Here is a 60,948-nt window from a genome sequence, read left to right as displayed (position 1 = left end):
ACCACATGGGATGGCTCTGGGGTGGCACCTGTACCGATTCACCAATGTATAAACAGGAAGATCTCAAGGAGGAGCAGAGAAGCTATTTTACCCCTATTTTTGGCACTGCTGCGACCTCTGCTGGAATCCTGGGTCTAGTGCTGGTGCCCAAGACTCGAGAAGGATGTTGATAAATTGCAGAGCGAACAGAAGAAAAGCCACGAGAGTGATTGAAATGATGGATTTGGGGAGCTCGGTCTATTCAGCTGAACAAAAACAAGGTCGGGGGGAGTGATTTGATCACAGTCTATAAATATCTACGTGTGGAGCAACTATTTAATAAGCTCTTCGGTCTAGTACACAAAAGTAGAGCAATGCAATGGCTGAAAGCTGAGAAGCTCAGACTGGAAATAAAAGATATTTTTAACAATGAGATGAGAGTAATTAGGACAATTTAACAAAGGCCCTATAGGAGCCTTCATCACTGACAAAGCTTAAATCAGAGTTGGGTGCCTTTCTAAAAGCTCTGCTCCAGGGACTGTTTTAAAGGTTTCTGGCCTGTTCCACAGGTCAGACAAGATCATCACACGGATCTCTTCCAGCTCTGAAATCTATGCATCCATGAACAAAGCCATGGCTCTGCAGTATGGGTCCAGCATCTATCACCACCAGCCAGGGCTCCAATGTCTCACCATTGCCCAGCGCTCCGGGATAGCTCCAGCATCCTTTTCCATGCCCCTGCTCTTCAGTACAGCTCTAGCATCCTTCTAGCTGGGGTGCTTCCCCCTCATGTTCCATTCACAGGTATGGTTCCAGCTGGAGACATCAGCAGGTTCAACCCTCCATCATTCCCCAGAATCCAGCCTTCTCCAGCATCAGCCATCCTGCTGAGAGGACAAGCACCTCTTGCTTCTGTTCTCAGCCTTCAGCCTTCTCCAGCCATGGATCTCTGCTCTGAGGATGTTTGTAGGTGAGTCCCCTGAAGTCTCTCTGTTTTCTCCAGCCTCATTTAGCTCCACTGCTCCCCGGGGAATTCTCCTCTCTTCCTTCTTCCAGTCATCCCCACCCTGAGGCACCATGCCCAGCCCAGCCCTGCTCTACTCTGAATTCATGACTTTACCTCTCCTTTCTAGACCATCACTTGCTTTGGGTCTGGCTGTCATTCATAGCTCCTAGGGGCAGCCAACACCCACCTCATTATGCCATACAAGAGTTCACCTTTACAAGAACAGGATTTAAAGGTCTAGATACCTTGCAACATGTCCCCTTTAAGGTGGCCTAGTAGGGTCTGAGAGTTCCATGACAGTTGGGCAGAATGTTGAGGTCTGAAGATTCCATGTCAGCTGGGTGAAAGGCGGAGCTCCGGAGCTTTCATGACAGTTGGAGGGAGGGCGCGGGAGATGTTTGGGGTCTCAAGAATCTATGGCAGCCAAACATAAGGTTGGGATCTGGAGGTTCTGTGGCAGGTGGGTGAGTGGAATGTTGGGACCTGGAGGTTCTGTGGCAGGTGGGTGAGTGGAATGTTGGGATCTGAAGGTTCCATGGCAATTGGGCATCGTGTTGTGGTTTGGCAGTTCTGGCAGTGGGGTGGGTGGCTGCGGCCTGAGCTGGACAGGGACTCACAGGAATGTGGTAAATACCTTGGTTATTAACACTGGTGGTAGCTGAAGAGGCAGAAATATCTCAAGCATTCATGACCCCTGTTGTCCATGAGACCACAGTTTTGTGGAAACTGTGTCCAAGTACAAACCTGTCTCCGTCTGGACTGAGATCCAGGTCACTTCACTCTAGACCTAATGAACACAGCAAATGAGATTCACTCACTAAGGCTGGGCATCCCATTCACTGCCCCCCTGAGCCAGCCAGTGCCACAGCCCTGGGCTGGATAGGAGCTGGCACCCTAGAGGGAAAAGCCCCTTCTCCCATTTCTGTCCCCCTAAGACAGCCAGTCCCCTGACCTGCAGCCAGATCTGAGCCAGTGGCAGGGACATCCCCACATCCTATTGCCCGTCACCAAATGAGTGAGCCATTCAGTCCCCTGTCCTTAGGCTGCTCGGAGGAAAAGGCCTTGCATCCCTTATGCCACCCACTCATCTGCCCTGAGGCTGCTGGTAGCCAGAGGGGAAAGGCTGCATGTCCCATCCCCAGACCTGAGAGGAGAGGGGATCGTCCCAGTCTGTATAACCCTGTGGGGACCCCTTCTGGGCTCATCTCTGGGCCCTGCAATCCCGGAGAGATATAGACAGATTGTGGAGGGCAGAAACGACCAGGGCTGCAGGGAGCAGTTTACAAGGGCAGGTGAAAGGAGCCAGCTCAGCAGGGGCTGATGAGGAATATACATACAATGGCAGTGCTGGGATCCATGGACTGAATCCAATCTGGGGCCCTGGGCCTCTCTTAGGTGAGGAAGAAAGAAATTCCCAGCTCCCTGGTCATGACAGCAGCAGCCAGAGCTCCAAGACCTGCCACGTCTCTTGTCAAGAGAAGGTAAGGGATGAACTAAAACCCCCTCATCTCCCACCAATCAACCCCATAACCCCACAGCACTGAGAGCCTCCCACTTCTCAGGGCCCCTTATAGGAACATGACAGTCCAGATCTAGAACATCCACAGTGGGGTTGGGTTCAGATTGATTACTGCAGGTTCGATCTGGTCCCTGGATGGTTAGCCAATAGATCATCCTATTAGAAAGGCCAGTCCTTTGCTGAATCAGTACCCAAAAAGTCGGTGTTCACTACAGGTTTTTAAAAATTCACTTTCAATTTGGCCTATTACAATTTGCCTCGAAATAGAATTTCACACGTTGGCCAGATGGATCCCTGATGCAAAGACAGATTTTCATTTCCGTATGATCCTTTTTAAAGACCCGGCCCTGAGAAGGAGGCATTTTCACCACAATCATTGCTCCTAAAGACAGGTTTGTACTTCCTTGTGGCTTATAAGGACGATGCTAAGGCATGTGAAAGATGGATTTCACAAATAGATCACACTGTGTGAAGAGAAATCAGTGCTCTTGAAATGTACCCAAGCAAAGGACGGACACCTTTTCACATTAAGCCTTGTTTCTGGAGAGATTTATTTTCTGATAATCACAGACCTTTCAACAGATAACTACTGAGCTTTTTGGGTATCTTCAAGTCAAAAGTAATGGTACAGAGGTTGTGTCAATCTGCTTAGATTTTACTTCACTGAAATGTGACCTGCCCCCACCAATTTTATTCTCCTGAAGGCAGATGCAGCCATCTTCCAGTTTGTTTTGTTAAGACTTTACCCAATCATGACAGCTGCTATTTTAGTGAACAATGGAATGGAACAAAGAATCGCCAAGCTCAAAGTGTGACTAGCTATTGTTTGAGCTACAGAAACAGGTGCTATTAGGGACTTGCTATCTCTATGGCTTTATCTTGTGGTGTAAGTCAGAGCTGGGTTGATTTCCATCAGCCCGAGATCTGGTCCATTGTTTTCATTTGACTGACGTTTCAGGTGACACTGAATCATTGCTAGATTTCTCTCCTTGAATGCGTGACCCCCAATTCTCTATTGCCTGTTGGTAAAATGACACAACAGCAGATCAATTCCTCAAAAGGATGGGCTGGATTCTCCAATCCAGACTGAACCGGCTTCTCTCAAAGACACAGCAGTCAAGATTTTCAAAAGGGATTAATGATTTGGGAGAGAAGCCATAGAACTAGTAAAATCGCACAGGGAACACTGTATCCAATTCTGATCACTTGGTCCCAAGAGATGAATTCAAATGGGAACAGGTGCAAAGAAGGGAGCTAGGTTATCAGGGGAAAGGAGTACCTTGTTTATGAGAGGAGGCTGGAAGAGCATCAGCTAGTTAGTCGAAAACTAACCTTTTCAAAATTTGTTTTGGCTTTTTTCAATAAATTTTGATGAATAAGATCAATGTTTATTTTAAGCAAGTTTGAGATTATCTATTTCAAATTTTTAATGTGCAAAAATATGGGGAGGTCAGGCAATTATTTAATTACAAAAACCAGTGATTTGTCACTGAATAATAATGGAGAGGTAGCCATGTTAGTCTGTACTCTAACAAAAGAAACCAGCAGTCATGTGTTCATTTGTTAACATGTAAAGTGCTATGTGACTGCTTGTTGATTTTTTACAGTTCATCTGTCAATCCGTTTGTAATACGCCCAATCACTGGATAATCTAAAATCACTGGATTATGACTCTAATACTTTCTCAAGCAGCATTTTTCTTACTTTATCCTATTTGTAAATTTCAATTATTACTGATAAATATTTTATTGACAATTTGCATGTGGAGAAACTGACATTTGCCAGTAAACATCTACTCCTTCTGAGCCTACGTAAAATGCAGGCTGAGAAGGAATGTGACTGATCTCTCCAAATATAACGTGGGGAAAATGCCTGGGAGGGAGAAAACTGTGGATGCTTTAGGATGATGCTTGTCCCCAAAAACAGATGGCCACAAACTGTCCAAGGAGCAACATAGGCGGGAAACGAGAAGGTTCCTGAACCCTCAGAGGTGGGAGGTTGTGGACCAGTCTCCCAATAGGAACAAACACTCTCACAGCTTTGAAGATGAATCTGGGTAAGTTTAGCAGTAGGCTTCCCTGATGGGATGGCCTGCAGAGCCCAGGAGGGCGCTTCCCATTCTAAGTTTCTTTGCGACATATTAAAGGGGCTGGTTTTCAGAGCATGGGCTCTCAGCATCGTTTGAAAACCAGGCCCCTGTGAAAGGGCTTCGAGCTGACCGAAAAAAGAAGCACCTGCCAAAAAAGTCATTAGTCGCTCTGGAAAAATCTTGGCCACTTTGTAGTGGCACCACAGACCTGCTGGCTGGATGCAGGAAACACCAGGTGAGGTTTTCTGATCAGTGTTATACAGGAGTTCTGACTAGAATGACCTCAGGGTCTCTTCTGGTCTTGGAATCAATAGTCCTACACAGGACAATGCAGAGACATTAATTCTTTTGGGGCATCCAATTTCTGGCCTAGCCATGGGAAAAGTTGTCCCTTACAGAGTCCTAGATCCCAAGGCCAGAAAGGACCCCTTGCAGTGTTCCCTCTAACCTGCGCACTTGGGCAGCTGGCCAGGCAAGATTCAGGTGCCACTCAGCTGCTTAGCAGAGCATCCCTCTGTGTGGTTCTCTTGGTGGTGCACCTCTGCCCATGCCTTGGTGCACAGAACAAAATTTATTCTGCCCCGGATGGAAAAAAATTAGAGGGAACGCTGGATCTTTGTGATCATTTAGCTTGAGCTCCTGTATATTACAGGCCAGAGACCTGCCCTGAATTCATCACTGTTTGAATGAAAGCAGACCTTTTAGAAAAACCTCCAGTCATGATTTTAAATGTGACGGGGATGGAGAAGCCACCATGACACTCAGCAAATTATACCACGGGCTAATTACCCTCAGCGTTAAAAAAACACAAAGTTGTGTTTTGCTTCTGGTCTAAATTTGTCTAGCCTCAACTTCCAACTGTTGGAGTGAGTCAGACCTTTCCCTGCTAGACGGAAAAGCGATTTGTGTCCCATGGAAATGCTTGTCTCCTGTAAGGAAGTCACCCCTTGCCCAGCTCCTCGTTAACCTAAACAGATTGAGGTCCTTGAGTCTGTCATTATTAGGCAGGTTTTCAAGTCATAGAACAGGAAGGAACTTCGAGATGTCACCAAGTCCAGCCCCCCACCCTCCTGACAAGACCAGGCACCATCTAGACCTGTGGTGTCCAACCAGTTCTGAAGCAGTAGCCACTCTAGTGGTTACTGCTGTAGAGCACTAACTACATTATTCTGAAAATATATTTATTGCCCGAGCCAGCTAGCCACACTCAACCAGCCAAACAGCCACATGTGGCTAGTGATTAGTGTGTTGGACACCACAGATCTAGACTGAAAGGGATGGCGTGGGGGCAGAGCTAGGAGCTGAGCAGTGTGCTGAAAGTTGGCACCTGTAGCTCGAGCCCCAAGTTGGCACTTATGTAAGGAGCCATATATTAACTTCCAAAGCCATGGGTTGGCCATCGCTGCCCCCATGGGCTTGGGGTGTGATTCTCTGGTCTGGGTTTGGTAGGATGTCAAACTAGACCAGAACGGCCCCTTCTATGGCTCTAGTGCAGCACCCTAGGGTGCCGGCTGCTAATCCGGGGAGGGTCCCCAGTGGTGTTCCCTGTCAGCTGAGTGCTTGGGCAGCCACACAGGAGAAATTCAGGAGCCACCCAGCTGGATACCAGAGCGCCAACAGCTGGCAGTGTGATGCTGCACATCCACACTTGCCTTGGTGCACAGAACAGTACTTATTCCACCCCAGAGGGAAAACATTAAATGGATCCCCAGTACCTGGGCCAGCGTGACTCACACTTCACCTGCACACATGGTGGTTGTCTTGTCCCTCTGCTCTTCCATCCGGGGGTCCTGACTCTAGGACAAGGACTCCCACCTGCCGGGACAGGAAAAGGGGAAATCCTGCTTAGACAAATAACCAGGAAACCCTTCCCAGACCCCCCTTGCCTCCCCAACCTCCTGCCTACCCATAGCCAGTCAGGGGCCAGGGCTGCATTTTCCCTCACTTGGCACCCTCACTCACTGCCCAGCCCAGCTGCAGAGGGGGCTTACCCCAGCACGCAGAGGGGCAGGGAGGCAGCCTCTGCAGCCTGAGACGGGTTCCCTGCGCTGCTTCCAGCCCCGCTTCTGGCCCCACCTGAGAAGGGTGGGAGTAGGACATTGGTGGGTTTAACCCCTCTGTGCCCATCCCAGCACTGTCCTGCCAGGGGTCTCCCAGCGGAGATGGGCTGGTGTGCTGGGTGGGGTCACTGCACAGGGCACGTTGGGGCCCTAGGCCCTTGGCGGGCCTCTGGGAGCTCATCTGGGGAGTCCTCAGGCCTCTGCTGCGCAGCCTGGTCTGTCCATGAGCTGTCACCCACAGCCACTGGCTGCACAGCCCTGCAGGCGCTCAGTTCAGGCTCACACTGTCTGCACCAATTCACGCCCTTGCTGCACACTCACATGGACTGCACACTTGTGGACACCCATCGACTGACACATACAACACCTTCTTCCTCCATCAGATACAGGCAACATCCTACACACCGGCCCAGTGTGTGTTGGGTGAGGTCACCATTGGACTCGCTTGCTCGCTCTGCAACCACACCTACGCAGGCTGGCTACAGATGGGTGCCCATTCTGTGCAGACACAAAACCAGGCCGATTTCACACACCCACAGACTGCACACAGCCGTAGTAATGAGAGGCTTGGTGTAAGGCTAAAGGCTGAGGACAACAGTCAATGCTTTGTTAATACACAACACAGCTAAAGGCCTCAAGCCTGAACAATGGTGGGTTAAAGCAAAAACTGTGCTTGGTAAATTGTGCCCATGGGACTGCAGCAAGGGACACAGCTGATCAGTTACAGGGCCTAAAAGCACATCAAAAAGACCTAAAAGCACCCAGAGCCAGGCACTTAGTGATACACCTAAACACATCCTGCTTCGTAGCATGCACTCTCCATACCCTTCCCATAGATAACAGCTTATCACCAGGTACATTTAGACCCAAGTTTAGAAACAGGTTGTAATGACAGCATGATGGACAGTGTTTTGTTGGTACCACCATTATTTCCCAAGTGAACAGTTAGATTTAGCTACGTGAAGGGGTGTCAATGTAGTACAATGAGGGGGTTTGCAAAAGCAACAAGGGGTCCTGTGGCACCTTACAGACTAACAGAAATGTACAAGCATAAGCTTTCATGGGCAAAGACCCACTTCATCAGATGCAAGTAGTGGAAATTTGCAGAGGCAGGTATATAATGAGGGGGTTGTAGCTGGATATGTAACTTGTTTATACCCGTGTATAAAAGTGTGTGTGACGGGGGTGTGTCATGCGACTTAGGGGATGACAGATTCCCCCTTGCTGTTAATTGAGTCGCGTTTATTGTTATGGCAGATGCATGCACCGATATAAACTGTTGAGTTACACTGGAGACTTACGAGGGTGTTGAAGACCAGATGTCAATGACAATAAACCTGGCGCCAGCGCCTTCATACCTCACTTGATTTGTGGTTCTTGGGGGCTCTCCGAGGCCTGCGGTGTCGGCTAACTGCAGAGTCTACACTTTGTCCAAAGAGAGCTCACGCACACAGCTAAAGTGATTAACATAAAAGTAAGCAAACTGAACACTCCAGTAGAGAGGCCCAACAGCATGCACCCACGCTTATTACACCCATGGCTCACACACTCACAAGGACTACACACACCCATGCTGACTGCACACACAGCCCTCACACTCACAAGGATTGTGCACACCCAGACTAATTGCGCACGTGGCTCGCATACCCACAAGGATGGCACACTGATCAAACACACACTCACAAAGTTTGCATACACCCCACTGGTTGCACACACCCCACACTCAAGGACTGCACCTGCACTGATTGCACACATGGCTCACACTCAAGAACTACACACACCCATGCTGATTGCACACACCCCCCTCACACTCCCTACGACTGCACACACCCAGACTGCAACACAGCTCACATGCTTACCAAGACCCTGTACATCCACACTGATGCAAATACATATGGCCTGCAAGCGGCCCCTCTTTTTGCACACTGATTACAAACACTCAAGGACTATACCCCAACTGATTGCACCTACATTTACACACCATGGTAGCCCACTTCTCACACTGACACAAGGATTACAAACAGCCCCCTTGACTGCACACACCCACAAGGATTGCACACTCGTTACACACACCCATTGCACCCACACCCCACACAAGGATTACACGCAGCCCCATTGACTGCACACACCCACAAGGATTGCACACTAGTTGCACTCACATCCATTGCATGCACACCAACTGCATACCTCACCAACTGCACACCCCCACAAGGAGTGCACACTCGTTGCACGCCCATCCATTGCACCCACACCCCGACAAGGACTGCACACCCCCGCAAGGACTGCTCGCTCGTTGCACGCACGCAAGGACTGCACGCGCCCCCACGCTATTTTGCAGCCTGCGTTGGCCGGGGGCAGCGCTGTGCAAGGGGCGCCTCTGGGTCCTTCCCCCCACCCCCGTCGCCAGGGAGAGCGCCCTGAGCCGGGCTCCCATCGGCTCCCCCCAGCGACCCTCCCCGGGTGGGAACCAAAAGACGCAGCGCGGCAGCGTGTCGGGAGGGCCGGGCTAAGCCCACAGCCCGCCCCTTCCCAGAGCACATGGTGCCACCGTCCGCGGGCTGGAATAGCGCAGGGACCTTCCTGTCCGCCCCCCCGCCCCAGCCTCCAACCCGGCTGATCTCCGGGCTGCTGCGCTCCCGGGACCCGAACCTCCGGCCCCGCGTGTGCGAGCCGCGGGGCCCGCCCCGGCCGGGGGTGAGCGGGGCTCGGGCGAGAGGCGGCCCCGGGGTGGGGGGAGCAGGAAATCGCTGTGCGGGGACGAGGGGATCGGGGCCGGAGAGACCCCCCCCGCACGTGCGGGGGCTGAGCAGCTGAGCCCGGCAAGGCCTCCCCAGCCTGGGGCTGCCTGGGGGGCGCCCCGTGGCCGGGCGAAGGGTTATTAACCCCAGCAGAGCGTCCCCCTCTTTCCCTCCCTGCAGGCGGGGCGCCCGGGACCGCCCCGATGGAGCCAAGGGACCAGCCGCGTGTCCCAGGGTTGCGGGGCGCCGAGGGACGGGAGAGCCCCGGAGGCGCCTACGCAGGTGAGGAGACGACCTGGGCTAGGTCTGGAGCTGGTGAAGCCCAGAGAAGGCCTCGGTGCTGTGGGTCTGGTCCTTGGTCCAGCCGGGCCAGCGAATCCCACGCCGACCCCTTAGGCCTGGGCTCAGTGACCCCCAAAGTGGACGGTCTAATTATTGGGGTGACTGGTGATTAGTCAGAGTTCTGAAGAACCCAGCAAAACCCCCAGGGGCTTCCCCGTTTCTGGCCAGAAGGGGCTGCCAGCTTCTCTGCAGAGTCGTGCAAATGCACCCATACCCACTTCGTATCCCTATCCCTGGGGAGCCACATCCGGGATAGCCGCTGCTCATTGGCCGGGATGTGAATACACATTTTGTACCCAGGACCGGTGCTCCGTATAAGCTGAGCACGGGGCGGCGGGCCTGGAAGGATTCAGGTGCCACCCAGCTGATTAGCAGATTGCCCACAGCTGGCAGAGCGGGCTCCTACGGGTGGCGCACCTCCATTCATGCCTTTGTGCGCTGAACAAAACTTATTCTGCACAAGGTTGGCAGTAAATGAGCGGGAGCATTGTCTAGATGCCTGCGAAAATGCAGGAGTCCGCCCAAGGAGGAGGGGAGCTGGTATTTTTGCAGAGACAAGCCAGTTTTGATTCTGGCAGGGCTTTACCTATCCCATCAGCCCTAGGGTTCCCATTCTTTAACTTTCAAAAAAAAAAAAGAGGACCCCCCCCCGAGATGGAGTGTATCTGTATCAATATTTACCCACTCCCCTTTTACTAATATACTAGATATATGTTCATGCAGCGGGAGTGGGTAGGTACTGATACAGGTGCATTCCCTCTTGGGGTGTCCTTTTTTTTTGAGGGTTCATATATGGTAACCCTAATTGTCCTCCGGCGTCTCCTAGGCCAGCAGCACCAACCAGCACCTGCACAGAATGCCCAGCAGTCACAGCCCCCAGGAGGCTAAACACTGAAGTGCCACAGGCAGAGAATGTGTGAGACTGAAATGCACCAGGGTCTGAACCGCACAACTGCAGAGAAATATTGAAATGAAAGATCCCGGGTGATTCACGCCCATGTGCTGCAAAACTAAGAGGAGGATGGAAAAAAAAAAAAAACAAACCTAAGGTCTCTGCCAGTCAGATCTGAGTTCTCATCCCCTATACAGCAATTAGTTAAGCCATGGTCCTCAACTACGGGTATGTGGATCCTTGGGGGTACCCAGGGGGCACATCAACTCAGCTCATATTTGCCTAGTTGTACAATGGGCTACATAAAAAGCACAAGCAAAGTCAGCACAGGTTGAACCTCCCCAGTCCAGCGTCCTCAGGACCTGACCGGTGCCAGACAAGAGAACCTGTTGGACCACAGGAGGTCAATATTATCTAGTATCAGAGAGGGAGCCGAGTTAGTCTGTATCTTCAAAAACAACAAGTCCTGTGGCACTTTATAGACTTAACCGATATTTTGGAGCATAAGCTGTCCTGGGCAAAGACCTGCTTCATCAGATACATGAGATGCGACTGATGAAGCGGGTCTTTGCCCATGGAAGCTTATGCTCCAAAATATGTTAGTCTATAAGGTGCCACAGGACTTCTTGTTAATATTGTCTAGCCCATCACCAACCCTTCCACTGCTTACTGGGCTCTTAGAAGACTTTGAGGAGTAAATTAGAGCTAAACAACAGCACAGAACATGAGAGGCAGAACTGGTGGCTGGAAACAAACTTTATGCGACTGCAGGAAACTTGGCCACACCCCGATAACTGTTCATCCAGCTAACTAAAATCATGCCGGACCACAGATGTTGCCAGATGAGAGAGGTTCAACCTGTACAATAAAAATTTCCTACAGGCTACGGCTTATTTATACTGCTCTGTACACTGAAACGTATGTGCAGTATTTATCATTCCAACTGATTTGTTTGATAGTTACAGCATAAGCTGCGTTATCTGGTGCTTTGCCAGCCAGAAAGCTCCATAAGCCAGCATTTCTGATCAGCCATAGGGTCCACTGGGCCTGGAGCCATCAGGTTTCCTACCTGGCTCCGCGTGGCTGTATGGAAGCAGCAACACGTTCCCAGCTGCTCCTAGGAACGGCCATGGGGCTCTGTACCCTACCTCCACTCTGCCCTGGGTGCTGGCTTTGCAGATCCCATTGGCCATGATTCCCAGCCAATGGGAACAGCATGTGCAGGTGGACGCAGTGCTCAGAGCTGCCCATCTGGAAGCAGCAGGGACACATCACCATTTGCACGGAGCTGCCCAAGGTGAGCGCCACCCAGACTCAGCACCCCAGATACCCCTCCCATGTCCCTGCCTTGAGCCCCCTCCTATGCCCAAACTTCCTTCCTCTGAATTAACCAGAACTTTTCACTTACCGGCCAAGATTCCCTCTAATTTTTTTCCATTCATATGTGGAATAAATTTTGTTGTGTTCACCAAGGCATGTGCACCACCAATAGGAATATACTGTTGGCACTCTGGTAATCAGCTGGGTGGCCGGCCAAGCGCTCAGCTTAAGAGAACCCCGTTACCAGCACCCACAACTTGTGGGAGAACAAAGCATTTCCTGTAGATGGTGTAAACGAGAGGGTTTATTTTTTTCTATAATAGTTCGGCTGTGACACTTTTGTATTTTTATGTCTGATTTGGAAGCAGCTCGTTTTTAAGTGAGGTGAAACTCAAGACAGATCAGACTCCCAAAAGGGGTACAGTGGTTGAGAACCACTGAGTTAGAAGCTGAACATGTGAGCTTTACACAGCCAGCTGGCACCAGAGAGAACGCTCAATGCCACTTGAGAGCCCTGTCCCACTGTTCATGTGCCATCTCCCATCACCAGTGCTTCAAAGGAAGAAGACCTTCCCTCCTCCCCCACCAAAGAAAAAAAAACCCACACACAATGTCCTCCCAGAACACACTGGAGGGGAGGGAAGATCCTTCCCTGCCTCCTGCCAGTGAACGATTTGAACCCTGAAGTCCGAGCTTTTAGGAACACATGAGAAATCAGAAATGAGGCTTGTTCTCCGACATCACACTGGCACTCAAATTTCTCCAGGTCTCTTGAAATTAATCGTTGTTCTTCATCCCTCCCCACCAGACTCCCAGTTTTAGAGCCTCACATCTCTGATGGTTAGAAATCTTTTAGGGTATGTCTACATAACAAAGTTATTTCAAAATAAGCATCAGAGGGGTAGCCGTGTTAGTCTGTATCCGCAAAAACAACAAGAAGTCCTGTGGCACCTTGTAGACTAACAGATTTATTGGTGCATAAGCTTTTGTGGGCAGATACCCACTTCATCAGATGCATTTCAAAATAAATTTTCCTAGTGTCTACACAATGCGACCACTGTTTCAAAATAACTTCAAAATACCTGATGGCTATTTTCTAATGCAGTGAATGATCCCTCCTTGGATTCTCCCTCTCTCTCAGCAGGTGTCAGGATAAAGGAAGAGAATCTGGAACAGGAAGAGCCCACGATAAAGAAAGAGAATCTAGAACATGAAGGGTCTACGATAAAAGAAGAGAATCTGGAACAGGAAGAGTCCATGATAAAGGAAGAGAATCTGGAGCAGGAAGGACCCACAGGAGAGGAGGCACATGGCTTGTCCTGGAACCTTAAGGAGGAAGAGGCCTGTGGGACTGGCTGGCAAGAGGCAATTGGCACAAAATGTCAGGATGAGATTGGCTTCAACCAGGCCCAGCCGGGGGACAGCCCCTACAGCTGCTCAGACTGCGGGAAGAGCTTCCGGCAGAGCTCCCACCTGGTCCAGCACCTGCGCATCCACACGGGCCAGAAGCCCTACGCCTGCACCGAGTGCGGCAAGAGCTTCGTCCTCAGCTCCAACCTGACGGAGCACCAGCGCATCCACACTGGGGAGCGCCCCTACAAGTGCGGCATGTGCGAGAAGACCTTCAGCCAGAGCTCCCACCTCTTCCAGCACCAGCGCATCCACACGGGCGAGCGGCCCTACCAGTGCACCGAGTGCGGGAAGAGCTTCAACCGCAACTACACCCTTGTGAAGCACTTCCGCACCCACGTCGGGGAGCAGCCCTTCATCTGCAGCGAGTGCGGGAGGAGCTTCAGCCTGGGCTCCTTCGCCCAGCACGTCCGCACCCACACGGGCGAGAAGCCCTACAGCTGCGCCGAGTGCGGCAAGAGCTTCAGCAGCAGTTCCAACCTGAGCCAGCACCGGCGCATCCACACCGGAGAGAAGCCCTACAGCTGCGACCACTGCGGGAAGAGCTTCAGCCAGAGCTCCAACCTCATCAAGCACCGGCGCATCCACACGGGGGAGCGGCCCTACAGCTGCCCCGAGTGCGGCAAGACCTTCAACCAGAGCTCGTCGCTCATGCAGCACCGGCGCATCCACCGCGGCGAGCGGCCCTACCAGTGCCCCGAGTGCGGGAAGCGCTTCAGCGTCAGCTCCCACCTGGTGGAGCACCGGCGCATCCACCGGGGCGAGAAGCCCTACCAGTGCCTCGACTGCGGGAAGAGCTTCGGCTGCAACTCCTCCCTGATGAAGCACCAGCGCATCCACACGGGCGAGCGGCCCTACCAGTGCCCCGACTGCGGGAAGGGCTTCATCGACAGCTCCAAGCTCAACAACCACCGGCGCACCCACACCGGGGAGCGGCCCTACCAGTGCACCGCCTGTGGGAAGGGCTTTGGGGACAGCTCCGCCCTCATGAAGCACCAGCGAATGCACTCGAAGTAGGCGCCCGGCCGACGGGGGGTGGCGGCTCCAGTGGCGAAATTGACACGCCCCCCCCCCCAGGAAACTGGAGCTTCTGTAAAGAGAGACATTGACGTGCCTTCCCGCAGAACAAGGGCACCTTTAGTGGGGTAAATTGGCGTCTGTTGCTCCGTAATACAGACTAATCCATCTCAGAAGTCAGGCTCCCACCTCCCGTGCATGCTGGTGCCCACTGATCTGAAGCCCTGTCCCCTTTCTCCCGTGGATCCAGGTGCGCGTGGCCTGGGAAGGGTCCCAGAATGGCAGGAGGTGCTCAGGCAGATTGCCCGGCTGTGCCATTGCCACGGGGATTTGGAGAGAGGATGGTGAGCCAATCTAGGTATGAGAGTCAGGACTCCTGGGTTCTGTGTGTGCTCCCAGCAGTGGGACCGAGTCTCCTTCCCTTGGGAACGCTGAGGGTTGACTAGAGCCAGGGGCTGAGAGTCGGTAGTCATGCATTCTGCCCTCAGGGAGGGGAGTAGGGGCTGGAGTAGAGGCTAGTGCACAACATACAGCCCGCGGGCCGCCCCACGGGGGCGCTCAGGCACGCAGCAGGAAGCCGCTTAAAACAGCACCGAGCTGCCCTCATGCTGCTTTAAGCAGCTTCCTGTGCCGTGCAAAAATCTCTCAGCTCTCATTGGCCGGTTTCTGGTTTCCGGCCAGTAGACGCTCAGAGATTTTGCTGCGGGGGGGTGGGAGCAGTGCCCAGAGCCTCCCTGTCCTCATGGTCTGGAGCAGAGTGATGCACGGAGCCTGTGTGACACATCTGGGGCTGTAGCAGGCAGGGAAACCTGCCTCAGAGGCCTGCTGGGCAGGAGCCATCTAGGTAAATGCCTCTCAACCTCTGGCACCCCAGGCCCTCCCTTCCCCCAACTTGCTGCCCCAGGCTACAACCCCCTCCCAGACCCTGCACCCCCTTCTACACCCCTCCCCTAGGACAAAATCCTCTCCTGCACCCATACTCCCACCCATACCCTGCCCACCTATTCCCTGCCCCATGCCACATCCCCCTCCTTCACCCAAACTCCCTCTCAGCCCCCCCACCCCCTCTCCTGCATCCCACCCCCTACCCTGAGCTCCCTTCTGCACCCAACCTCTATCCCAGACCCTTCTCCCCCAAAAGAAAAGTGCAGCCCTTGACCCCTTTCAAAATCTTAGTGTGTCCCCCTCACCTCCCCTCAATCTTATTATCCACCCTCGTCTAGGGGGTGAGAGCAGCAGGGGCTGGGAGCCAGGGCTGGATTAGTTTCCCAGCTATGTGGGACCTGTCGGAGGTGAAATCGGCATTTGTCTGCAGTTATACAGAGCTGTGTTGTGTAGAGCCGGGGCCTGACAATCAGGGATTCTAGCTTCTCCACCTAGCTCTGCCATGTCACATTTCTGTGCCTCGGTTTCTTCTTCAGCCATCAGATGAGAAAAATGTGTCCCGTTCCACCCCCCTGCTTTTTTCTGAAGTGTTTGGAGGGTGGTAGCTGAAAAGTGCGTATTAGTTTGTGTTTGATAAGCTAGGAATGACCCTTGTTTCACCTCCTTTGTTCATGCTCTGTGTTAGCTGTGGAGCACAGAAGCCCTGAGGCTTGTGGTAGCTTGGTTTGCAAGACTTAAGATCGACCACTGATTTCTCATTTTCTGAGCCAAGCAGGAGAAGAAATGTAAAGGCATCCTGGGAAGGGGAACTCAAACTGGGGAGCAGGCCTTTTCATTTTGTCGCTTTCTGATACACAAAACAAAGCTGATAGAGGCGGGGTGGAATCAGTCCGCTTGGGACTTGCAGGTTAGAAATTCAGTTGTATGTCTTGGAAGTCTCTTGGGAAGACTGGAGAGCTGGGTATGATCGGTGGAACCTGACTGAATGTGGAGAGTGGCTTTAAAACGTAGGGCTCAGCCTTTTCGATCACGATCTCAGAGGACGGCCATAGAGTGATGTATCTTCAAAAGGCCTGATTTTCGGTGGAGGAGTTCGACACCGTCGCAAAATTGGGCCTCCTTCACCATTCACAGTTGGGCACCGTTGAAAGTTTTGCTCCAGATCTTTAAAAATCGAAATTTTTTTTTCTCCCGCTGCATTCCTGGGGAAATGGAGTCAGAGCAGCGTCAGCCCAGTGAGCCTGCCCGATTGTTTGCCTGTGTTAATGTAGCTCTAACTCAGATGTCTGTGTCATGGGGAGCTCTGCTCACTCCAGAGTGCCTCCGTGTGACCACAGCAGGGATTTAGCTCTGCCAGGCGTCTGTCTCTGTTAAGCCCACTGGCCAAATACCAGTAGTTTGCCCCTGCCGGTGGGATTGTACCAGAGTGTGTCTATACCAGCCCTCCCAGGAGAGCTTCTAATTCGCTGCCCTACCAGTGGGGCTATTTCCTCAGGCTGGTGGGGGAACCCAGGCCTGGCTTCCTCTCCAGTTTCCAATGCAGGGACCCTCCAGGTCCTGTTCCCTGTGTCGCGCTTGTGCAGCTGCTCAGGAGAAATTCCAGTGCCGCCCTGGTGATCAGCAGCGTGCCCCCGGAAGGCTTGTCTTGCTATCGGTGGTGCACATTTGGCCACGTCTTGGTGCACATAAATAAAAAATTTATTCCTGGAAAGAAAAAAAATTTGCACAGGGTTGGAAAGGATGAGAGGGGAAAATTGCCTATGTCCAGTGCCTAAAAAGGCCTGGGCTGTCCCACACCCAACTGCTGTATGCCGGCTCCACTTCTTACAGCATCTCTGTCCAGCTTCTCCTCCGTGTGTGCCTTTCCCCCGGGCCAAGCTCCCTGGGCTCCCACGCCCCACAGCGTGATTCCAGATCCCCCTGCAGCTTCTTTCTGCCCTCTGCTACCTGGCTTTATACAGCACTGCCTGGTCCTCTCCAGCGGAGCTGCAGCCTTTGCATAGTCTTCTTCACTCCCTGGCTTCCCCTGCAGGTGCAGCCCAGGCGGTGTGATGGTCCATCTGGCCACGCAAAGCCCTTCAGAGCCAATGTGGGGTGAACACCCCATCACACACGGCTCTGCCGCCTCTGTGCTACAGCCCATCCTTTCCACAGACTCCTGGGAGTCACCCTTCTAGTCTGGCAGGCCCGCAGCAGGACACCCTGTTTTACTGGGATGGGCTGTGCAGGCTCTCCAGCTTGGGAACTGGGCTGTGAGGCTGCAGCACTCCCAGCTTGGCACTGGGAGCTGCCACAGTGAGTCTGAGTGAGCTCAGCCTCCTGCAGACACAGCCTCGTCTCCAGGAGCGAAGCGCCTGTTGGCTGTTAGTGGAAATGCTGGGTGCCTCCCACCCTGCAGAGTGGCCTGCTCTTTACAGGCCCAGCAGTGAAGTGAATTGTTCAGTTCCCGAGGCCCCCTTGTGTCTGCCGGGTCCCTCATTCCGACACATTTGTCCTGTTCTGCTCCTGCTGACACCTTCAGACCAACTCAGTCCACCTGCCTTCTGCCAGCCCGCCTTCCCGTTTGCACTCAGTGGACAGACCCACACGGTGCACAGGAAAACTGAGGCACCCACAAGGACCATACGAACATTACCAACATCCCCATGTTCCTCGCAGACGCTTTTGAGAAAATTCTTCATTAAAAGTTCATCATCCCTTTGCCTTGGGAGTTCTGTTAAGACTCTCAAACCGCCTCACCTGGTGCTTCACAGGGAAATAAAAAAAGATCACCTATGTCTGTTGGTGATAACGTTCAAAGAATAAAACCCAACCCTGCTGTAGATCTGCAAGCAAAGCTGTCAGTGGGAACCAAGAGGAGTTTTGATGGCCTTGTGCCTCAAGGCAGACTTGACTTAAACACTTGTGCCCCAGGTGGAGCACAGGTCACCTACAAGTCTCCTCCACTTCATTCTGTCTCGGGACAAAACTTCTAGCTGACCCCAGGAGTACCCCAGTTGTTGTCCTTCAATCTCAGTAGATCTGCACATTGTCTGAAGTCGTCCTCTTTTGCATTTTCCTTGCGGGTCCTTTGGAGAATTTGACAGACTTTCCTAGATCCTCGAGGCAGAGTTCTTAATAAAGCCCAACAACCATGTGGAAGTATTTGTACATAAGAAAAGGTGATTCTTGTGGCCTTGGAGCTGTGCAGGTCAGATGAGGGCTGTGAGTCAGGACTTCTGGGTTTTCTTCCCAACTCTGGGAGGGAAACAGTGGGGAGTGGGATGGAGCAGTAGAGGTAGGGTAAGAGTCAGGTTCTGTTCCTGACTCAGGAGGAAGTGGGGTGAAGGAACAGAGGACAGAATGGAAATCTAGACTTTTAGGAGAGGCTAGAGTAAACACCAAGGCTCTTTGGAATAAGAAGGTAGCATCAAGATGTGGCATGAGAAGTAATTCTGCTCTACTCTGCGTTGATTAGGCCTCAGCTGGAATATTGTGTACAATTCTGGGCAGCGCATTTCAGGAAAGATGTGGGCACGCTGGAGAAGGTCAGGAGACGAGCAACAAAAATGACGAAAGGTCTAGAAAACATGACCTAGGAGGGTAGATTGAAAACACGGGATTTGTTTAGTCTGGAAAAGAGAAGACTGAGAGGACATGATAGCAGCTTTCAAGTACCTAAAAGTTTATTACAAAGAGGAGGGAGAAAAATTCTTAACCTCTGAGGGTCGGTTAAGAAGCAGTGGGCTTAAATTGTAGCCTTGGAGGTTTAGGTTGGACATTAGGAAAAACTTTCTGTCAGGACAGTTAAACACTGGAATAAATTGTCTAGGGAGGATGTAGAATCTCCATCACTGGAAATATTTAAGAGCAGGGTAGATAGACATCTATTAGGGTGATCTTTAGCTGGCACTTGTTCCTGCTGTGAGGGCAAGGGACCGGACTTGGCCTGTCGAGATCCCTTCCAGTTCGATGATGCTATGGAGAAGCTGTGATTGAAGAAAAGGAGGAGAGAAAAAAAATGACTTAAGTTTTTTTCCAAACTGGTGAATTATTTTGGGAGGGGGTCACTCGTCTGATGTTGAGGGTTTGCACGCTCAGTGCTTTCTGGGGCGTCACTCTTCTCTTAAGCGGGGGTCTCCCCCAATTTGACTCCCCACAAAACTGAGGCGCTGAATCACTGGCTGTGCTGACATTGGTGGCCACTGAATCTTCAGAGGAACTATCCAGAATCATGTCTCCTTAGCCAGGTGCTCCAACCATCCTCCCCTCAAGTCAGTTATTTGCTCCTTTGACTCACAAGAGGACACCTTTTCTAAAACCAAAGGAAACCCAGTTTGCTTTAGATAAAATGCCTGTTAAAATGCCCTTTTTAGGTCAATTTTTAGCCTTTTTGGTGTGTGTTTATTGTAATTTAAGGATCTTTATTAATACAAAGAGGGGAAGTAGCGGGAAGGGCATGATTTCATCTTCACAGATATTTCCCCCACAACTTCACAAGACGTTATAACCCAGAGATCTTCCTCCCATGGGATTCAGGTGGTGTCAGAACCCAAAGATCTCTCTCCTGCAGCTTTTGAGAAGGTGTAATGCACAGCTGTCTCTCCAGGCATTTCAATCAAGGTTACAGGAGCGGAGAGAGACAATGCAGGAAATCTTGAGGAAGGATCGGGGCCTTCTCTCTGTGTAGCTTTTAAGGGAGTGGGTGTTTGATTTAATCTAGTATTTTGCTGTAGGGGTGATTTTTTTAAAAACTCTCTTCTTTTTTCTTCTCTTTTTAGTAATGCTATTTTTCTATCTGTGCCAGGAGCTTCCTGTAGTTAGGTCGAAGAGGTGACAATAAATATTTGGCACCAAAAGGTGGTGTGTGTTTTGTTTTCCTTGCGTGTGTCCAGAAGACTCACAGCGGTGGGGAATTAAGAAGTCTGCAGGGTAGGGATTCCATGTGGGCGACTTGAGCTCTGTAGAGGGGTCACAGGAAGGTGAGGATAGGAGTTCAGAGGCCTCTCTCAGAGATTTGAAGTACAGTGCCTGGACTGTGGCAGGGTAAGAGACAGGGTAAGGTGGTGTACATCTGCACATGCCTTGGTGCACATAACATTGATTCTGCACATGGACAATCAGAGGGAACACTGGTTCACACGGGTAACTCCCCACCAGTCGTCCCAGGGGAATTGCTCCAGCTGAGAGGTGAATGAGCGGAAGCACTAAGCGCCGGGGAGACAGTGAGAGGTGGCCCCAGGGAGCAAAGCCATACCTAGTGTCATACACGGAGGGTTTCCTGGGCACCACTGAGAAAACCCAGCGTGGGCAAATTGCTTGAAACCAGGTTGCTTACAGCCCCAGACTGGGCTTCCTTCACATAAAGCAAAGCAAAGCAGTCACACCCCCGCTGCCTCTCTGAAGTCACACTAGCAAACCCCTCTGGCTCCTGAGCATTCCTGGTGCCCCAACCAGTATCCTTCCGTATACAGCTGAGAGGTTATGAAAACTGGTCTCACCAAATCCACACGTATTCTTCCAGCCCCCAAATGGACCAACCACATCCCCAGCTCAATATATACTTAGCTCTCACCCAAAACAGTACACTGTGCCAGTCCTTTAGCATCCACAATCTAAAGGTTTATTAATAAATGCGAGAAAGAATAGGGTGAGAGTGAAAAACTGTTAAAGCAATCAACTTACACACACCAACGGCGATGATGGCTCATGAATTCCTTGCTGCAGGCTGCAGCAGATGGTAGAGGCGGCCATCTTCATAGTCTCTGGAAATAGATCTTTTGTTAGGATGGGCCAACAGTTCATTTAGGCTCAGTTCATAGCAGAGATGTTCCTGCACACAGCATCCGGGAGATTGGAGACAAGATGGAGATGTGTAGACTGGAGGGCAGCTTGTAAGAATTGGATCCGTTGAGTCTGGGACGTGTCCCAGCACCATTCCTGAAATGGGGATTAGATGCCATTCTGCTGTATCTGGCTAGGCATTCTTTCACAGTAGGCTGCCGTGCCTACTACTGTGTTCTAGCTTCAGCTACAAGTACTGAGCCAAGACTTATCATTTCACATACAAACACAATATAGACATACGAACAGCCTAAACCGATTCAGTGTATCAACAGCTTTCATTTGACACCTCACTTGCCCACCCCCCTTCCCCCCAGCACAAGACTTGATGCAAACGTAATACAGTGGTTACAATAATGGGTCTCATGTTCCTTTTAAAAGCCGATAACGTCATACCTAGGCACAGGAGAAACAAGTCTATTTGAACCTTTACTTTTCTGGGTCATTTTTCTGCCATTTTTCTGTCCCTGCAGCTTTGCACCTGGGACGTCCGCCTGGCTTGTCCCACCCTGCTTATGGTTCTGCCCTCTGCCTCCTGCGCGACCTTGACCAGATTGCATGGTTTTGGGGCTCAGTTTTTGCTCATATGAAAGAGCGACAGTGGTAATGCCAGAGGAGCAGTGAGAGGTGGAGTTCCCAGGAGCCTGGAAAGGCATCTTACTGTGCCACGTAGAGTCGTTCACCTTGGCAGAACAGTTACACGGGGAAGAAAGCAAAGCTGCCCCCCATAAGCTTTCGCCCGTGGCCTGGCAGCCAGACCATTGCAGCGTCCTGCAGTTATGACCGTAAGGCTAGAGTTTACGGCAGTCACTGCAGCCTTAGGGCCTGGGCCTGCAGTGTCTGTTTTAGAGATTGCATCGCCGCCTCTCTGGAAGGGAATTTCCCCCACCGCTAAGTCTAGGCTGAACCTTGGTGCGCTGCGACTTTCTGGGTGGGGGGTATGAAAAAAGACAAGCGGGGCTGTCGCTAGGGGTGGTGGGGTCTGGGGCAACCCCCCTGCCCCCGAGTGCCCCTGGCACTGCCCTCTCCACATCTTTCTGTCCCTGCTCCTCCCCATTCCCCAAACTCCACCCATGCTCCCTCTCCTTCCCAGCCCTGCTCTGCCCCCCACTGCACCCCTTTTGCTGAGCGATGCCACCAGGGGATTACCAGGGGACCTGGCACAGGGCAGCAGCAGGGGTCAGACCAGCACCCTCACTGCAGGCAATGGAGCAATGCAGCAGCCTGCTCCACTCTGTCACCACCTCTCAGCCGCGTCGCTCCACTTCCCCATGACGACAGGAAACAGAGCGACTTGGTTCTGTTCTTCTCCCCTCTCCTAAGCCTGCCTGAGTGCAGGGGGCGCGACCTCTGTTGCTGCCCTGAACTAGCCCCACCCCCCCCATAATCTCCCACACTGCCACCCTGCACCAGCCCTCACCCTAAGCTGCGACTGGCATGGAGAGACCCTGAAGCTGCTCAGCTGATTATATCAGAGCGCCCACAGCCAGCAGCCTGTGTTTCTATGGAGGGTGCACACCTGGGCATGCCTCAGTGCGCGGAACAAAATTTATTCCTCCCAGGGAAGGGCAAAAATAAAGGGAACTTTGGTAGCACTAGTAGCTATTCCCCTCGTGGAGGTGGTTAAATCTGAGAAGCACAAACAAAACCTAAAATCCAGGCTTCCTGGCAGCTTCCGGGGGAGCACCCTGTCTGCTAAGGTATGTGCCACGAACTGGGCTCCATCCCTGTAGCCGGACTCCAGCCGGGCTCCTTCTGCTCGCTCAGCAATCTGCCCATCCCACCTATCCCACCCTCGCCCCCAGGAGCTGAGCTGAGTTGTTCTGGATCTGATCAGCGCTTTGCTTCCAGCAGCGCCAGTGCCATTTTTAAGAGGGAAGTAATATTCCCACCACACCAAAGCTGACAGGCTGGGGAAGGGAGCAAAACTGAACTGACTAGGGGCTTTGAAATAAGGGATAGCTCAGTGGCTTGAGCATTGGCCTGCTAAACCCAGCGTTGTGAGCTCAATCCTTGAGGAGGCCATTTAGGGGGCTGGGGCAAACAGATTGTCTGAAGTAAGTATATGAAAACAACACACACATCCAAGCCCCCCATGTTTTACCTGCAAATCAAGACGAGGACAAGACCCAGGGGAAAGGATAAAAAAAGAAAGGACTTTGGATTGTTTTGGTTTTCTATTGAAATTTATAAATCCCTAGGCAAACATACAGGCTGTATCTACACAGGCAGCTTCTGTCGACAAAACTGGGCCGGAGAGCCCCGGCATTTTGCCCCTGTGAGGAAACCCCGTAGGATTTCTGACTGGAATCCACTTTTGACTGGAATTTGTTCACCACAAGAAAAAGGCGGGAAGCTCTCAGGAGCAACCTGCAGATCACCTGACCGGACTGCCATTTTGTGAAACACAATGGATTCCCTGCCATGAACACAGATCCAACTGAGAGAGACAGGAAAAACCTGGGATTTTTACCCTTTACAACTGGTATCCCCAGGTCCTTTTCTGCACAACTGCTTTGCCAGTCGGTCTTCAGCAGTGCCTGGGATTCTTCTGTCCTAAATGCTGGAGTCTGCACTTGTCCTTGTTGAATCAGATTTCTTTTGGCCCGATCCTTCAGTCTGACTAGGTCACTCTGGACCCTAGCCCTACCCTCTAGCACAGTGGTGGGCTGGGGTTCCACCTGTGTGCCACGGATCCCGTCCCCGCCTCTCTCTCCCACGCTGCCTACTCCTCTCCCTCCCTCTGAGAGTTTTCACATCCCAAATCAGCTGATTGGTGGTGCTCCAGAAGTGCTGGGATAGAGCACTTCTAGTGCTAGTCCCACGGATTCCAAAACGTGTGACTCCATCTTGCTCAGCCGTGGGAGGGAGAAGAGAGGGAGATAATTTACTCTCTTGCCTTTGTAGCGGCCAGCCCCAACGGAAAGGCACATCAGTGCCCCCGTCTCTAGAGGCCCCAGCCACCAGGGCATGTCAATTTCACCCTCTAGAGGGCACCAGAGCGCCTGTCTCCATCAGCGGGGCGCCTCCCTGGAATGCGTCCCCTGGTGCTTCATGAGGGCGGAGCTGTTCCCAAAGCCCTTCCCGCAGGCGGTGCACCGGTAGGGCCGCTCCCCGGTGTGGGAGCGCCAATGGCTCTTGAGCTTGGAGCTGTCAATGAAGCCCTTCCCACACTCCTGGCACTTGTAGGGCCGCTCGCCCGTGTGGGTACGCTGGTGGCTCATGAGGGTCGAGTGGCAGCGAAAACACTTTCCGCACTCGGGGCACTGGTAGGGCCGCTCGACGCGGTGGACCCTGCGGTGCCGCAAGAGCGACGACCTCCGGTTGAAGGTCTTGCCGCACTCGGGGCAGCTGTAGGGTCTCTCCCCAGTGTGGATGCGCTGGTGGTTGCTGAGGTTGGAGCTCTGGCTGAAGCTCTTCCCGCAGTGGTCGCAGCTGTAGGGCTTCTCTCCGGTGTGGATGCGCCGGTGCTGGCTCAGGTTGGAACTGCTGCTGAAGCTCTCGCCACACTCGGCGCAGCTGTAGGGCTTCTCGCCCGTGTGGGTGCGGACATGCTGGGCGAAGGAGCCCAGGCTGAAGCTCCTCCCGCATTTGCTGCAGAAACATGGTTTCTGTGGCGCATGTGTGTGAAAATGCTTCACCAGGATGTAATGGAATTTAAAGCTCTTCCCGCACTCGGTGCACTGGTAGGGCCGCTCACCTGTGTGGATGCGCTGGTGCTGGAAGAGCTGGGAGCTGCGGGTGAAGCTCTTCCCGCACTGGGCACACTGGTAGGGGCGCTCCCCGGTGTGGATGCGCTGGTGGTCGACGAGGTTGTAGCGGAGAACAAAGCTCTTGCCGCACTCGGTGCAGGCGTAGGGCTTCTGGCCCGTGTGGATGCGCAGGTGCTGGACCAGGTGGGAGCTCTGCCGGAAACTCTTCCCACAGTCTGAGCAACTGAAGGGGCGCGCTGCCTGCTGGGCTTGGCTGGGCTCTGATGCCGCCCTGACGTCCATCTCATCCTGAGATATCGCCTTCGTCTCCTGCTGCCCTCCAGCCCCATCGGCTTCTCCCCACTCTGTACTTCGGGGCACCCCATGCAGCTCTACTCCTGCAGCCCCATCCTGCTTGGAAGCCGCCTCCTCCATCCCTGTGCCCGTAGGAAAAACAGAATTTTATTGCAGTTATATTTAATTTCAGATAATGTTGTAATAGTTCACCTCTATCTAGTGTTGAACTCAGACTTAAGATAACCACGAAAGCTCACCTAATAAATTATTTTGTTAGTCTTTAAAGTGCTACTCGACTGCTTTTTTGTTTTGCTAGTACATAGACTAGCACGGCTTTCTCTCTGTTACCTTGTAAAAAAGTGTGATGAGTCATTGTTAAAACTAACTTGATGTTCTGTCTGAATGCTAATATGGTCTCTATGCTGATGAAAATCCCTGTTGTGTGAGTGAGGAAGGGATGCAAGACCTTCACCAGATGTTCCAAGAAGGGGCCAGGACAGACCCAGATGGTTGCATAGCTTTATTAAAATGTGAGATTATTGACAGCTCTGAAGGAAGAAACAGGCTGTCTTCAGTGAGAATCAGCACAATGGGACAATACATGAGAGAGAATAAAAACGAGTTAAGGAAACATCAAGGAACTGGAAGACGATCCCAAGCACTCTCAAACAGGATGCAGAAATCCACTGATCCCAATGCAAGAAAACTGATACAGGAGAGCCTTACTTATGCAACCTTCATTCAACTGACCCTCCCTATTATCCGCTGTAAGAGTCGTGAGTGAGGTTGTGTGCACAGATGACATATTTGTGCAGGCACCCCTGTGGAACTGGAGGCATGGCATGTTTGTGTGTTAGCATGGTGGCAGGTGTCCTGTATCCTCCAAAAGAGTACTGTATATTTTTTATCAGCATGCCACATGAAAAGAGAACAAAAGCTGTTGTTTACAGGGAACAAAAACTGGAAGCCTTACAGAGGCTAGATAAAGGTGAAACTGTGCAAATAGTAGGGGCAGAATATGGCATGGGGCATGTTACTGAAGCGGACTGGAAGAAGAATAGAAGTGAAACTGAAAAGTGGTGGTCAGGTAGGCCTGCAAATGAGGGTCACACAAAAAAAGAAAGATAAAAAAAGCGAGAATGAAAAGGGGAGTGAAGCTTTATTTTGGTGGTTCACACAACAAAGAGAAAGGCACGCCAATAACTGGATCTCTTCTACAACAAATAGTGCTGACTGTTCACAAGCAATTAAATGAAAGAGCATCTGGTTTTACTGCTCGCGCAGGCTGGCTGGAAAAGACATGGAGTTAGGCAAGCTCTACATCTTTGGAGAAAAATTATCAGCAGATTCAGAATCATTTATAAATTTCAGAGAATAATTTCAGACTCATAAAAAATGAAGGGTTATGATGAACAGATTGGGATGCAACTGGCCTAAATTTTAAAATGCTTCCATCTAAACTCTGGCTTCCCATGCAGAACTTTCAGCACCTGGTTTTAAAATAAGCAAAGAAAGAGTGACAGGTATTGTCTGCAGTAACGCCTCAGGTAACCATAAACTTGAACTTGTTTTAACTGGCAGATCTAAAAAACCACAGGCGTTCGAAAACATAGCTCCCACAGCACTGCCAGTTTGGTATAACAACCAAAAAAAATGCCTGGACGAGCTCTGAAATTTTCAGAAGTTCAATTTTTAGTAGATTTGTTCCTTCAGTGGAAAGCTTTTTAAAATCAAAAAACCTGCAAAGGAAAACAATCCTTCTTATTGATAATGCACCATCGCATCCTAATGGAGATGAACTGAAGAGTGGAGGAATAAGGGTGATCCTTCTTCCGCCAAATGTCACCTCACTTTGCCAACCTACAGACCAGAGTGTTATTGAAGCATTAAAGAAAAGATATCAGCATAGGCTTCTTAAATCACTTATAGAAGTTATTGACGATGGAGATAGCATAGCAGAGAAATTGCAAAATATATACCTAAAAGATGTTGTCTATTGGACTGCTCAATCTTGGGAAGAAATTGAAAAAACCACACTGGTAAAATCATGGAGAAAGCTACTCCCAGAAGAGGAAAACAGAATAAACAAAGATCAGCCTACCAGAGAAACAGTACAAGAAAATTGTGAAAATCTTTTGCCTTTATTGAAAATGCTATCAGGCTGTGAAAATGTGAGTAATGGTGATATACAGGAATGGATGGATAAAGATGAACACCTAGAACTGACTAATAAGGACATAATGACACTGATAATGACACCTGTGACTCATGGTGATGATGACAATAACACCGGAGTAGAGAAAGCGAATGGAATGAGTCATCATGAGGGACTGAAGCCTCTGGAGGCTGCACTTGTTTAAACCGAACAAAGGGAAGCAACCCCTATAGACGTACTACTCTTCACAGGCGTGACCTCGCCACAAAGAAAAGAAGGCAAGCGCAAAACCAAATCCCAGTCACTCACTGTTTTAAATAATGAACTGCTTTCTTTATTTCACATAATTACTGTGAAAAGACGTAACTTCTTCTCAGATAATGTGAACTCTGTTTTGTTCTGGCCCGTATGCAATCCTCTCACTTCATTTCTGACATCCACGATTTACATAATGAATCCTTTAATATTACTGTAAGGTTAAATATGGGGTGTTCCAACTATAAATGCTATGTTTGTTCGTCAAGCTTGTTTGTGATGTTCTTTTCTATTTAATGGCCTCGTTGTGTTTTCATTTGAATCAGTAACATAGTCCATTCAGTTTATAGATACAGTATGTGTCTGTTCTTACATTAGTCCTCTGTATTAACCAAGAATCCCCATATCTGGCAAACCTACATTCCCAGTTAGGTTGGCTAACTGGGGTTCTCCTGTATAACAAAGAGCTGCTCCATTACAGATTTTGAGTTCATCTGCCATTTCCACTGTGATCTCAGCCCAGGCTTAAAGGAACCTGGTTCTGGTCCATCCTCATATTTCATTAGCTTTACCGACTAACTGAAAATGATCGACAGACTGGTAACTATAACATCAACTGGCAAAACTCTGTGTGGGTGTGTGTGTTTTCTTCTGATAAGAGTAACACATGCTGGCAGAGAGGGAGAATCTAGCCAGGCCTCCTTCCCTGTGCTAGGGGGAGACAGGATAGCAAAGGGGTTTTTGGCTGAGCAGAAAACCAGAAGGGCGGGAAGCAAATCACCACAACCCCTTCCCCACAGGAGACCAGAGGGGCTGGGTGGGCCCCAGCAGCCCAACTGAGCCCTCAGAGAATGGCTGGGATCAGGCAGGGGTGAGCACTGGGAGTCCCACCTGCCATGCGGACAGAGACGTGCTGGAGACGATACCAATGGAGCACAAACCACAGAACTGGAGCAGCTCCAGGTGGCTTTGCTGGGATCTCTTCTTTTCCCTGAATCACCAAATAAACCTAAATTATCTGGGGCCCATTGTGCCCCTAGAAGGCTCCCCTGGCTGCATGAATCACTGACACCCACTCAGCTGGCTCAGGGGGTCGGGTCTGGTCTGGATTTGGCAGGGCACCAGACCAGCTGAGCAGAAGGCTCAGGGGCTCCAGCATGAGGGGCTGGCTGGCTGCTAGTCCATGGAGAACCAAAGTAACTCCTTGCTCACCTAGGCAAGTGACCATCAGCTTCTCCCTTCCCTTGGAGCCCTGGAGATCTGGAACCCTTGACCATTCCCCTCGCTCCATTCCGGAGATCACAGTCCTGTCGGGGACGGGGAATCCTGCTCGGGGAGAGGAAACGTGAGACACACCTGGGTAAAGTGCCCAAGAGGGTTCAGTGCACAGAATGTGCCCACATGGTAACCCCAGCCCTGTTCTCTGTGCAGGAGGGAAACGTTCACAGGACCCTTTGGGGCAGAGGACGAGCTGTGCCTCTGTAGAGGAGTCAGGGAACTCCACACACAGCAAGCAGCCAAAAGGCTCAAGGATTTGCTGGGCTGCTCCTAGCCATGCAGAGGCAGAACCACAGCTGGGCACACAGCCAGCCTTAGGAGGGGGTACAGGAATGTGGTGCCTGTGTGAACTGGAGCAAGGAAATGCAGCCACCTACAGAGCCCTGGGGCAGGGCTCAAACTGCTCTGTGAATCCCCTTCCAATGAGGGGTGATGGGGGTGACTGTCTCTCCAGTGTGGTTTGGGGCTCGGCCAATGCCCCAGCAATCCACAGGGCCTGGGATGAGGGCTGAGCTGAGCTGTCCTGGGCACGCCAGCAGCTCTCTGATCCATAACCCCCAAGGGACAGAAGCGCCTCACCCAGCGAGATCAGAGTCTGGTAATTCTCCTGCATGACATCCCTGTACAGTTGCTGCTGCTCTACATCAAGGAGCCCCCACTCCTCCCAGGAGAAACACACGGCCACCTCCTCGAACGCCACCAGCGCCTGGAACCAGAACAGACCCTGCTCAGCTCCCACCACTCCAGCCACGGCCCCAGTGCTGGTTCAGACGTCAGGCAGTGAGGGCCACCACAGGACAAGCCCAAAGGGGGGCGGGTGTACAGCAGGACCCAGGGGAAAGGTGCAGTGATCACTTGCACCTCCCACGGCACATCTCACCTGCCAGCCAGCCACAGCACCCATAGCCAGCTCCTGCGCTGAGCAGCTCCCCTTCTCACCCAGGGCAGGCCGATCTGTGGGCAGGACAAGGGGCCAGGTCAGAGGCCAGGGCCCAGCCCCATAGGGCAGGCTGTGTATGCCCCCCTTCAGAGCAGCTCCCTCTGCTGGAGACCCATGGCTGGCACAGCAGCCAAAGGGCGCTAGTGGAGTCATACCGGGGCATGTGGGCAGCTGCGGGGACGGCCAGCCCCGACACAGCTCTCAGCCCCCATCCACCCGAGCCCTGCTGGCAACTCCTAAGCGGGGCTCTGCGCTGGCTCGGGACGCTCCCGGCTTGTCCCAGGCACCGCTGGGGCCCGGCTCCTTAGCGCCCGCTGCTGCCTCCAGCTGTGCGGGGCCCGGGGCGCTCCCCGCCCGGCCCAGCGCCCCCCAGTACCCATGTCCCGCAGCTCTGGCAGCAGCTGGTCCGGGGAGCGCCGGGAGAGGCCCGCGGGCCGCGACCCAATGCAAGGCCCTCACGCCCCGCGCCCCAGCTGGGAGCTCGGGGGTTCCATCTTGGGTGACGTCACACCAGCCGGAGCCAATCGTCTGCCCCGGAGTCAGGGATGAATGACGGGGCCTGGGGAGATTTCAGGGTTAATGTCATAGAGAAATGCCCGCCGCAGGTTCCCACAGCGTAGCCGCTGCTGCCGCCTGATGGAGGCTGTAGTAGCCTAGGGACCTTCCTGCCCCAGCACCCGGACACCTGGGTCCCAGGCCGGGTCCCCCTGCCTGCCCTGGAGTGAGCCGCCGCTGGCAGCCCGAGGAGGATCGCCGCGGCGGGGCGGCGGGGAGTGGGATCCAAGAGGAGGGAGAAAAACGGCAGCCTGGAGGCAGGGAGGGGTCCTCAAGCCGCAGCTGGGACCTGGGAGACCCCCTGGCCTTGGGGGGGCGGTTCTGTACAGCTGAGCCCAGCACAGTTCGCCAAGCTCCCCGGCGCCCAACCCCCTCCCAGCTCCGAGGGGAAACGTGACGATGTAATGGTTCCTCCAGCTCTCTCCTCTCCTGAAAGCAGCAGCCCTGGTCCCTGAGCTCCACCTGGAGCTGTCACATCCCCAGGCACAGGCAGAGCCTGCTGGTCACTTGCCCAGGTGAGCAGGGAGTGACAGGGCTCGGGGACTCTCCCTGGACTAACAGCCAGCCAGCAATCTGTGCTGGAGCCATGGATGGGGGAGGTCAGAAGGGGCTGTGCTGCTCAGCTGGTCTGAGGCCCTGCCAAGTCCAGACCAGAGCCAGCCAGGTGGGGGTCAGCGATCCATGCAGCCAGGGGAGCCTTCCGGGGCACAGTGAGCCCCAGATAATTTCGCTTCTTTTGGCAGTTCAGGGCAGTGAAGAGATCCCAGCAAAGCCACCTGGAGCCACCCCAGCTCTGTTGTTCTTTCTCCATCGGTATCTCCAGCAGGTCCCTGTCCTTGTGGCTGGTGGGAAACCCAGCGCTCAGCCTGCCTGCCCAGCCGCAGCCATTCTCTGATGGCTCAGGTGGGCGTCTGGGGCAGAACCAGCCCCTCCCCTCTCTTGTGGGGCAGGGTTTGGGGGGACTCACTGCCTTCCCTTCTAGTTTTCTGCTCAGCCCCAAACCCCTTTGCTGTCCCATCTCCTCCCGGCCCAGGGAAGGAAGCCAGGCTGGATTCTCCCTCTCTGCCAGGAGGTGCCAGGATGGAGGAGGAGGCTTCTGAGCAGGACGGGGCCACAGAAGCAGAACTGCACAGGGTGTCTTGGAGTGCAGAGTGGGAAGAGGCCGGTGGGGCCAGAGGGCAGCTGGAGACAGAGGTGATATCTCAGGATGAGATGGATGTCAGGGCAGCATCAGATCCCAGCCAAGCCCAGCGGGGGGCGTGCCCCTACAGCTGCTCAGACTGCGGGAGGAGTTTCCAGCAGAGCTCCCACCTGGTCCAGCACCTGCACATCCACATGGGCCAGAAGCCCCACGCATGCACCTAGTGCAGCAAGAGCTTTGTCCTCGGCTACAACTCCATCAACCACCAGCGCATCCACACTGGGGAGCGCCCCTACCAGTGTGCCCAGTGCAGGAAGAGCTTCACCCGCAGCTCCCACCTTTTCCAGCATGAGCACATCCACACGGGCGAGCGGCCCTACCAGTACACGGACTGCAGAAAGGGCTTCAGAGACAGCTCCGCCCTCATGAGGCACCAGAGGGTCCACACCAAACAGATGCATCCCAGCTATAGGCGGGGGGCACTAGAGAAGACAGGACGCAATATGATGGATGGGGCGGGCTCTTGTTCAGGGTGAAACCTTCGAGGGGGACATCTGTTGAGAGAGGGAAATTGGCATGACAGCTGGGGGCTCTCTGGCTGTATAGCATGTGCAAGGAAACTGAGATATGTGCATATCCAAGGGCAGAATAAATTTTGTTATGTCCACCAAGGCATGTGCAGCTGTGCACCACCAATAGAAAAAACTTGCTGCCCACTGTGGGTGACTGTGAGAAGTGTGATAATCAGCTGGGCAGCACTTGAATCTCTCGTGGGTGGCCGCCAGCGTTCCCTCTAATTTGTTCCATCCACGGGTGGAGTAAATTTTCACATATGTACCACAGCATGTGCGGATGCGCACCCCCAGGAGAAACACATCCTGCCCACTGTGCGTAGCTGTGGGTGTTCTGCTAGTCAGCTGGAAAGTTCCTGAATCTCTCCTGGGCAGCTACCCAACCGCTCAGCTTACAGGGAACATGGCATCTCAACCATAGAGACATTCAACAACATTCTCATGTTCAGCACAGCCTAAAAGGCGCAAGGAGAAGGCTACCTTGTTCCAGGTGTGCCACTTACCCAGCATTTTTCCTTGCTCCAAAGCATGTGCTGCCACCCTCAGTATTCTCAGAGAGGTTTCTTGCTTTCAGCAGAAGGTCCAGACTGTCCCCCATTGAATGGTTTGGTGGTGGTTGTTTTTGTATTTGCCCATTTCCAAAACACTCTAGCTCATAGAGCACATCTGAGAGAGAAGGACTGTGCGTCCTCCTTTCAAACCTTGCTCTTTCCACTGAGGTAGCCAAAAACCCATGTTTATGCACCTCCCAACCTTCAGGCATCTGGGATTAACCCTACAGACAGAGAGGCATTTTTCTATAAGAGGTTATGAAATGTGGGAGAAAGTCAATGCTGGGAATATATATGGGCTTGATATGGGGAAGATGAGGGATTTTTTAGCTCATCCTTTTCCTTCTCTTGACAGCAGAAATGATGGGTCTTGGAGTCTGACCAGGGAGCTGGGAATTTCCTTTGCTCCTTAACCAAGGGAGCCCCAGGGCATTCCAGTCCCTTATGTTCCAGCACCACCCTTTTATGTATATTCCTCAACCTTTTCAAGACGGGGACCCCTTTTGACAATTCCGTAAGACTTTGTGACCCAAGGCAATTCAAAAAGGGGGAAGGGGAAGTTCTCCCCTGGGAAAAGTGCATTCCCCCCCACGCCCCAAATTAAATCTCTCTCAGCCCCAAAATGCCTTCCACGCCCACCTCACGAGCTGTGCATGCTGCTGCTGCTCCTTTGCCAGGACACCACCGCGTCCTCTGCACAGCTCTGCCTCAGCCCTCCTACTCCCTTCCCCCACCTGCCCTGCAGCACTGAAATGGGACTCAGTTTAATTGGTTTAATAGCTAGGTCCCTCCTGCTGGTTGTTAAACCAATGAAATTGAGTTCCATTTGAGCACCACAGGGGAAGGACTGGGAGCTGGAGGAGAGAGCTATGGCAGGAGCTGCAAATGGCTCCTTAAAGAGCCACATGTGGCTCGAAGCCGCCCAGCCAGTGACCCTTAGAAAATATAATGGCAACCCATGTTTGGGTCCTGATCATAGGTTGGGAATCCCTGAGTACAGAGACTCTCCCTTCTGTTATTAGGTCTGGGGATGGGACGTGCAACCTTTCCCCTCTAAGGTGCACTGGCTCCCAGCAGCCTCCAGGAAAATAATGGGAAACAAGGCATTTTCCTTATGGGGCAGCAGGGTACTGGCTGGTTTAGGGGGACAGGAATGGGACAAGGGGCCTTTCCCTCTAGGGTGCCAGCTCCTAGCTAGCCCCAGGACCATGGGACTGGCTGGCTCGGGGAGGGGGAAGGGGCAGTGAAAGGGAGGCCCAGCTAAGTGAGTGAATCTCATTTGCTTAGTTCATTAGGTCTAAAGTGAGACAAGTTGGATCTCAGCCCAGATCGGAACGGACAGGTTTGCACTTGACCACAGTCCCTACAGAACTGTGGGCTCAGGGACGGCAGGGGGTCATGAAACCATGAGACCTCTCTGCCTTCTCAGCTACCCCAGGATTAGTGCCTGAAGTATTTATCCACTTCTGTGACTCTTTCCCTCTCTCCCCACCATCCACCTCAGGCTCCAGCCTCCCACCCAACTGCCAGAACTGGTAAAGCGCAACGTTATGCCCAACTGCCACAGAACCGCCAAAGCCCAAGATTCCACTCACCCACCTGCCACAGAACCTCCAGACCCCAACATTCCACTCAATCCCACAGAACTTCCAGACCCCAACATTACACTACCCAGCTGCCACAGAACCTCCAGATCCCAACATTCCACTCACCCACCTGCCACAGAACCTCCAGATCCCAACATTCCACTCAACTGCCACAGAATCCCCAGAGCCCAACAACCATAGAACCTTCAGACTTCAGCATCTCACTTCCCCGCCCCCGCCGCACTCCTTACTGCCACGGAACCTCCAGAGCCCAACATTCCATTTTACATGGATCTTTGCCTCAAAGCAGCCAATTTCCTCCTGCAGATGTTATTCTTGGAGGAAGGTGTGTGTAAATTTTCAACATGGAGGAGGGAGTCTGAGCAGCTGTTTGTTCCAAGCAGGACTGAACCCCGCAGCAGTGGCTGACATGGTGGAGCAAGGGCACTTTAACTGAGACACTGGACTCTGAACCCCAAGGCACCCACAATTCTGATACCGTCTGTTTCCTCTCTGACGTCTAGAGAGGTGTGAAAAGGTTTGGGTGATTCTCCCCTATCCCACTTTGTTATTTCCATTGCTGCTGTGTCTTCTGATTTACTTCCCACCCAAGACAAAAATGGAAATATCAGTTTATCACAAAAGGTGCTTGAAAGATTTCCACAACCAGCAGAAGCAGAGGTAATGGCCACTTCTTGATATGTTCACCCACGTTAAAAAAGTCTACCATGTTTGCGCATGTGGATAAACACCCAAACTTTCAGGTTCTCTTGTATGGTTTCACACACAGCGACGGATTAGCATAGCAATCAGGGAACTGAGTGTGCCACTGGGTCATTGCGTGGTATGTCACACCTCCAAGGGTGGGAATCCCAGTCCTCCAGCTCCAAAGGAGTTGCAAAGCTGCCCTAAACTGCCAGCTGGGAATTTCTAGAGGGCGCGAGGTGAATTCCTGTCTGGCATAGAGGCAGGAAGAGTCATGGCCAAACCGTACTGTCCTTCAGCAATTCCCAGCTGCTGGAACAGTCCCCTGAGAACATTTAGAAAGTGGAATCCTTTAGAACAGCTCTGAAGGACTGGGGTGAGTGCAAAGATGACATACAGCCAATTTTATCCCCTACACGTGTTCTGAGTCAAGCTTGGCTTGGGCAGGAAAAAGAACTGGAGCCCTTAAGCATAACATGCAGATAGAAGCACACCCCTATCAAGTGATATGGAGTCCTCAGATAAAACAACTATATAAGCGCAAAGTATATTCTCATGTAAGACTGAGATTTGCCCAACCTCAAACCTGATTGCTGTTTTTGTTTCCCATGACATCTCTAATTCCCTCCCAACTGGTACCTCCTCTTCCCCAGAAGGCTGTGGCTCACCTTTCATTAGGCACTGGTTGGGTGGAGCTTTGTTCAGTGTCAGGAGCTGGGGTACCATTACTGGGCTGGGATGCCAAGATTCAGAGATAAGGTACTACTTTTGGTGTCAAGTATCTGAGAGGTAGCCGTGCTAGTCTGTATCTTCTTCTTTGCCCACGAAAACTTATGCTCGAAAATATCTGGTAGTCTATAAGGTGCCACAGGACTTCTTGTTACTTTTGGTGTGACCCCTTTTATTCACTGCTGCAGCTGAACCAGTCAGGAGGCCAGAGGTGGTGTTCCGATTCAGCATCCCTGTGGCTATTCTTGGGACTTCTCCAGACCCCAAATCACCGTGTATCATCATGGGTTAGTCACATATTCATCCGGCATCAGGACAGGAAGTTTCAGTTTAAAATGGTGAAGATCTGGGACTATCTGATGGGTATGGGGGAGCAGAAAAAAATGAAAGCAAGTCAGTGGATAGGACTTAGAAGGGCTTGTGTGTTTGGCCCCTTGCAGGGGTCACAGGGAAGTTCTGTATAATTTAGCTATAGATAGTAAAACAGGCCAGTCTTTGTTATTTGGGTCTCCAGTATCTCTTTTAAAAAACCCAGACACCCAGCATGATGCAGCACGTTGCTGCTTCAGATGCACACTGTATGGTAACTGCACCGAGTTTGTCCTCAGAATGGCTGGGATTGGTGCCAACTTAACATCAGAACAGCCATACTGGGGCAGACCATAGGCCCATCTAGCCCAGGATCCTGTCTGCCGACAGAGGCCAATGCCAGGTGCCTCAGAAGGAATGAACAGAACAGGGAATCACCAAGTGATCCCTCCTCTGTTCCCCATTCCCAGCTTCTGGCAAACAGAGGCTAGGGACACCATTCCTACCCATCCTGGCCAATAGCCACTGATGGACCCATCCTCCATGACATTATCTAGTTCTTTTTTGAACCCTGCTGAAATCCTGCCCTTCACAATGTCCTTTGGCCAGGAGTTCCACAGGTTGACTCTGCATTGTGTGAGGAAATACTTCCTTTTGTTGGTTTTAAACCTGCTGCCTGCTCATTTCCTTGAGTGACCCCTTGTTCATGTGTTGTGTGAAAGAGTAAATAACTTTTATTTACTTTCTCCACACAGGTCAAGATTTTAAAGACCTTGATCTGATCCAATTAGGGCAAAAAATGATTAAGGGCAACAAAATGATTAAGGGGCTGGAGCACAAGACCTATGAGGACAGGCTGAGGGATTTGGGCTTGTTGAGTTTACGGAAGAGAAGAATTAGGAGTGATTTAATAGCAGCCTTCAGCTTCCTGAAGGGGAGCCCTAAAAAGGAGGGTGAGAAACTGTTCTCAGTGGTGTCAGATGGCAGAACAAGGAGTAATGGTCTGACATTGAAGAGGGAGAGGTGCAGGTTGGATATTAGGAAAAACTACTTCCCCAGGAGGGTGGTGAAGCACTGGAATGTGTTGCCTAGAGAGGTGGTGGATTCTCCATCCCTAGAGGTTTTTAAGTCCCAGCTTGACAAGGTCCTGGCTGGGATGACTTAGTTGGGATTGATCCTGCTTGAAGCAGGGGGCTGGACCAGATGACCTCCTGAGATCCTCCCCCCACCTTAGTCTATTTCCCCCCAATTCTCCCCACTGCATTGATCCATTTGAAATCAGTTGCTTTACAAATTAATTGAAGGCCCCCTTTTTCTTCTGACTAGTAGCTCCCCCCCACATCTACAGGGATGGATAGCTCAGTGGTTTGACCATTGACCTGCTAAGCCCAGGGCTGTGAACTCAATCCGTGAGGAGGCCATTAAGGGATCTGGGGCAATTATATTATTTTTTAGAAAGGGGATAGTGCTTTGTCCTGCCAAGAGGGCAAGGGACTGGATTCGATGACCTTCCGAGGTCCCTTCCAGCTCTCTGAAATGTGTATCTCCATAACTTCCCCATCCCATTCATTACCCTGTGCACATCTTTTACCCAGTCCCTCTGCACAGAGCCAGTCCCGCCCTGCCTTTCCAAGCTCATTACCGCCTGCCTGCAGATCTCAGTCCTACCAGCCCTCTGGGGCTCCCGAGCCTTCTCTATGCTCCCGTAGCGCTCCGCCCGCCTTATGAATATGCAAAAGAAGGTGGGTCTGAAAGCTCCAGCCCGCCCCAGTGCATGACCAACCCTGCCCAGGGTGCATTGCAAAGGGAACTCCGTTTCCCAGAGTCCCTTGCAAAGGGGGCTGCACGAAGAGGGGAGAGGATCCCCCCACCCCACGAGTTCCTGCCCTCGCAGCCCTGGGCACTGTGGCTGGAGCAGCGGGCGCTGGTCGGGGTCCCTGGGGGTGCTCGCGGGAGGAGTGGGGGCCTGGATGAAACCCCCAGGCTGCTTTGCAGGGACGTCATGCAGGAGAATTGCAAGACCTTGACCTGGCCGGGTGAGGAGTCGCCGCCCCTGGGGGATGCGGGGGGCTCAGACGTGCCCGGGGGAGGCTTCAGTTCAGGGTGTGTCCACACGGAGCAGGTGCCTTTCCCGCAACCCCACGTGGTGAGCTCTGCCTCTCCAGCCCCACCGGCAACAGCTGGAGACCTCCCCCGCACACCCCTTCTGCACGTGAACCCTAATTCCTCCCCAGTCTCCTGCCAGCGGCATTTCCCCGAGAACTGCCCCTCCTGCACCAGCCCGGTTCTCGTTCCAGCCCCCCGGGAGGTGTTGCGGGGAGGGGTGTGCTTGGAGAGAGGAAGGGGACACCCATGCAAGCGGGGTATGGCCAGGTGCACCTGTGCAGGAAAGGATGGGGGAGGTGCTGATCCACCCCATCTCCGTGGTTATGGGGCGTATTATGAGTAGCAACGTCCAGATTTCTCGCGGGGGGGAGGGGGGGCACAGGCGCTCGACTGTGTTCCTGGAAGCTGAGCACTTGGGCGCCCACCCAGGAGAGATTCTGGTGCCGCCCAGCCGCTTGGCAGAGCACTCGCAGCGTTTACGTCCGCAGGCTCCTTGCACATGGAACAAAATTTATTCTGCACACCCATGGAAAGAATTAGAGGTGGTGCTCGACCCCCTGCTCTGGTCTAGGACCTGCCCCCACTTCCTCCCTTCCCCAAATGCCCCATGCGCCCCCCCCCCCACCACATCCTGTCTCTGCTCCATCCCTTCCCCTGAGGGAGCCCCGTATAGACTGGTACCTCCCCATAGGGGTCTAAAGGGGAAGCCACTTGTCTCCCTCACAAGTCAGCCTCCAAGCCATGATGCTCTGCCCAACTCATGTTACCTGTAAGGGTCATTTTGTCCTCCCACTGGCCACTCCCCTCACCCCGGGCACATTCTGCGGCTCTCCTGGGTAGGTAGGCGCCCAAGCAGGGAGCTGCTTTTACCGCCAGTCCCTGCCAGTCACTAATCTGCAGCCCTGTGGAGCAGTGCTGGACCCAGCACACAGCGGGGGCAGGGCGTGGAAGTCACCTCCCCAGCCAGAATCTCTTGGCAGCTGCGGGGCAGGACTGCAGAGGAGCATTTGAAGGGCTGGAAGTGACTGGTCCCCATCCCTGCCACTACTGGCATCTAGGCCATGCATTGCCCAGGCCTGGCTCCATCCTACCTCTTACCAATCTATGCTCCTCTCCCTCTCCTTGGTGCCTCCAGCATCCACATGCCACCAAACGCAAAGGACAGCTGGCGGGAGGCACTGGCTGGGGACTGGGACAAGCTGATCAATGGGAGGTGTGGAGGGAGACGACCCCTCCACCCATGCTCAGCACCCACTCTTTTTTCCAGGGGTGCTCAGAGAGTCAGCTCCTATTATGGGTTGAACCCTACCAAATTCCTGCTCAGTTTCACAGCCATGGGATATTCAGAATGGTCCCCGTTCAGGATTTCAGCAATTTAAATCTGCAATTTCATGCTGGTGTAATTGTCGGGGGCCTGGCCCACAAAAGGAGTTGGGATGGGAGGGGTTGCAGTGCTGCTGCCTGCAGAGCTGGGCCCCCATCCCTCTCCAGCTGCCCAGCTCTGCAGGCAGCAGCACACAAGGGAAGGTAGCATAGTATGGTACAGTTGCCTTTCTGGGCTGCTGCCTGCACAGCAGGACAGACTTAAGGGAGGCAATCCTGCGGTGCCCTAAAACCGGGGGCTGTTGAGCCATATGTGGCTCTTTGCTCACGGAAATGCGGCTCCTGCTCAGAGCCGTGTGCCCAGACAGCTCACCGCCGCTCTGCATGTGTGCCCCAGCATCTGGAGGGAAAAGCGCGTGACTGCGGCTGAGGTGGCTCCGGTGAGACCCAACATTGGGTTAGACCAGGGGAGGGTCTGGGGGTGCCTGACTGTGGGAGAGGGGTGGGGACTGGGTTAGAGCAGGGAGCTGAGGGTGCCAGGCTCTGGGGGAAGGAGAGGAGATTGAGCCATCTGTTATATATTTATTTTTGTATATCTATATGTCTGCAAAGAAATACCTAATTTTTGACTCTTGGCACTCTATCCACAGCTCTTCGGGCTCTTAGTCTCGAAGGCCGTGTCTGCACTAGCCCAAATCTTCAAAATGGCCATGCAAATGGCCATTTTGGAGATTACTAATGGGGCACTGAAATACATATTCAGTGCCTCATTAGCATGCTGGCGGCCACGGCTCTTTGAAATTGCCACAGCTTGCTTCCGTGCGGCTCATCCAGACAGGGGTCCTTTCCGAAAGTTCCCACGTCCTTTAGAAAAGGAGCCCCGTCTGGACAAGCCGCGTGGCAGTGAAATGTGGCAATTTCAAAGAGCCATGGCCGCCGGCATGCTAATGAGGCGCTGAATATGTATTTCAGCGCCTCGTTAGTAATCTTCGAAATGGCATTTGCACGGCCATTTCAAAGATTTGGGCTAGTGTAGACGTAGCCTAACTGGGTGACCACCCTGTCCTTAAAAGAACCTCATGACCCCTCCCCTACTCCTCTTTGGGTCAGGATCCCCCATTTGAGGAATGCTGGTCTCCCCTGTGAAATCTGTATAACGTAAGGGAAAAGCACACACAAGACCAGATTTCACAGTCTATGGTGTGTTTTTCGTGGTTGTGAATTTGGTGGGGCCCTAGGCATTGGGGTCTACCCATCACCCGGGTACCCGCTGGGATCTGGACTCAGTAGGGATTCATCTAACTTCATCCGCTCCTTTGTTGGCTGATCTGGTTCTGCTGTGGTGTAGTTCTGAGTGACTCAGTCCTTAAGTCAGATCACATTTGAAGTTCAAGGCCCTTCTGGGGTATCCAGGTGTGGCTGTACCAGGTCAGTCCCCACCCTGGCCTCTCCACAGCCCCTTCATCCAGCTCCCTCCAGTTTCCCAGCAGAATCATAGAACCATAAAAATGTAAGGCTGGAAGGGGCCTCCAGAGTTCATCAAGTCCATTCCCGTGTGCTGGGGTGGGATCACGTAAACCCAGACCACCCCTGACAGGTTTGGCCAGCCCGTTCTTATAAACAGCTGACGAGCCTATGTGAGAGTCGGGGGGTGTGGGGAGTGGGGTCCTCTCTTCCCTCTGGGAGGGTGCAGCTGCATCCACACCTGCTTTAAAAATGCCTCTGGTGGTAAACGATGGGTGTGGTGCATGGTGGTGGACATCTGAACAAGCGCACCTGACCTTGGTGTCGGTGCACAAGACAAAACTCACTCCAGTCATGGATGAAAGATCTTAGACAGAGCAGTGCCCCTGCCCCCACACCCTCCTGCCCCCAAAACCTCCCCACACACTTCATCCCTCTGCCCTAAACCCCCCCGCACTCCACCCAACACTTAAATTTCTTACAGGCATTGTTTCATCACAGTGCCCCCTACCCACCGCCAACGTGGGGATACGTTGTGATAATACACTACCTGTAAGAAATCTGTTACTTTCACCCTTGGTTATGAAGAAATACAAAGGATTGGAACGTGTTTCTCTGAGGGTTTGGGAGTGTAAACATCACCTCTATGACCTTCACTGAGGGTACGCAAGTTTGAGAGGCTCTGCTACCCCCAGAAACATTCCAGAGTAAACAGGAGCTAAGCTTACTTACCAGCTGGAAGAGAAGGGTCATGCAGGAGACACACAGCTATAAAATGGCTGGCAGGCGGGTTAGAGCATGGAAGTGTTGTTTCTGCCCAGTAACCAGCAGCAAAGGTGTTCTGGGAGAAGGTCCTTAGTATTCAGAAGCACATTTGCTGTCCTGCTGAGGAATCAACATTTGTGTGTAACAGTCCGGGCTCTACCCGGACTCAGCCTATTGTGAAGGAAAGAGTCTCTCAGGCAAGTGGGAAGTAGAACTAAAGGGAAGACTTGATGCCGCACCCTGGGGTATTGTCATTCCCCCCAGAATTGGAGAGATGGCAGAAAGGGAAGTTTTGAAGTGTAATTTAAGCAATGTTTGTGGGCTGACAGTGTGTGTGTTTCTTGACAGCAGGGAATGATCTTTAGCTCTGCTGCTCTTACACTGAAGCATTCTCAGGTGATAGAGCGAAGAATAGGCAGCGTATTGGAGTACCGGGGGAGGCAGGAGAGAAAAGAGTGAAGCAGCTTTTCAATCAGAGTTGCTCACAGCAGGTGAGCAGGAGGAGCCTCAGAGAAGCAGTAGATCCAGAGTGGCATAAATGAGGTGTCCTGTATTCCTCACACTCCTCGTTAGAGGGGAGGCAGGAGGCGATGTCCTGCAGTGGCCAGGTTCTTGGGGGAGTTGCTGCCCCCTCGGACTTCCCCCAATGAGGCCCCTGACCCACTGCTGCTTCTCCTACCTTCAAGTTGATCACCATCTTCTTTATAACAGCGCTTGACATATTTAAAGACGGTTGTCATGTCTACCCCCCGCCCCGGTTCCCTTTTTTGTCAAGGCTGAGCATGCCCAGGTTTCTTAGCCTTTCCTCCCCGGTCAGGTTTTCTCAACCTTTCACTGTTTCTGTTGCTGTCTGGAGAGATGCCAAAGGACAGCATCTTTCCTAAAACGTGGTGCCCAGAAGATGACTCAGTTCTGAACCTGGGTGTCCGCCAGTGCCAAGTAGAATGGGACAGTTACCTCCTGTGTCACGTACAGCACTCCTGTTAATGCACGCCCACGGCCTTCCAAATTAAACAGGACCGAGCAAAATCACTCTCGTCTTTCACAGAGGACCAGATCCCCAGGCTTCTCCCTGGGTCCCCTCCATAGAACTCAGAACTGCAAGCAAAGTTAAACACTCCCTAAGCATTTCTCACCCCTCTTCAGGCTTGGGCCTCTTGTCTCCCCATGGCTCCTCCTCAGTCCCCTGTTTCTGATGCAGGATGCTGGCCACAGGTCTGCATCCCTGGAACCTGGCCCCTCGTTCTCTGGCCCCACCACAAGAACTGAAGTGACATGATGTGGCGTGGCGGGTTGTGGTGTGGCGTGGCTCACTTCTCCTCGGCATAGAGCCCCTCACTGCGTTCCCTTAAGCCTTTTTATTATGATGTCCAGGCGTTCACCATACTAACACCCAACCCGATTATTCCCACAGCCTCAGGCTGGGATGGTGATACTTGCGGCACAGGTGGGGCTGGATCCATTTCCCACGAAAAGGACCATTCACCCCCTGATGAGGGGACAGCTAAGCTAGGCCTCATCTCTATGGTTACAGTGGAAATAGGGACTGCACACTCTAGGCCCTGTCTCCATAGTTAGCAAAGCTCTAAACCCCATCTCTATGGTTACAGCAGAGCTGGGGAGATGCTCATGCTAGGCCCTGTATCTATGGTACAGTGGCGTTGAGGGGATACGTACTCTGGGGCCTGTTCGCATAGTTACAGCGGAATGAAGGAGATGTACACTCTAGCTCCCATCTCTACGGTTACAGCAGAGCTGGGCAAATGTCCACTCTTGGTCCCATCCCTGGTTACGGGGAAGCCAGGATGCTGTGCGTGCATGGCCCTAACATAGGGACAGCCATTACTGGGTCAGATCAAAGGTCCATTTAGCCCAGCATCCTGTCTGCCAACGGTGGCCAGTGCCAAGTGCCCCAGAGGGGGTGGACCAAAGACAACGATCAAGCGATTTGTCTCCTGCCATCCATCTCCTGTTCTGTGTATAATGCCCTGTTCTGTGTATAATGCCAACAGACCTGGGTTGCCAGCACCAGGGGTAGAACCTGCAAGCATAGGGTCTAAAGCCCTGCACTAAAGGCCAGCTGGCTCACAGCTGAGGCTGTAGAGCAGAGACTTCACTCACCCCAGATGAGGTCTCGGTGCCTCTGGGTACCACATGTGGTTACCTGCAGGCATGGAGAAATGACCTTCCTGGGTCCCATCTCCATGGCTACAGGGAAGCCAGGGAAGTGCTTGTTCTAGGTATAGTTTATGGCTGGGCCCAGAAGATGCACAGGCTGAGCTGGATCTCTGTGATTTTTGGCAGGATAGGAAGCTCTGTGCTCTACATCCCAACACTGTACCCCTCTGCCATGCGGACTGGACAGTCTCTGTGCCAAAGGATGAATGGGTATAAATCCGACATCAAGAATTCGAATCCACATAAACCAACAGGGGGACACTTTAACCTCCCTGGACACTCAATAAAAGATTGAAAAGTAGCTGTTCTTCAGCAAAAGGATTTTCCCAGAGGATTACAAAGGGAGACATCTGAATTGGAATTTGACACATTTAAGCTGGAGTGTAACAGAGATCTCAATTATCTTGTGCATTACAAGGCCAATTTCCCCATCTTTGATATTTGCAGAAATGGCACCCATCCCACTTACTGTACTCCTTCCGCTGGTCCTGTTAGTGACAGGTGACCTGCCCTCTTTTTTCTCTTCCTTCCTTCCACCCCCACCCCAACCATATGAAACAAGGATTCTAATTGTCTACTGCCCTCTGAAAATCTGCCAAAGTGTGCCTTACCCACGAAAGCTCATTACCTAATACATTAATTTGGTAGCCTTTAAGGTGCTACAGGACTGCTTGTTTTCTATGTCCTAGCATTGGGAATGTGCACGCTAAGCTGTGTCTCCGGTTACAGCTGGGATGTGCATTCTAGGCTCCTCTCTGTGATTACAGGCAGGCTAGAGAGACATGGGCTCCACAGCCCATCTCTGTGGTTACAGGTGTACAGAGAGACTTATGCTCTAGGTCATATCCCTCCAGCCAGGTATTACATTGTGCAAGGTGGGGAGCCAAGGGGGTGAGGTCAGGGAAACCTTGAGAGGGGGAGACTATTGTTTAATTATTATTATTTTTATGGGGGGATTATATTCATTGTCTTGTTTGCACAATGGTAGGGAAATCAGGGGACTGGGTCATTTCCTTAAACCCTCCGGATTTCTGAGCCACAGTGCCTTAGTTTCAGAGGGGGAGCCATGTTAGTCTGTTTCAGCAAAAACAAGAGGGAGGCCAGTGGTACCTTAATGACTAACAACATAATTAGGGCATAAGCTGCAGCTCATGAAAGCGTATGCTCCATGAATTTGTTGCATCTTTAAGGTGTTGTAATATGCTCTCGACAATGAAGAGGCAGTGGGAGGTTCGGGGGGTGCATAAATGATATTTCTGAGCAGGGCAGATGCCTTCCACTGACGTCAAGACTATAACAGCACCAGCAATTCACTGGGCATAGCCAGGATTTGCCCTGACAGAGCGAGGGAAGGGTTGGGAGGTTTCACTTCCTGCCCATCAGGTTTCTGGTCAGAGAGAAACCCCTTGGCTGCCCCTCTCTCCCAGGCAGGGAACAAGCCGCCAATGAAGTCTGTTTCTCTCCCAACAGGGGTCAGGACCAAGGAGAGGAATCCCCAGCAAGGAGAGGCAGTGGGGGCAGAACCACAGGAGATGTCCCAGAGACGTGAGCAGGGAGAGACTGAGCACAGCCAGGGAGGAAGAGGACAGCTGCAGGGAGAGACAGAGGGAGAACCCACTGATGAAGAATATCCTACAAAGCTCCTTGGCTTGCAAGGAATCTGCCCAGCAGAGAGACCCTATAAATGCCCCAAATGTGGGAAAAGCTTCACCCAGAGCTCGATGCTCATCCGCCACGAGAGATCCCACACGGGAGAAAAGCCCTACATGTGCTCTGTCTGTGGGAAGAGCTTTAGTCAGCGGTCCAACCACACGCAGCATCAGCGGGTCCACACGGGGGAGCGACCTTATAAATGCACAGACTGCGGGAAGAGCTTTTCTCTCAGCTCCCGCCTGCTCCAGCATCAGATGGTCCACACGGGTGAGCGACCCTACAAATGCCCCGACTGTGGGAAGAGCTTCAACCAGAAGTCGAACCTGAAGCAGCACCAGCGCATCCACACAGGGGAGCGACCCTACAGGTGCCCTGACGGTGGAGGAGGCCACTCTCCGAGCCCGCATCAGGGGAGCCCTAAAGTTGAGAGACCCTATAAGTGCCCCCAATGTGGAAAATGTTTCCGTGTGAGCTCGCACCTTATTAGACACCAAGTCATCCACACGGGAGAGCGACCCTATCAATGCTCTGATTGTGGGAGGAGCTTCTCGCTGAGTTCTCACCTCGTCCGGCACCGGACTGTCCACACGGAGGAGAAACCCTACATCTGCACGGAGTGTGGGAAGAGCTTTAGCCTGAGCTCCAGACTAGATAGACACCTGAGAACCCACACAGGCGAGAGACCCTACAAATGTCCCAACTGTGGGAGCGGCTTCGTCGACAGCTCAGCTCTCATTAAGCACCAGCGGATTCACACGGGGGAGCGACCCTACACTTGCCCTGAGTGTGGAAAGAGCTTTGGTCGGAGCTCGTACCTCATCACTCACCAGAGAACCCACACGGGCGAGAGGCCCTACAAATGTCCCGACTGCGGGAAAAGCTTTGTTGGCAGCTCTGATCTCAACAAACACCAGCGCACCCACACCGGGGAGCGCCCCTACCTCTGTCCCGACTGTGGGAAGAGCTTTAGTCGGAGCTCAAACCTGATTGCCCATCAGAGAATCCACACCCGTTCCTTCCCTCCCGTGTAGGATTTTGAATGTTGGCATTAAACGTTTCGGGGGTGGAGGGGGTATTTATCTGCAGTGTTCCCTGTAAGTTGGGCACTGGGATGGCCACCCAGCAGCAATTCAGATGCTGCCCAGCTAGTTGGCAGAGTGCCCATAGCGGGCAGTATGTGTTTCTACAGGTGGGCACATCTGCATGCACCTCTGCATGTAATAAAAATTATTCTACACCAGGATGGAAAAAAATTAGAGGGAGTGTTGTTCATCTGATCAATAGGCTCCCTCTTATTTCCAACCCTGCTCGTGCCTTCTTCATCTGGTGTTACAGCCTGTGTTTTAATATGGCTAAATGTATCCATCTGCAACAAAGAACACTGGCTCCACGTACAGGATGGGTGACTCTGTCCTGGGGGATCAGTGATTCTGAAAAGCACTTGGCGGTCATGGATAATGAATGATCAGCTCTAGGTGGGCCTTCAGGGTAAAGCTGTGGCCATCAACAGGGGAATCTCGTGTGAGAGTAGAGAAATTCTTGTGCTTCTGCATTTGGTATTCTTGCAACCACTGCTGGAATCCTGTGTCCAGTTCTGGGACCCAGGATTCAAGAAAGATGCTGACATATTGGAGAGGGGTTAGAGAAGAGCCATAACATGATTAAAACCTGCCTTAGGGTGGCAGACTCAAGGAGCTCAACGTATTTAGCTGAACAAAGAGAAGGTTGTGAGATGACTTGGTCCCAGTCTATAAGTAACTCCATAGGGGAAAATATGTAATAATGGAGTTTTCAGTTGATCAGACCAAAGTCGAATGTGATGCAGTGCCTGGAAGTCAAACCCAAACCAATTCAAACTGGAAATAAGGCATGATTTTTGTTAAACAGTGAGGGTAATTAACCATTGGAGAGCTGACCAAAGGCTGCGATGGACTCCCCATCGCTGAACATTTCTAAATCAAGTTTGGAAGTTATTCTAAAAACTCTGTTCTAGGAGTTATTTTAGAGAAGCTCTCTGAATGGTGCTGGACAGAAGGTCAGACCAGATGAACACTGGGTTTAAAAGCTATAAAGCTACCTAAAGCCTCAGAAGGATTAGATTTTTAGTGGGTGAATGTCAGTTTCCCCACACACCCACACATCAGTGACTAAATATTTCCATTGATAATCAAAATGTACAGATGGAGCTGCTTTAGAACATCTGTGAGTCAAAATCTGGTGATGGGGGGCGGGGAAAAAGCTTGTGACAAATGGACTAGTGAATGACCACTAAAAACAGGTGGGGTTTCTTGATGTCAGGGTATTTGTATATTTGGACACGCAGTATTGATGGTTTGATATTAAAGATTTACAGAACTTCACTTTTTTGCATCTCAACATCTGTCATCATTCATCAATGATCTGAGCTTCCGCAGTTTAATTTCTGGCAACTGTGAAAATTTAAACAGACTAGACAAAAATAAATATGAGATCAATATTAATGGTTAAGTGTTTATCTGCTGAAATTATTTTTAAAAATTCTGCCAGACCTAGTTCAGAGAAAGAGAGAGTGTGTGTGTGTGTTTATAAAATGATGTAAAATCCTGTTTAATTGGTTAACTAGTTAAACATGATGTTTAACCAATTAACCAATTAAAGGGAGAGCGAGCTGGGGGTGGGGCACTCCAGCCTTACTGAAGTGGGGTCCCTCCCCGACCACACACACACACACTCTCTCTCTCTCTCTCTCTCTCTCTCTCTCTCTCTCTCTCTCTCTCTCTCTCTCTCTGGCCAGGCTGGATCAGCCCCCTGCCCCTGGCAAGGCAGGGAGCTACTCCAGCCCCTACTGGTTAACCAGAATTGGTAAACATCACCATTAAGGGTGATCACTGGATAGCCAGTTAATCTTTCACACCCCTAATATATATATATAAAATTTTAATATTAAATTATATTTAAGTTCTTTGGAACAAGGCTGGTCTCTCCGATACATTCAGTGGCTAACACAGAGGGAACCCACGCTTGATTGGTCCCTCTCGGTGTAAGGGACCTGGAAACAATAAATAATAAAACTGTCTATGTTTGCAACACTTTGATATATACAAGGTTGTTGCAGCTTTCCTGTGAGAAGCTCTAACCTCTGCTTTGTTGTAACAGGGTTCGGAAATTCAGCAGAGGAAAACCCCTTGAGCCAAAAAAATGCCTTTTCTTTGTCCTGGAAAATCTGCTCCAGCTCGGCTGAGAATCAGTTGAGCCACCAGTTTTGTTTTGTTTTTTTTTCTCTCCATTGGGCTCCTTCAGATAATGGTGAGCGGTTGTTGGAATAACACCTGAATGCAACCATTCTAAAGAGCCAGCCCTGCTGTGCTGCAGCTCACGCTGTTGGAAATGTCTGGGACCTGCTGGCATGAAGGGGGTAGGAGATGGGGGACGCACAGAACCTTAGATGTGAGGAGGACGAGGGCTTCAGGGAATCCCTGCAACATCAGGAGGCGCACAGGGAAATTAAGCGAGGTGAAAGGACAAAGGGAGCCCTTGCTGTGTGTGCAGTGAGTGGGATGTGATCTGCAGGCGAAACAGACTGTGCAGTCTTGTGGGGGGAGGATACTGGCATGGGACTGGGTGTTCCTGGATGTCATTCCCTCCTCTGCTCCTCTTGCCCTCTGCCACCTTGTGTCTGCCTTGGGCAGGCCTGTCTCTGGGTTGGGACCCCTATAGTGACGTTCTCCCCCGAGCATCCCTGATCATGCGACAAAGGAGATCCTGAGCTCCTGTTGGACGAGGCTGGGGTAGGGGGCCAGGCGGGATCATACCAGGAGAGAGAAGAATCACAGGGAGGGATCAATGAGCCATGCAGAGCTGGAAAATGAGACATACCTATGGGGATGTGGAAAGCAACTCAGATCCCTCTACCTGCGTCCCCGTGATCATAGAATGCTAGGACTGGAAGGGACCTTGAGTCGTCCTTGTGTCCAGCCCCCGTTGATGCTGTTTTCCAAGTGATCTGAAGCGTCCATCAGGCTTCCTTGTAATTGTTCCATTCGTGGGTGGGATAAATTTTGTTTTGAGCACTAAGGCATAGGAGGATGTGCGCCACCCATAGAAACACAGGCTGCTGACTGTGGGTGGCTCTGGGGGCTCTGCTAATCAGCTGGGCAGCAACTGAACCTCTCCTGTGTAGCTGCCCAAGCTCTCAGTTTACAGGGAACACGGGAGTTGAGCCACATGGGCTGGCTGGAGGTTGGAGCACTGGGAGATCAGCATGAGCTTGAGGAAGAAAGACGAGAAGGGGATGGGGGCATGACCCCGAGGCCAGCTCTACACGAGGCAGTAAAACCAATTTTTGATATGCAAATTGATTTTAGATAAGTCGACTCCAGCTACAGAATTCTCGTAGCTGGAATCAACTTCTCTCAAATTGATTTTTGCCGCTGTCCACGCAGCAGGAGGTTGACGGGAAAAGGTCTCCCTTTGACTCTCCTTATGTCTAACAAGGGGCAGGTGTACCGGCGCCAACACAGGTGCCCTGTGTGTTTGATTTACCATGTCCCTACTAGGCGCGCTAAATCAAACTCCAGAAGATCGACAGTGGCAGAGTCAATCTTCCCTGGAGGGAAGGCGTAGCCCAGAGGAAGTAGAGCTGGGGCACTGAGCCTGCTAGTGGGGATCGTGCTTCGGGGAAAAGGCCTGCGGCTGTTTGTTTTTTGCAATATGCCTGGAAACCGGATGTTGTGGGCATTCTTTGTAAATAACCACGATCACACATGGCCTGGATCTGCCTTAGCGAGCTGTCGTCCAACGAGGGTCAGCCCAGCAAGGCCCAGGCAGTTGGCTAAGAGCTGGAGCGAGAACTTGCAGAGTATGTACAAGATATCTGGCCGTATAGAAATCCTGGGTCAGTCAGTCCCTTGGGAAGAGACCAGCATGAGCCTGACACATCACAGGTCAGCCTGGTTTGAAGATGGGATCCCAGATGAGGTGGGCCAGTGTTCTAGAGTGGCCCAGAGAATCTCCTTCCCACCTGGTCTGGTTGCTGGGGTCTTGCTCACATGCTCGTTGGTTAGGGGTCAGGAAGGTATTTTGAGCTACATCAGATTGGCTGGGGCCTTGGCAGGGTTGCCCCCTTCCCATGCAGTGTGGGGACTGCAGGTCACCTGCTCTTTGACATCTGGGCAGAGAATTCCAGAGCTGGAGGGGACCTCAAGAGGTCATCACGTCCAGCCCCCTGTACTGCTGCAGGACCAAAGAAACATAGATGGGCCCAGACAAATATCTGTAACCTGTTGTTGAAAACCTCTTTGGGTGAACCCTGTGCCAGAGCTTCACTACCCTGAGAGTTTGGGAGCTTTTGCTGGTACCTGGCCTACATCTCCTTGCACGGGCAATGCATGGAAGCTGCCTGGGGGGCGGGGGGGTCACATGCACCCCCCAGCATCAGCTCCTTCCCCGGACCGCCCCTGCACTCACCAGAAGTGTGCACTGCTTCTGGAGCAAGAGGTGGGCGAAGCCAAGTGAAGCAAGGGGTGGGGTATGGGCACTGATCATTGTCCTCTTTAGAATTGCCCGTAACACGTTTGAAGACTATTACCAGGTCCTGCCCTCGGCCTTCTTTTCTCAAAACTAAACATGCCCAGGTGTTGTAACCCTTCCCCGTCAGTCAGGTTCTCCAAATCTTCTATCATTTTTGTTCCCCTCCAATCAGCGCTCTCCGCTTTGGCCAAGTCATAAGAAGAACATAAGAACACCCCTAAAGTGGACGTAGTCCTGTAGCCAAGGTCTCCTCAGTGGCAAGTACAGCAGGACAGTCCCCTGTGTTACCTAGGGGTCTCCTGTTAATATACTCCAGGCTAACAGCCTTTTTCCCTGTGGCCTCGCACTGTCAACTCCTATTCAGTTTGTGACATGGTCACCCTCCCATCCTTTTCATCACTACCACCCCTTACTCAGTGGTTCCCCATTTTGCAGCTGTGTATTTGATTTTTCCTTCCTAAATGAAGGAGACCAGTTCTCCAGTTTCTCCCAGTCATACCCTCCAAAGTGCTTGCAACCCCTCCCAGCTTGCTGACATCTGTGTGTTATAATAGTGCTCTCCACTCCATTATCCCAGTCATTAAAGTAAATATTGACTAGTGCTGGATTCAGGATTGACTCCTGTGGAATTCCACAGGATGCACCCTCCCAGTAGAACAGCAAATCATTGATGACATCTCTTGGAGTATGGTCTCACCCAATCAATTCCCTAGCAGCGCTGGGACCTCAGCCACTGGTGGCTCATTGGTTTCTTGTGTTCTCTGCCTGAGGTTCACATCTGGACTGAAGTGCTTTGGTCTAAGTAAAGTTTTGGCCTTAAAGTCACGGTCTGGGCTCTACCGGAAGTCATAAGAACATAAGAATGGCCATAATGGGTCAGACCAAAGGTCCATTCAGCTCAGTAGCCTGTCTGCCAACAGTGGCCAGTGCCAGGTGCCCTAGAGGGGGTGGACCGAAGACAATGATCAAGCGATTTGTCTCCTGCCATCTGTCTCCAGCCTCTGGCAATCAGAGGCCAGGGACACCATTCCTACCCTTGGCTAATAGCCTTTTATGGACCTAACCTCCATGAATTTATCTAGCGCTTTCTTAAATTCTGTTATAGTCCTGGCCTTCACCGTCTCCTCTGGCAAGGAGTTCCACAAGTTAACTGTGTGTTGAGTGAAGAAGAACTTTCTTTTATTAGTTTGAAACCTGCGACCCATTAATTTTATTTGGTGTCCTCTAGTTCTTGTATTATGGGCTCAAGTAAATAACTTCTCTTTATTCACCCTCTCCACACCTGTCATAATTTTATATACCTCTATCATGTCCCTGCCCTCAGCCTCCTCTTTTCTAAACTGGAAAGTCACAATCTTTTAAGCCTTGCCTCATACGGGACCTGTTCCAAGCCCCTAATCATTTTAGTTGCCCTTTTCTGAACCTTTTCTAGTGCCAGGATATATTTTTTTAGGTGAGGAGACCACATCTGTACACAGTATTCATGATGTGGGCGTACCATATATTTATATAGGGGCAGTAAGATGCTCCTTGTCTTATTTTCTATCCCTTTTTTAATAATACCTAACATCCTATTTGCCTTTTTGACGGCCTCTGCACACTGCGTGGATGTTTTAAATCAACTATCCACCATAACTCCAAGATCTCTTTCCTGATTAGTTATAGCTAAATTAGCCCCCATCATATCGTAGGTACAGTTGGGGTTATTCTTTCCAATGTGCATTACCTTACACTTGTCCACATTAAAGTTCATTTGCCATTTTGTTGCCCAGTCACTCAGTTTGATGAGATCTTTTTGAAGTTCTTCACAGTCTGCCTTTGTCTTGACTATCTTGAACAATTTAGTGTCATCTGCAAACTTTGCCGCCTCACTGCTCACCCCCTTCTCCAGATCATTTATGAATAAACTGAACAGGATTGGTCCCAGGACTGACCCTTGGGGGACACCACTAGTTGCCCCTCTCCATTCGGAAAATTTACCATTTATGCCTAGCCTGTTTCCTGTCTTTCAACCAGTTCTCAATCCATTAAAAGACCGTCTCTCTTATCCCACGACAACTTAATTTACATAAGAGCCTTTGATGAGGTACCTTGTCAAAGGCTTTCTGGAAATCTAAGACTACTGTATCCACTGGATCTTCCGTCTGCATGTTTATTAACCCCTTCAAAGAACTCTACTAGGTTAGTAAAACATGATTGCCCTCTGCAGAAACCATGTTGACTTTTGCCCTTAGATTATGCTCTTCTATGTGCCTGACATTTTTATTCTTTACTATTGTTTCAACTAATTTGCCCGGAACTGACATTAAACTTACTGGTCTGTAATTGCCAGGGTCACCTCTAGAGCCCTTTTTAAATATTGGTGTCACATTAGCTATCTTCCAGTCATGAGGTACGGAAGCTGATCCAAAGGACAGACAAAGTCAGATTAAATGAGCTAAAGGCCTCAAACTTCTGTGAAACTTGGCTGCTTGTTGAGGCTGGGTTAGGCCAGGCAGGCTGGGAGAGGGCCTGGAACCGGGGGCTCTGTTGTTTGTTGATGGCCTTTTTGAAAATGCATCCCTGGTGGGTCAATTAAAAATTGCTGCCCAGATATCTACTCCTGGCCCGTCATGGTTTGCATTTTAGCCCGCACCCCCCACCAGCTGTGGGTGCGCGATGATGCTGTGTTAATTTTCTGGCCGTGGACTCCCCTTGTTTGCTTTTGAGGAAGGGCTGGTAGCAGGGAGGGGGCATTTGTGTAGGCTGGGGTACAAAGGGGTGTCTTGGGCCTACTTCATCATTCAGCTGCTATCTTCCCCCCTCCTCCTGCTGCCTCATGCGCGGGGATGGAGGCTGGCAGACTTGCTGAGCCTGTGGGCAAGGTGTGAGAGTGGTGGCCCAGCTCTGTGCTCCTGGAAGAGATGGGGCCTTAGGTGGAAGGAGCGGGTCTGGGGCAGCCACCCCTCAGAGCTGCCTCCAGCAATGAATTATAGGGCCTGGGACTCCGGCCACCACTGCTCCTCTGCCCCATGCCCCAAGCTTGGAGGGACCGTGGGGAGCTAGGGAGGCTGTTACAGCCCAGCTGGGAGCAGGAGAGTGGAAACCTCAAGTGCCTGTCCCTGATACACACATCCACACGCAGCACAGGAGAGGTGTCCAGTGGCCCTTTTGTCTGGGGGGGATGAGAACACTCCAGGGGAAGACTCACGCCTGCAGCAATAGCCCAGGGAGGTGCATGAATACCATGGGAGTTTGTAGATACTGGATGACAACCAGGCCAGGCGCCCGCCTCACCGCACCGTACTCTAGCAGCCGCCCCACACCCAGCCAGGTAGTTCCATAGACCCTAAGCACACCGCACTTCCAGCGTTTTACTGTGGGACGTGGCACTTCTGATGGAAATGCAGGACTGTCCCGACGTCTGGCAGCCCTAACAGGTTCCCACTGCAACTCTGCAGTCTGGCCAGGAGCTGGGCATGCAGACCCAGTGCTGGAGTCCAGGGAGGCTTCGACCCACCTTTCCAAAGGGACCCCCCCCCCGACAACAGCTCCAGACCACCCCCCACAACAGCTCCGGACTCCCTGTGAAAGGCAAAGTGCGAGCGAACGCTTGTGGCCCAGAGTTACCTGATTTGGCCTCTTTGCCCTGGGGTTCTAAGGCCACCAGTCCCTGGGGCGAGAAGCGATGTTCCCTCTCCATGTTTCCCTCTCCTTAGGGCAACCAAATCTCCCTGTCCCATATTTGGGACAGGCAGATAGGTAGGGGAGGGACAGCTCCACCAAGCCCTGGGGAGCTGCAAAGGAAGTGGAAGCCACCGGCACTCCCCAAGCCCCAGGAAAGCAGCAGCTGCCGCCCCCCACCTGAGCCCCAGGGAAGCTACAGGGACATGGCAGCTGCCCAGGCTCCTCCGCTTTGCCAAGGCTCAGAGAACTCCCACCAGGAGCTGTGCCTGTGCAGCTGCTGATGGAAAAGGTCAGCTGGGGGGAGGGCCCAAATATGGGACAATTTGTCCCTTTTAAAAAATACGTTCCTATTGTAGCATTGTCCTGCCTAATACGGGACGAATGGTCACCTTAGCGCTAATGTATTCCGTCCAAGAGTGGAATAAATTTTGTTCTGTGCACCAAGGCATGGGAAAATGTGCACCACCCATAGGAGCACACGCTGCCAGCTATGGGCGCTCTGCTAATCAGCTGGATAGCCCCTGAATCTCTCCTGGGTGGCTGCCTGAGTGCTCAGCTTACAGGGAACGCTGGTGAGGTGGCTGAGCAGAGTGTGTCACTCTCACGGGTGAGTGAAGGACAGCTGCAGAGGTATGAAGGGGTGTCCACGAAGGGGCCTTGGCCCCAGCATTGCTGTGCCAAGCTTTTAGGCCCCCAGGACAGGCGTTTGGAGGAACACCACACCGTAGGCTTAGAAGGCACCACAAAGGTCATCTCTTGTCCAACTCCAGCCAAGAGGCAGGAATTAGGGTGTTGAGAGTCCAGCCTCACAGCTGGGAGCTGGACTTGATGACCTCATGAGGTCAGTCCCAGCTGTATGTTTCTGATTCTCTGAGCCCTCAGGGGAAGGCTGGGGGGGGCAGGAGGGGAGGCTCCTGCAGGGGGGTCAGGCAGAGCCAAAGGGGGCGGGGAGCCACACCTCCCTTGAGGACAACACTGAGCCACATTCTGCAGGGGTTTCTGTCAGGATCCAAGCAACAAACGGGAAAGGTGGGGAGCCCAAGTAGCTTCTGAGATTCCCTGTGGGTGAGATGACACACCCAGGCCCAGGCTGAGCTCTGAGACAGGGCCCTGAGCACGGAGAAAGAGGCAGGCTGATCCCCCGGGAGAAGGGAGGTTTATTTCCTACAGATACAGGTGACTAACACAACAGGAGACTGGATCGCCCCAAAAACCAGCAGGGGAGTGGGATCCAGTTTCCAGCAGACCCATGGGGCCACACAACCCGCCCCATGGCTCCAGTCCCAACACCTCCCACCCCAGCAAGGAGAGGGCCAGGAGCAAACAGTGATGCCCAGAGCTGTGTCATTTGAGGTGAATGAAGGGACAGGTCCCTCCCCAGGAGCAGCACAGACAAAAGCCCCCCCCGCCCTGTCCTGTGGAGAGACCTTCCTCACTATTATGGGGATTCTTGTCTTTTCCCTCCCTGGGTCCCACTGCCCTATACCCATCACCCTTCCTCTCAGCAACACAGAAGTGATGGAATTACCATGGCCCTCGTGGAGGGGCAGTGACCCAGGGCTGAGAATCCTGCCTTGTGGCCTCTAAGCATTTCCAATAGCTCCATCGTGACTGGGGCAGAAGAGACCCCTCCAATGTTCATTCATTTCTTTCCCCACTTTATCTAATTCCCACCTATGGGCCCCTCGGTCATCCCCAATCCCTCGTCTCCTGTACACACACTGCTCCCCCATCACAATGCCTACATGACACATTACTAGGCTGGCTGGGCTGTGCCAGGCCTCAGGGGACAAGCTGTGTCAGGTCTCTGGGCTGATGTGGTTCTGAAGGAGGCCTGGTCCCAGGTCCTTGGTCTCTAAAGAGGCCTGGTCCCAGGTTTCTAAGGTCCTTGGTCCCTGAAGAGGACTAGTCTCTGGGCTCTAAGGAGGCCTGGTTCCAGGTCTCCAGGGTCCTTGATCTCTGAGGAGGCCTGTTCCTGAAGGAGGCATCGTGCCTGGTCTCTCAGGAGGCCTGGTTTCTAAGGTCTCTACAAGGCATGAAGAGTAAACAGAACTGCCCTCACATGGGAGCTCTAGGCCACATGGGCCCTCTGGTGCCACACAAGGTGGGAGCTGAAGATGAAACTCCTCCCGCACTCTGAGCATTTGAAAGGTCTCTCTGCCAAATGGGTGCGCTGGTGCTGGTTCAGGGTGGAGCTGTCCCCAAAGCCCTTACCACACTCAGGGCACCTATAGGGCCACTTGCCGGTGTGGGTGCCCTGGTGCTGGATCAGGGCCGAGCTGTCCCACACGGGGCGCACTGGATGAAAGCCAAGCCCCAGCTGAAGTTCTTCCCACACTTGGGGCAGCTGTAGGGCTGCTCCCCGGTGTGGGTGCGCTGGTGCTTCACCAGGGCTGACTTGTGCCGAAAGCACTCCCTGCACCAGGGGCATTTGTAGGGCTTATCACCCCGGTGGGTCCTCTGGTGCCCCATCAGAGTGGAGCTGTGGCTGAAGCTCACCCCACAATCGGCGCATTGGAAAGGGCGTTCCCCTGTGTGGACACGCTGGTGCTGGACCAGGTGCGAGCTCCGGCTGAAGCTCTTCCCGCACTCGGCGCACTGGTAGGGCCGCTCGCCCGCGTGGATGCGCTGGTGCAGGATGAGGTAGGAGCTGTTGCTGAAGCTCTTCTCACAGTCCGGGCATTTGTAGGGTCCCTCGCCATGTTGCACCTTCTGGTGCCGGGTGAGGCCTGACTTGTCGCTGAAACTCTTCCCGCAGTCGGGGCAGTCGTAAGGTCGCTCGCCCGTGTGGGTGCGGCGGTGCTGCAGGAGGTGGGAGCTATCGCTGAAGCCCTTTCCGCAGTCAGGGCATTTATAGGGCCGCTCGCCTGTGTGGATGCGCTGGTGCTTGGTGAGGTGGGAGCTCTGGCTGAAGCTCGTCCCGCCCTGGGAGCAGCTGTAGGGTCTCTCCCCGGTGTGGATACGCTGGTGCTTAATAAGGTCTGAATACTGGCTAAAGCTCTTCCCGCATTGCCCGCAGATGGTCAGCCTCTGGGGGACACACATGCTATAGAGAAGCCCAAAGCCATTTTCCATCCCTTGGCGATCTCCCTGCTCCTGTCCTATCCTGTTGGCCTCTCCCTGCTCAGGACTCTGGGGCATCCCACATGGCTCCTGTGACAGATTCTCCTCCTCCATCCCGGCACCTGCTGGGAGAGAGAGAAGATCCAGTCCCCTGTGCCAGGGAGAGGAGCGCCAAAGTGGTTTGTCACCAAACAGAAAACCCGATGGGCAGGAAGCAAAATCCCCAAATCTTCCCAGAGCAGAAGGGCCAGCAAAGGAATTTGTCAGTCAGCCTATTGATATATGCAAAAATTGAATCTGATTGTGAAGGACCATGGAAAGGAGACAACCACCTACTCTATCTACCCTAACTTCTCTGCGTAGTGTCTACTCAGCCTGAGCTAATGTCTCCCTTGTCACGGGACAGCTTACAGTGGCCATTAATCCAAACCCTGGATCTACTTCTGGTGTCCACAACGTCTCATTTAACAAATTGGAAAGGGCTCAGAGAACAGCAACAAAAGTGATTCATCTGCGAGAGCCTTACTGAGCTTGGTTGGTTTAGCCTATTGAAGAGAAGTGATATCACAGTCCTTGGAAGACAATATCATTGATTTGAAGGCCAGAAGGGAGCATCTAACTGACTTCCTGTGTAGCACGGGCCAGAGAACATACCAAAGATAACTCCTGTTTGAACCTGAGCCAGTCTTCTATAAACAACATCTTGATTATTTTTAAAACCTCCAGTGGTCGAGAACCCACTACAACCCTTGATAAGCTGTTCCAATGAGAAACCGCCCTTATGGTCGAGGATTTTGACTCTGGTTCCTGTCTGAATTTGTCTGCTTTCAAATTCCAGCCTTTGGATCATGTTAGACCTTTCTTTGTCTGCTAGACTGAAGAGCCCATTACTGAAATGTTCCCCGTATACAGAGTCACAGACTGCGATCGAATCAACTCTTCACTTTCCCTTCATTAAGCTAAATAGATTGAGCTTGTCAGCCTCCACTCTAAAACAAGTTGTCTAATTCTGTAATCATTCTCCTGGGTCTTTTCTGACCTCTCTCCAATGCATCAACATCCTTCTTAAAGTGTGGACCCCAGAACTCGACAGTCGTCAGTAATGGTATCACCAATGCTTTGTAGAGAGCAAATACCAACTCCCTTCCCTCTCTTATTTGATATTCCCCTCTTCATACATCCAAGAATCACATTATCCCTCCTAGCTGCAGTATGGGCCTGGGAAGCTAGTGAAGAGGAGCTGCCTAGCCCAACACCCTAGTCCTTTTCAGAGTCACTCCTTCCCAGGATAGAAGAGAACTTTTTAATCTACTGGAAAAAGGAAGAACGAGACCCAAGAGCTAGGAACTAAAGTGGGACTAATTCAGACAAGAAATAAGGTGGGAGGGGATTTAGTCAATGGAACAGCCTTACCAAGGCTTGTGATGGATTCTCCACTGGGACGTCTGTGTGGCCTACTGGATAGAACACTGGGGCTCAGGACTGCTGCGTTCTCTTCCCAGCTCTACTCAGGGCAGGCACTGAGCAACTCCATTTTCCGCCCTGTGCCTCAGTTTCCCAATCTGTAAAACAGGAGAAATTAGTCCTTTGTAGAGAGACACCAGCTGAAAAGCACGCATAAGAGCTAAGTGGTGGTGTTGCCTAGTTTTCAAGTTTATTCCATGCCCTGGCCACCAGTTACAACAGAAAAGTTTCTTCAAGGAGAAAAAGAAGGAGGCTGGTCCTGCAGAGCCATCCCTCACGTTTTTCAACACTCTCCCAGGGGACTTCCACAGAAGAACCCCACTCCCATTTGGTGTCCGGGTCCAGACAGCTTGAGAATTGTGAGGCTCTCCAGCCTGGGCTATGGAGGAAGGGCTGGCTGGACAACCACTGTGGTCTCTGTTGGCCAGCCCTCTGGAGAGTGATGAATGGTCCCCTCTGGTTTTCCAGTCCATGGTGCGGATGAGCCTGCTACTAGCCTGTCTCCTTCCCCATGCTCCCCTGGCCCAGAGTATCTAGTGCCTCCACCCAGACCAAGGCCACCGACGTGTGGGTGCCTGAGTGCATGTCCAGCGTGAGCAACCCCCAGCCAAGCCATGCCCAAGTCATCCCATCCCCGGTGCTGCCTTCCCCCCAGGCTGCTGGAGTTTCCCATAATGCCTTGTGCTGCACAACACTGAGGTCCCTCTGTAATTCCTTCCCAGTGCATTATGGAAGAAGCTCCCCTGGGTACCGGGGAGTGGTGGAAGGTGCCAGTGGTAGCCTGGTTCCTGCAGACTGGGGAGGTGTGACGGGGTTTAGGGGTCCCCCTGCACTGTACCCCGTCCGCTGGCAGGAGTGACTTTCACTCAGCAGGTACAACAGGAGGTTTATTAGGCAACAGATGCCCAGTTTTTTACAGAAGTGTCAGTACAGAAGTTAGAGACAGTTTTTCCACCCCGTCCTGGGGAGAAGACCCCGAGAGGTGCCCCTTTGGGGTGTAGCTTTCCCCCTCCTCAACCTGGCTGCCTTCCAGCTCTCTTTTCCCCTAGCCTCTCACTGCCGTCCCCGGATTTAAAAACCAGCTCGGCTCCTCCCTCCTCTTTGTTCAGGGCAGAGGTGTTACCTGCCAGTTGTAGCCCCAGGGTCATCCTTAGCCACTGGGAGCTATTCTGTTTGTCTCTCACATCCAGCCCGAGTCTCGCATTTGCACTCCCCCCACTCCATCACAGGAGGCCAGGGTGAAAGCACCACTGAGCTCTGGAGAGAGGCCAGGGTGGAGGGGAGAAGGGCTAGAGACAGCTGCTGGGGAGATCCACAGTGGTGGGGAGCGGCCGGCTCACTGGGCCAAGGCTAAGTGAAAACAACCAGAAGTCCTGTGGCATCTTATGGAACAGATTTTGGAGCATGAGCTTTCGTGGGCGAAGACCTGCTGCATCAGAGGCTTATGCTCCAATATATCTGTTAGTCTGTAAGGTGTCCCAGGACTCTTTGTGGGTTTTGCCCATACAGACTAACAGGGCGACCCCTCTGGTACAAGGCTCAGTGGACGAGCGAGCCTGCCACCTGCACCTCCAGAAGCAAAGGGGATGCCAGTGGGGCCTCTAGGCAGGGAGGCCACCAGCCACCAGGAGGTGCTGCCCAGCCCCGTCCACCTACCGCTGCTGGTGGAAACCCCCCAGCCAGCCACCTCCGATCGTGCCTCAGGTGGGCCTGGCCCATGGAGCCGCAGCCACCAGGTTCCCACTAGGGACAGCAAGAGAGACACTGAGCTGGGGGCTCCCGCCAGCTGGGCTGGCCTGGGACCCAGCTCCCGCTCCCCAGCCGGGGTCTCCTTCCTTACCTGTCCGGGCGCCTCTGGGCACCTCCCTTCCCTCGGCGCCCTTGAGATTCGGGACCCGCAGTGCTTCCCCGCG

The 60,948-nt window shown here is 52.3% G+C and overlaps 2 protein-coding genes across 7 annotated transcripts; one reads left to right on the top strand and one right to left on the bottom strand.

The window, feature by feature from the left end:
* The first annotated feature begins 9,355 nt into the window (after nucleotides 1-9,355).
* LOC142015182 (uncharacterized) lies at nucleotides 9,356-47,673 on the top strand. The gene is made up of 6 exons (XM_074998598.1): nucleotides 9,356-9,673; nucleotides 13,087-14,368; nucleotides 24,071-24,181; nucleotides 24,451-24,976; nucleotides 37,740-37,881; nucleotides 45,152-47,673. Exons 1-6 carry the CDS (start codon nucleotides 9,595-9,597, stop codon nucleotides 46,363-46,365), a joined length of 3,354 nt encoding a protein of 1,117 aa, XP_074854699.1. The 5' UTR covers nucleotides 9,356-9,594; the 3' UTR covers nucleotides 46,366-47,673.
* On the bottom strand, nucleotides 20,667-30,196 carry LOC142014934 (uncharacterized). 6 transcript variants are annotated; one of them, XM_074998225.1, is made up of 5 exons: nucleotides 30,074-30,196; nucleotides 29,638-29,711; nucleotides 29,337-29,463; nucleotides 28,692-28,805; nucleotides 20,668-25,209 (listed from the first exon to the last, which is right to left on the bottom strand). In XM_074998225.1, exons 1-5 carry the CDS (start codon nucleotides 30,075-30,077, stop codon nucleotides 24,095-24,097), a joined length of 1,434 nt encoding a protein of 477 aa, XP_074854326.1. In that variant the 5' UTR covers nucleotides 30,078-30,196; the 3' UTR covers nucleotides 20,668-24,094. The 6 variants fall into 6 exon arrangements, with proteins under 6 accessions (XP_074854325.1, XP_074854328.1, XP_074854326.1 ...); XM_074998226.1 differs by having other exon boundaries at nucleotides 29,853-30,175; XM_074998224.1 differs by having other exon boundaries at nucleotides 20,667-25,209; nucleotides 29,638-30,175.
* Nucleotides 47,674-60,948: the final 13,275 nt, after the last annotated feature.

The sequence above is a fragment of the Carettochelys insculpta genome, chromosome 6 (genome assembly GCF_033958435.1).
Source record: "Carettochelys insculpta isolate YL-2023 chromosome 6, ASM3395843v1, whole genome shotgun sequence".
In the NCBI taxonomy this organism is placed as follows: domain Eukaryota; kingdom Metazoa; phylum Chordata; order Testudines; family Carettochelyidae; genus Carettochelys; species Carettochelys insculpta.
Note: the sequence above shows the minus strand (reverse complement) of the source record. Positions and strands in the feature narration are given on the sequence as shown.

Excerpts from the sequence above, each read along its gene's own strand:
- LOC142015182 (XM_074998598.1), top strand. The coding sequence starts at position 9,595 with ATGGAGCCAAGGGACCAGCCGCGTGTCCCAGGGTTGCGGGGCGCCGAG. Across the intron at positions 24,182-24,450 it reads TTCCCGCAGGCGGTGCACCG|TGTGGATGCGCTGGTGGTTG; the intron begins GTAGGGCCGCTC and ends GTCTCTCCCCAG. Across the intron at positions 24,977-37,739 it reads ATGCGCAGGTGCTGGACCAG|CCCTGGGCACTGTGGCTGGA; the intron begins GTGGGAGCTCTG and ends CTGCCCTCGCAG.
- LOC142014934 (XM_074998224.1), bottom strand. The coding sequence starts at position 29,850 with ATGACTCCACTAGCGCCCTTTGGCTGCTGTGCCAGCCATGGGTCTCCA. Across the intron at positions 28,806-29,336 it reads CCAGACTCTGATCTCGCTGG|GATTCCCCGTCCCCGACAGG; the intron begins GTGAGGCGCTTC and ends CTCCCCGAGCAG. Across the intron at positions 25,210-28,691 it reads GCTGATGGTCACTTGCCTAG|GGATGGAGGAGGCGGCTTCC; the intron begins GTGAGCAAGGAG and ends CTACGGGCACAG.